Source organism: Hetaerina americana, unplaced genomic scaffold, assembly GCF_022747635.1.
Source record: "Hetaerina americana unplaced genomic scaffold, ioHetAmer1.1.p SCAF_112, whole genome shotgun sequence".
Lineage (NCBI taxonomy): Eukaryota > Metazoa > Arthropoda > Insecta > Odonata > Calopterygidae > Hetaerina > Hetaerina americana.
In genome coordinates this window covers 731,809-803,897 of record NW_027286204.1, presented here as the reverse complement: position 1 = coordinate 803,897, position 72,089 = coordinate 731,809, and the positions used below count along the sequence as shown (strand labels likewise).

General features: G+C 40.9%; 1 protein-coding gene across 1 annotated transcript; it reads right to left on the bottom strand.

The window, feature by feature from the left end:
- Nucleotides 1–29,333: 29,333 nt before the first annotated feature.
- PGAP1 (GPI inositol-deacylase) lies at nt 29,334–65,065 on the bottom strand. The gene is made up of 15 exons (XM_071582461.1): nt 64,801–65,065; nt 64,457–64,610; nt 64,158–64,381; nt 63,796–64,068; nt 63,046–63,219; nt 62,500–62,756; nt 62,215–62,359; nt 50,718–50,983; nt 45,877–45,996; nt 45,551–45,769; nt 44,395–44,592; nt 44,118–44,286; nt 40,071–40,306; nt 37,654–37,755; nt 29,334–30,305 (listed from the first exon to the last, which is right to left on the bottom strand). Exons 1-15 carry the CDS (start codon nt 64,936–64,938, stop codon nt 29,921–29,923), a joined length of 3,060 nt encoding a protein of 1,019 aa, XP_071438562.1. The 5' UTR covers nt 64,939–65,065; the 3' UTR covers nt 29,334–29,920.
- Nucleotides 65,066–72,089: the final 7,024 nt, after the last annotated feature.

Below are 72,089 nucleotides of genomic sequence, written 5' to 3'. Positions count from 1 at the left end.
CTTTGATCCTTCTAATCTTCCCCAATAAGATTTGCACGCCATCTCAATCACGCCTTAACAGATGTCCTTCCAGCCTGTTGCTTCTGCTTCGATCAACTTGTATTTTTCCCTCACTCTGTCCAGAAACTCTCTATAGCCTGTACATCCAGTGTACAAGCTATAGAGTGCCTAGATGTGAAGCTTAGTCCAGTGCTTAGAGGTGAAGTAGGTGTTTAGGAAACTGAAATTATCAATAAAACTTTTTTCTTGCGAATATGTTTTTTAATGACCAAGTGGCCCTTATACCTTTGAATATGCCTCGTAATTCATCCATGCTCGACATCACGTGGTGGAACAGACCTGTATAAAATGAAGAACAAAATTTGACCAATTTCCACTTATTTAACTCTCGGTGTATGTTACGAAGGCGGTTCAATAAGTACCCGTGTTTGACGACAAAGGGTGTTCCTGAGAGAAGTTTATCTTATCATAGTGTGCTGCCATCTATCAAACCATGGTGAAACCAATTCCAGACTGATTTAAAGGTTACTTTGGATTTGACAGCCATTCGAGTAAGCCGTGTTTCGTGATTTTCGCTAAGATGGTAAATGTATCGTTCGGTAATTCGCTTTTTTGTTTTTGAATGGAAGGAATGCGAGGAGATAAAAGCAAAATTGGATGCTATTTATGGGGGCGCTTCGACATCTATGACCACAGTTAGATATTGGTTCAACGAATTTAAACGTGATCGAACATCTGTTTTTGATGAGGAGCGACCAGGACGCCCGGCAGACGTGGTTACTATACGTGGCTATAATTCAAAAGGTCCACGCCATGATTCTCGCCAATCGACGAACGAAAGTACGCGAAGTAGCAGACGCCATGGGTGTGTCGAGCGGAACGGCAATTAATATTTTACATGATAAGTTGGCGATGAAAAAACTGTCGGCCCGATGGGTGCCGCGATTGCTCACGGTGGACAACAAGCTGATCCGGCCGTCAACTTCGAAGCAGAGTTTGCAGCGATTTAAGCAAGATCCTAAAGTGTTTTTGCGTCGAGTTATCACTGTTGATGAAACCTGGATCCATCATTACACGCCAGAGACTAAGCAACAATCAAAACAATGGATTTCTCCCGCTGAATCTGCTCCAAAGAAGGCGAAGATCGTCCGATCGGCCGGAAACGTCATGGCGACAGTTTTTGGGATGCAAATGGCATCATCCTCATGGATTTTTTAGAAAAAGGAAGAACGATCACTGGGAAATACTACAGTGATTCATTGGACCGCTTTGACAAAAAATTAAAGGGGACACGGCCGCATTTGGCGAAAATAAAGGCGCTGTTTCACCACGATAACGCACCCGCACATTCATCCGGAGTTGTCGCCGCCAAACTGCATCAACTACGTTATAAATTCACCCGATCTGGCTCCCTGTGACTTTTTCTTATTGCCTAACATGAAGAAATGGCTTGCGGAAAAAAATGTAGCTCAAAGGAGGAAGTTATTGCCGAGACAGAGGCGTATTTTGGAGAGTTCGACAAATCCTATTTTTTGGAGGGGTCAAAAAATGGCCGGAACGTTGGCAGAAGTGTATCTTTCTAAAAGAGAACTATGATGAAAAATAAAAAAAACGTTTTTGAAAAATGGGATCTTCATTTCTAACACGGGTACTTATTGAACCGCCCCCGTACGTACAGTCGGATATACGTACTACGGCACCCGCGTCACTCACTCGCCACCGACGGAGCGGCCCCCGCGTCTCTTGGGAGATGAGGCAGCGGGGAAGAGGGCACGGTGGAAGAAAATTAACACGAATTTTGGGTTCGACGGCCTCTCTTCGGCACGAATTAAGCCAGGCCACCAACGGTTCGCTCGTTGATTTGACCCTCTCTTAGAAGGACACTCAACGGATTTTACGACGAATAAACACGAAAAATTCGTCCAGCGACGGCAGTGCACCTAGTTACGGCGACCACAAGTCGTTGTCCAGCGGGACACGTCCATATTTATTACCAGTGGTCCGAGAATGAACAAGTCGCCGGCGGACCTCTCGACCAGCCCACATTCCACATCCCTGCGACGAGCGGGTGCTTGCTTAGCAGCGCGGTTTCGCGAGACTGAAGAGGAGATCCTTCGTGGTGAATGGTGGATTTGGTGTCCCGGCTATGTGCGTCGCTCGCCCCACGCGTGCCTGGTCTGTTTTCGCGAGTTGCTTATCGTCAGCTCCTCGCGACGTGGCCTCCGCCTTTGGGATCCTACAAGGTTGACAAGCCCGCGCACCACGCGACATTAGCCTCTTCACTGCTGGGGCGATATTGAGACGCGCAGTTATCGACCGCACACGTCAACTGATGCCATGACGATGCATCCTCGAGACAAAATACCGAGATGTGGAGCGACAGCGAGCGAGCCCATAGTCACCCCACGAGTCACGCAGACCACCACATCCATCGTCTCCGTTTTCGCCAGGGCGCAAAGGAATTGCCCTTCGATTCGCTCCTCTTCGGCAGTTATTCACAGTGAGGCTCGTTAGAGACGCAGTCACCTCGTCCGTGGCACCAACTGGATTGTCTGCGGCGTTGGATGTTCCCAATAATGGGCTTGGTACCACCAACAGCCTTTTGTGAGTTTGCTTGGCGGACGTTAGTGTGGGTGTGTTAGATCCCGTTGGTGTTGATTCACGAGTGGTTTTCCAGATGGTCATTGTCGACTTAATTCTCTGCATTAATCCGTCTCTGGGGGGAGATGTATTCCGAAGAGAGGTCGCTAGTCGCGCTGAGGGAGTTAGTTGATCGATGGAAAAGCAGGAACAGGGTCTAAACGTAACATATATGGGTGGTCTGCTTCTACTTTACATAGTGCATGTCCTTTTATGAAAGACAATAGCGGATCCTTGTTAGAGAGCGCCGACTTTAAATCGCCAATGTTTATCACCTGGAAACGGGAAAATATCAAAATAAGTGCACTTGAAAATGGTCGTCGACTCTGGTGCACCGCCAAGTCGCTCCACCCCATTACGATCCCACAATTCCCTCGCCCTACTGGTCTCCGAACAGTCTAGGATGTCCGGCATAAGTAGCTATTTCCAGCCCAAGCCGGAATTCGGTCCACTGGTGGCTCCTCTCTTGATTTTGCAAGCTGGAAGTGATTGCATCACATTTCATGGAATTCTTCCATTAGTTCAAATAATATACAGGGCTTTCAATTGCCTCGCGTGCTCACTGAGTTATGCCAATCGTCTATGTCACCGGAGTGAAGGAAGAGATTTTTGCTTGCTTCTCGAGTGAGTCTCGCAACAGACAGTTTCCAAATGGCACCTAATTCGTCTTCCAACGATTGGTTTAGACAACAGGGTGCGGCAACTTCCGACACCGACAGGAAATGGCAGGTGGGAGTAAAAGGGGGTCGTGGCATCTCGGAAGGACATAGAGGGGGGTACCGGGGATAGGCGCGCGGGAAAATGAAATGGAAAAGGAAAAAATACATAAACAAAGGCACGCGAGGAACGCCTCGCGATGCCAAACGCGAGGGAGAGGGGGCGAGGGGATGGGGGACAAGCTGAAGAGGTGGATTATGAGCAACGAGGAGAAGAGGAATAAGACAGGAGGCCATGGGAGCAGGAAAAGGAAGAGGGGTAGGGGCCACCCCTACGGTTCTCACGAGGCGTGCCCACATGCCATTCTCCACGCGAATAATAAATCCTGCCGAGACTTGGCATCCTTCGATCGATTGAAAATCGATCCTCGCCCTACCAGGTCACCTTCATTTGACCCACAGCCGCGATGCCCCTCCCGATTCACCCGACATGACATGCACTCTCTACTCGTCTCGAACACAGACACATGGACTGAACGCATGGCGCACCTCCGAGGAAGGATAACTCCCTTCCCAAGTACGTACGTGGGTTACCTATGGCCCGAGGCCAGATTTAAAGCTCGCCACATTTTAACGGGATTCCCCAAGTTTCAGAGTGCAGAGCTCCATACCTTCATTCTTCAAAATGCATCCATGCAAACCTATTTCTTTTGTTGTAGATATATCGAGGCATTGAAGAGTTCCTTGGTCAGTCACTCGGAGTATAAGTGTCTCTCTCTCTGCCCCATGAAATCCGTCATGATTCGGGACGTCGACCACACCAAAATTAATAGATATATCATTAACCGCATAATTAACTGACATTGCGTGGCCGAAATATAAAAGGAAATCCTTGAAATGACAAGCCTTTGTTAACATTAATGTTCACTGGATTACGAATTATTGTGGTCACTTAGGTCTACGGGTGATCAATCACTCGTTGGATGATACGGAGGTTGGTGTTTGCAGTCAGTCCCTTGCTGAATCAATATACGAGGGGCATGGCATTGGAATCGATTCTGAAAAAAGCGACATTTATGATATTTTCGAGGAATAGGAAGGCTAACTTAAGCATCGTAGTAGGAGGGCGTGCATTTCAGTATTTGGAAGATTCCACTCGAGCAGTACTTAATAGGTACATGAGCATAATTATTATTATTATTAAAAATACACATGTGCTGATAGACATTGTCAGGTGGCACACAAGTCCCAAATAATTGCAAAAGATAATACATAAAACCAGACTTCAAAACACTAATCTCTTTGACAAAACAAGTGAATCCCCATCCCATTTACAGCCATTAATCAGCAAGAAAAAAAAGATAAATTAAAAATAAAATTAAGCTATTACATATAATACATTACACCACACATCAATCAAATTATTACATATATGCCTTACATCTATTCTTAAAAGTATACACTCTGTTAGGAAAGGGCTCGAATATTTTTGCAGGTAAGGTGTTCCACTCAACAATTGTTCTATTTAGAAAAGAAATTTTTTTTTATTTGTTCTCTGTGCCCGGCATTTTACCTTAAATTTGTGACCATTTCTGCCTATAAAATTTGGGTTCCCCGCCTCTTTCCTAAGATCTGCCGAGGAGAAGAATTACGCCAGCAAAAAGACACACTTGCCGAGGAGGGCGTTGATGGGAAGGACTCGTACAGAAGCTGTCGAAGTTGTTCAAAATTTGATCTGGAGAGCAAGTCATTGTTTAAATGCGAAACAACGGGTGAGAAAAGAAGGAAGGAGAAGAATGAGCAAATGCGATGGACGGAAAGACAGACCAGTGACGAAGTACCAGCGAATCGTGGGGGAGGAGGGGAGAGGAGACTCCTGGAGTAAATTTGCAAAAGATGGGAAACACGGAATAGAAGAGATGCCCAGTTGTAACTGGTTGTTAGAGGCAGTAAAAGAAATGAGGCGAGGTTGATGGGGCAAAAGAGTGGGTGCTTCAAATGCAAGCATGGAGGTGGGAAGAGCGCGGAGGCCTGAGGCGGCATTGTTGGGTGGGCAGTTGTGAAGGCCCAGATCTTCATTATAACCAATAGATTACCGGTTCTACTGAACTACCCTTTGAGAGTGCCATCGGTTCTTCAATACTGTGTTCACCTTCGCCGATCTAAGAAGATAATCCAATAGTACTGAACAAAGTGACTGTCGCGGATATCTTTTGCAGTCCTATATTTGAATCGTGCCTCCCTCACCCAAAATCCTCGCTTAATTGAGCAATAAGACCCTAATACCTGTCCTGCAAGCTATAGAATTGTTGGCATCTCCTCACCCTGGCACTCAACAGAGCGATATTAAACTAACAATCAACCACGCCCTCAATGACGACGTGAGTATCATAATTGTCTTAATTACGAGCCTATAGTCACGACGAGAGACGCAGTAGGGATAGGCACATTCTGAATAACAAATGAAATTTTATGAAATCCACTCGAGGTGCGCTTCGTCGTGCGTCCCCAGCTCTGCTCTGCGGCGGAGTGCCCTTGGGTGGTGAGTCGGGGGGGCGGGCGTCGCAATCGGAGCGCGGAGGACACGCGCCGGCGGCCCCCTGGCTCGCTCCACGGCACCCGCTAACGACCAACACCCGCCTCGACTCGCCTCCCGCGGCCTGCCTTCCAGTTTTGATTGGAAAGGCGGTTGTGGCGTCTTCAGGCGTCTTACGTCCTAGAAACAGAAGGGATTTGGGAGCAAAACCCGGCAAAGAACGGTGAACGGCGTTTCACGTAATTCACATCAAGTTCCGCCACCAAAGTGATATACGAAGGGAATAATGAGACGCCAAGTGACCAATCCCCACAAATTGTGCCGTGAAACGCTGTCGAGCCACTTTTGCATTTCGCATGTCATTCCCACTTTCATTTATTCATTTCATTCATATATACATACATATACATATACATACATATACATACATATATATATATATATATATATATATATATATATATATATATATATATTTTTTTTTAAGGTAATCTACCGGTTAAGGTAGGTTTTTGGATGGACACAACTACCAAACAAATATTTTCTTACTCCTAACAAAACACAAAATCCATCATCCTACTCTATATCAGGTCCCTCTTCATCTCTGAGTACTTTCTTCCTCCCTTCATCCCGTCCAACATCCCTATCCTGTTCCTTCCCTTTCCTCTTTTGCCCAACATTCTACCCTCTATCACAGTCTTCAACATCCCACTGCCGGTCAATACCCCCTTCATCCACTTTTCCTGCCTCCACAGGATTTCTCCCAACAAACCCCTCTCTTCTCCCACCATACCAAGTACTTCCTCAGTTGTTTTCTTCTCTGTCCATTTCACCTTCTCCATTCTTCTCCACACCCACATTTCAAAAGCCTCCAATCTACGTCTATCCTCCTGCTTCAATGACCACGTTTCCGCACCGTACATAGCTACGCTCCATATCAAAGTTTTTACGAGTCTTTTCTTAACATCCTTACTCAAAGTCCCCGTCATCAACTCCCTCCTCCTTGTGAAAGCCTCTTTGCCTAGCGCAATTCTTCTCCTTACGTCCCTACTACTTTGACCGTGTTGGTCCAAAACACTACCGAGATACGTAAACTGCTCTACCTGCTCTAGTTTTTGCCCTCCTATTTTAATGTTAAGCTTGGCCTTTTTCTTTCTAGAAAATCGCATAACCTTTGTTTTATTAATATTGATTCTCATCCCATACCTGTCGCACTGAATTTCCAATTCACTCAGCAATGCCTGCAGCCCCTTGGCTGACTGACAAACTAAGGCCTGGTCATCAGCAAACCTAACTGATTTTACGAATTCCCCGCCCACTTTCATTCCCACCTCGAGTTCTTCCCATGCCTCTTTAATCATTTCCTCTGCATACAGGTTGAACAGCAACGGTGATAATGGGCAACCCTGCCTTACACCTCTTCCTGACACTGCCCATCCTGACTCCCCGTTTCCCACCCGCACCTGAGCAGTCTGCGACATGTACAGGTTGCGGATTAGCCTCCTTTCCCTCCAATCTATTCCTATTTTCTGCAATATACTCATTAGTCTTTCCCAATTCACCCTATCAAACGCTTTTTCGAAATCTACGAAACAGGCAAATACCTCCTCGTTGTATTCTATATTCCTCTCGATTAATAATCTCATTACTGCAATGGCATCACGCGTACCTCTCCCCTTCCTAAACCCAAACTGATCATCCCCTAAGTAATATATATATATATATATATATATATATATATATATATATATATATATATATATATATATATATATGTATATATATATATATATATGTATATGAACAGGGTGCGGCGCTTAAATCCGGGCAAACACACGTTTCCTCGAATAATGTTTCCTCGCCGGATTAGCGAAACCTTCCCCAGACTTCTCCGAAACATTATACCAAAAATAAATAATCATGAATAAATAAATAATCATGAATAAATAAATAATTTTTAAAAAAACACTAAAGTCGCCATTTTTTTAACAGACGGCGAATCCCCTCAAAGGTGTGGGGTACGGGGGTGCAGGCAATGAGCGGGATACATAAGGAAGAGGCAGGGTGGTTGAAGGGTTGAGAAATGGAGAAAAGAATTCATTAAAAACTCAAAAAAGACGTGAAAATCCAAATGCACATTGGTGAAAAACCTACTTCCAAACAAGCGTTAATTTTGCTCGCTGCCAAAGTCCTTTTGTATTCGTAAGAGGAGGCAAGTTTGCAGAACTGAAAATGCATGTAGGTTTGTAAGGCATGCAGAACTAATAAGTAAGAAGGGAGAAGCTGTATTAATCCATGGACACTCAACGCAGTCTCCGGCCTTAAAGTCAGGTACAGGTAGGGAGCGTGGGACACCGGAGTTGGACGGCACGAGGCACAACTCCCCCGGAGAGGGATGGAAGGGAAAGCTTGAAAAAAAGCAAAAAAGGGGAGCGATTATTGCAACGGGCACTACATTCATCGTATGCCAGTCCTATGCGGTCATGCGGGAAGGGATTTGCCATCAAAACACGAAATTGGTGTAAAATTCACGCATATACATATGTATAACTAATATTTTTATAGACGCTGTGGTTGGAAGATGGCATTGCTGTTATCTTCAAAACTACAGTTGCTATCCCGCATTGTCCGTGGGGAGGAGGAGGCCCTGGGTCCGCTAGTTCTGGTTGTCCATTTCTCGAATTTTATACGAGATATCGATGCTGATGTTCTTGGGAGGGTAGAGAGGGGGTTGACGATGAGGAATGCCCTGGACATCCATCAACAGCACAGTGTGATGACACAATGCGCAAAAAGTGAGACACATGCCCAATTCTCATTGACCCCCAAGTTTCAGGATGTTAACAGAAGAATGCAATATTCAGAAAACCACAGTGCATTGCATTCTTACAGAAGATTCAGTCATGAGAAAGGTGTGCCAAGATGGTCCCTAAGGTGCTGTCGGAAGACTGCTTGAGTGTGAAAATCTTGCCTTGGACCTCTTGGACCACTGTGAAAGTGACCCGAATATTTTATAATAGGTGGTTATTGGTGGCAATACAACGGCCAATGAGTAAAACCCAAGTATAACCCTCTTTGGGTACCATTTTGGACCACTGGATTATGTTAAAGAGACCACGACGAGGTGCCTGGGCGAGATTTCCGCCGACGCCTTCCAGGAAGCGCATCGGAAGCTTGGCGGAGGCGCTGACATTGGTCTGTTGGTGCACCAGGATGCTGCTTTGGAGAGTTTTAGCTATTTCTCCTTTCATCAACAGCACTTTTTCCCCATATATACACTACTTATTTTTGGAGTGGACCATGAACATGGGAAGTCTCATAAGTAACCGGCCTAACGTAGAGATGACGGCAGTTATTTGAAAAATATCACTGTATTAGAAAGTATGCAATCTATAAAGCATACATATATTTCAAGTTTAAAGGCGCTACGTTATTTAGTATTTGTTTGGCAGCCATCAATAGCGAACGTTGTCAGTGAATTACGGAAAAATGAGAAAATTGGTCATCGTTATGTGATACTATACTTTTATTTGAAAGGCCCAACCCAACATCACAAGGCTCATCCCAACCAATATAATACCTGAACTGGATTCTACTCTGGGTGAGTCAGCTCCTTCGTTTACAACAGTAAAATATTGGGTAGCAGAGTTTAAGCGAAACCGTACGCGAGCTGTCAGAACGAGCATCGCACTGTTCGACCAAATGATGTGATGACTCCAGAAGCGGTGAAGAAAATCCACGAAGTGACATCGAATGATCGTCGACTGAAAGGGCGCGAGCTGGCAGACATTTCAAAAAGTGCGGTACATCGCATATTAACTGAAAATGTGGACATGAGAAAGCTGTGTGCAAGATGGGTGCCGCGTTTGCTCACATTCGAGCAAAACCAGGGCCGTGAACATTTTTCGATTGAGTGTTCAGAAGAGTTTCACAGCAAAAAAACAGAATTTTTGCGCCAATTCATAAACATGGTTGAAACATGGGTCCATTACCCGAGACAAAAAAAGCAATGGATTCAAAAGGGAGAACCGCCTCCAAAGAAGGCGAAGGCCGTTTCATTTGCAGGCAAGGTCATGGCGTCGGTTTTTTGGGATGCGCCTGGGATAATTTTCATTGAAATTCATTCATACTTTGGAAAAGAAACAATTGTCAACGGCGAGTATTATGCGAACTTATTGCAACGTTTGAGGGAAGAAACCAAGCAAAAGCAGCCTCATTTGGCTGAGAAGAAGAAAGGGTTGTTTCATCAAGACAATGTACCAGCTCACGAATCCGTTGTTGCAATGGCCAAATTTCATGAATTAAAGTTTGAATTGCTACCTCATACACCCTATTCCCCAGATTTGGCCCCCTCGCATTATTTTCTTTTCGCATTAATATAAAAAGGGTACTGAACTTATTTAACATCGCTGGGAAAAGTGTATAGAGCTGAAAGATGATTATGTCGAAAATAAATATTTTTTTTCCCAAAATTTTTGTTTTTTTTTTCTTTGGTAGGTCGGGTACTTCTGGGACTACCCTCGTATGTTAGATGGCGGATAATTGACGAGACCTCGACGCTGAAAAATACGACTTCGAATTTATTTAGCAAGTTCAATCTAGCATTGAATCGCGTTTCTTCCCATGATTCCCACCCCAACTTCATAAGCATTTCGGTGGCGCTTTTCTTTTCGTTTCGTCCAAACAGTTTTTAACGAAACGGGAAGCCCTGTACTGAACGTTCTCATTTTCCGAAATGAGCAGTAAACGCTAAGTTTTCGCTACATGGGGTCCGAAATAAGAAGTCGATAAGGAAAATTTCCGTTTTTAAAGAAGGATGAATGAATTTTAAAGGAGAAAGTGTAGACTCAATTCAATACCTAGGAGTTACACTCACTCACGACCTCTCCTGGATGAAACAAGTACGGGGAATACATGGACAAGCTAACAAAAGGTACTGGGTGAATGCACTGAAAAGGTCGAAGAGAAATGTTATCTTTCGCTGGTTAAGTCATTCAAAATATGCTGCAAGTACATGGGATCCTCACGAAGTTGGATTAATGGCCGAATTGGATCGCGTGCAGCTTAGGAGAAGGTTGATTTTTAAAACGTTGCCGTGATAAACTTAGTAGCGAATCCAAAATATTAGAGCAGCTAGGCTGGGTATCACCAAATGGAGCGAAGGTCGAATTACCGATTGAATCTTTTCCATAAATTGGAAGGATGTCTCTTTAGAAAAGACGTTGAAAATTTATTTTTCACCTCCCATCGTACTGCAGTAGGAGAGGCCATGTCAATAAAATTAGAGAGATTAAGAGAAGAACAGATGGATTTAAGATGTCATTTTTTCCACGAACGATAAGGGATCAGAATAACATCGTCCCACCTTGGTAGGGCAATATTCGGGTCAAAATTAGTCTGGTGTGTATTCACCCCCTGCCATGCGTCTAATAAATTCCATTTTTTAATTTGCACTTGATTTTACGTATCTGGGTGCCCCGAGTTAGGTCGTCAATTATTGTAACACCAAGGTATTTTTTTTTAATTTTAGTACAATGTTATTCTAATTCCTTATCGCTTTTTGAGAAAATGACATCTTAAATCTATCTGCTCTACACTTAATCTCTCTAATTTTATTGACATGATCTCTCCTGCCGTAGTACGATTGGGGTAATCATACATTTTCAACATCACCGCTGAAGAGAGAAGCATGTTACCATATCAACCACTTCTAAACCAAAATTACGATTTCTCATAATAATGATGGAGGAATCAAAAAGGGCTAGGTGTCGCGCTTATCATGCGGTAGCGGATTCATAACCATAGAACACGCAGACAAGCGCCATTTCCTATTTCCAACAAATGGGTAACGTTCATTACAGAGGTATAATCAAAGTAGGGTTCTTTGGGGTGAAAGGAGGTGGCGTTGCCCTCTTGCGTGAAATGGATGCCCCAATTCCTAAGCACCCCGCTCCAATGCAGCTGCGTCCCAGGTAAGTACACATTTAATTACCACAGCGAGGGTTTTCTATTCACAGTTTAAAGAAAAAACTGTTTTTTTACAATAATGATGGACCAAACGAAAACAAGTCACTCCAACACTTCGGTGGAGCCACAAAAAAACAGGAAAAAACTAGAACACGACCTTGGTCAGCATCGCTGCGGAACACGCGCCCAAAAGGCAGGTGCACGCGTTTGGCGGCGTTTCTTCGCATGCGGAGGAGGTGCCACCAATCAGGAGATGGGAACCGCGCTGCATCACGAATCGATCCCCCGCGCACCGTCCGCATATGCACGAAGACCCGGCTGAGGCACGGCGGGAAAGAGCACTCACCTCGCGGAATGCGAATAACCTCCCCACTCGGCCCAGGGAACATCCATTGCAATCCAACGGCCAGAACTTCGTTCAGGCGTCCTCCAAACGAAAATACGTCATACTTATTACTTTTCTCCCGAGTAAATTACTAACATTTTCCAAATGATTGCTTTGCCGGAGGTGAGGAGCCATTTGGAGACGCTTAGGACAAGACTGGAAATTTGAAAGAGAATCATACGAGAGCCAAGGAAAAGGAAATACATTAACAACGCTGGGACGGGGACTGCACTCAAGATATGCTGTCGTCGTTTGTCATGGAAAAGATAGGCATTGTAACCATTAAAAATCCACGTCTCTAAAATGCAAATCCGGATGTTTTGATCATTAATTAATACAATTCCTATTCTAGCTAACATCTTCAATAGGCTGTCGTCCATTCGAATCGCCGCCTACATGAACAAAGAACACACTCGCAGCAACATGTCGTGAGCAACGAACTATCTCGAATAAGACAATAATGTCATGTAACATTGTTTGTAACTTGTTCATTCCTCCGCCCTCCTCTCTGTCCAACGTGCAGCATGCTTTCTTTCCCTTGCTCGCTCGCCAAGCATTCTCCCCAAATGATAATAGGCGACAGGCACGCTTCCCAATGCTACGAAATTTGCACAACGGTGACTGCGGTGGCTATAAAGAATTTAACATTTGCCAATTGCCTACTTCACACAAGAACCACATTTGAATGCAACCTATTATACTTACGTATGACTATTAAGAGGAGTTTTACATTATATTCTACCTTTAAGAAATCGATACTTAACTGAAGAGAAGTAAAGTCAAGGCAGTCTTAAGTGGAGATTCTACGACAAAGTCCCATCTCTAACGCAGCAAAGTAAGCACTTAAACTCCCTAATAAAATTCTTCAATGAGCGGCAAATGATTACTTAGGGGATGATCAGTTTGGGTTAAGGAAGGGGAGAGGTACGCGTGATGCCATTGCAGTAATGAGATCACTAATCGAGAGGAATATAGAACACAATCAGGACGTATTTGCCTGTTTCGTAGATTTCGAAAAGGTTTTCGAGAGAGTGAATTGGAAGAAACTAATGAGTATATTGCAGAAAATAGGAATGGATTGGAGGGACAGGAGGCTAACCCGCAACCTGCAAATGTCTCAGACTGCTCAGGTGCGGGTGGGGGACCGAGTTAGGATTTGGAAGTGTTGGGAAGGGGATTGCCCACGGCCAGGCGTGCTTTCCAACATTTACAAAAAAATCGAGGCATAAAAAGAGCTATGAATAACAATATGGTGACTTCGTACAATTTGCAGATGACGACACTTATCTCCAAAGTGGGCCGAAGGTCCCGATCAGTGGCACTGTTTCGGGGAGAGCTGGACAAATCTTTACTAATCTATACACATTCACAGTAAAAACTAAAAAAATAAATTAATATAGAATAAAGTACGATTGGAAAGTTTTGGCGCTCGAGTCTACCTTCCCAACCATTCCTGTGTTCGTCTTTTACGTGCGTTCTCAATCCTTTTCCTTAAACTTTATATCAGCACTTCCTCGTTTGTTCTCCTTTCCCTCCACTTCACCTCCATCCTTATCCACACCCACATTTCAAAATCCTCCAACCTACACCTATCATCCTGCATTCTCTGCGGCATACTTTAGTTTGAGCGCCGTAGAAAACCACGGGTGAATGTTTTCAGCAATTTTGATCATGGCGTACATATTTATCATCCCTTGCATCACTCCCTCCCTCCCCTGGTGAAAGTGTCTTCGCTAAAACATCTCTTTAATCATGATTTCATTTCCTCCATTTCACCTTCTCCATCCTTCTCCACCCCCACATTTCAAAAGCCTGCAATATACGGCTATCATCCCGCTTCGACGACCCTGTTCTCACACCGTACTACGCTGCATATCAAAGTTTAACGAGCCTCTTCTTAACATCCTCACTCAACGTCCCTGCCATAAACTCCCTCCTCCTTCAGAAAGCCTCTTTGCCTAGTGCAATCCTTCTTATACCCCTACTACTTTGACCATTTCTGTTCAAAACGCTTCTCAGATACGAACTGTTTTACATGCTCTAGTTTTTGCCCTCCTATTTCTAAGTTCAACTTAGCCCTTCTCTTTCTGGAAAATTGCATAACCTTCGTTTGATTTAAATTTATTCTCACCACAAATCTGGCCTGCCACCGATGACACTCACAAACTCCCCCCCCCCCACTTTCCGGCCTGACTACGGCCATGGCTATGGATTGGGCAGCACATCCGAGGACTGCCATTCGAAGTACTCTTTCGCCCGCGGATGTCGGGCCCTTTTCTGGGGTAGCAACGTGACCCTAAGGGCACACCCGTCACATATTCCCAGCTGGTCAAGGGGGAAAATGTGCCATTGACTAGACAGGATTAGCCTTTCGAAATGGCAAAGTGAGTGCCGCTCCCTCGCCCCTTGTCAAGTAATAAAAGTGACATCTTAAATCTATCTGTTCTGCACACATAATCTCTCTGATTTTATTAAAATGATCTCTCCTACCGCAGTAAGATGGAGTTAATAATACATTTTTAACATCAATACTAGAGAGACGCCCCTCCCATTTATGCAAGAGATGTAATCTGTAATTTAACCTTCGCTACGTGAGTGATTCCCAGCCTATGAGTAGCTGCTCTTATATTTTGGTTACGCTACTCAGTTTATCATGACAACGTTTCACAAATCTAGCTCCTCTACGCTGCAATCGATACAATTCGACAATTAATCCAACTTCCTTAGGATTCCATATAATAGAATCATATTTTAAATGTAGCTTAACCAGCTAAGGATAACATTTCCCTTTGACCTTTTCATCACAATGACCTAGTACTCTTCTAATATATCCTAACTTTTTGTTAGCTGGATCACATAACGGCGCGATTTCCGAAGCTAAATCCTTAAATATACGAGCGGGTATTTCATCGGGCACAGAGGATTTGTCAGGCTGAATATTTTTCGACAAAAGACCCATTCCATTATATGATATTTCTTGTTTGGCCATCGGTTGACTACGACTTGATAAGCTATCGGAGACATTCGGTGAGACATTGGCGAAGACACTTTGAAAGAAGGAATTTAATAATTTTAGCCATTTCCAAACTGCTGGTTACTCTTTCGTCTTTATCGTTTTTGAGTGAAGTCACAGGTGACTTATTTCCCTCAACCTCTCTGACGTACGACTAAAATGCTTTCTGATTCTCTTTCAAATTGTCCACTAATGTTTTCCTTTTGAATTCGCTTAACGCTTTCTGAAATTCATTCTTGGCATTCGCCCTAGATGTCTTGTAATCATAAGTGATCGCAATTCCGTTGTTGATAGAGAAGTGCAAAATACTTGCGATCCTTTGCTAACTGCCCGACTAGACTGTGGTCATCAGTAAACCTGAGTTTACGAATTTCTTACCGAATTTCATTTCCACCTGCAGTTCTTCCCATGCCTCTTCAATGATACCCTCAAAATACGAGGGTCATCCGGAAAGTAGTACCCGTTCGTGAAATAAAGACACAAAAGTAAATATTAACAAACATAAAAAATTTTATTTGAAAGAGGATACTTTAAACTACTTCTCAACATAATTTCCAAGCAAATTAAGGCATTTGTCATAACGTGTGACAAGTTTCTGTATTCCTGCTGCATAGTCCTTCGCCGCCAGCTCATTGAGATACGCGAGGGACCCATCTTGCACAAATTTTTGCATAATGCAGATGGTGTTTAACAATTTAATGAACAATTGTTCGAGAAACATTGGGAAAATGCTCACAGATGTCATCAATTGTGACGCGCCGATCGTTCCTCACGAATTCGTCAACTGAGCTCACCAGTTGGTCTGTAATGACAGACGGTCTCCCCGAACGCTCATCGTCGTGTGTGTTCCCCCTCCCCATGTTGAAGTTGCGACACCACCGCCGAACAGACGACTCGTCCATTACATTGTCTCCATACACCTCCTTTAATTGGCGATGAATATCACATGGGCGAACGTTTCTTGCATTGAGGAATTTAATCACTGCCCTCACTTCACAACTGGCGGCGTTCTCAATTTTTTTAAACATTGTAAACAATCACAGAAACAACACAGGCAATGCTAGCGTCACGCAACTTGGCTCAGAGAAGGCAGACAAGCCACTGAAGCTATCTGACCTCGTCCAGCGGCTACTCGCGTCGTCAGCACTTCATGCGGCACGAACGGGTACTACTTTCCGGATGACCCTCGTATAACGTACGTTGAACAGCAACGTTGACAATGGGCAACCCTGCCTTACACCTCTTCCTAACACTGCCCATCCGGACTCTCCGTCCCCCACTCGTACCCAAGCTGTCCGAGACATGTGGAGGTTGTGAATTAGCCTCCTATCCCTCCAATCTATTTCTATTTTCTGCAATGCATTCATTAGTTCCATCCAATTAACTCTACCGAACGCCTTTTCGGAATCTACGAAAGAGACGAACACGTCCCGATTGTATTCCCTGTTCTATGTATGGTAACTAAGACAGATCAAATGAAATATTTGGGGGTTGCCTTAACACCACGCCTTGCACGGAAAGCACATATCAGGAAAATATGCGGGATCCGCTTTAAAGAAACTCGGTTTCATTAAACGGTTGGTGGGGAAATGAAATGAGAAAGTTGGAGAGAAGTGCTATTTCGCTCTAGTTAAGCCACATTGGAATACGCAGCAAGTATTTGGGATGATTAGGAGAAAGCGTTGATAAAATAATTAGATAAATTTCGGAGAAATCCTGCAGATTCGTCACAAATTATTTCGATAAGAAGAAGAGTGTGGCATATGTTTCCAAGGAATTGGCCGGGAGCACTTTGAGATGCGAAAAGAATAAGCGAGACCTAGACTTCTAGCAGGGTTTAATAAACGCGAGTTTAATAACGGCACAAAGGGAATCACTATGGACCCAAAATACGCGGTTAGGTTAGACCACAAAGATAAGGCAAGGGAGATACGACTCCAGCACAGATTGGGACAAATATACGTTTTTCCTCGTAAAATCAGGAATCATAATAAGAAATCGAAGTCATACTAGAAATAATAAAGACAATTAATTTATAAGAGAGGGCAAGATTAAACTCTGCGTAGATATAAGGTCCAAATTGGATCGCGTGCAGCGTAAGTTAGAGGAGTTAGATTAGTAAAACGTTGTCATGATAAACTTAAAAGCGTATCCAAAATATTAGAGCAGCTAGGCTTGGAATCACTCACGAAGTGAGCGAAGGTTAAATTACGGATTAAATCTCTTCCCTAAATTGGAAGGATGTCTCTTTAGCAGTGATGTTGAAAATGTATTATTACCCCCATCGTACTAGGGTAGGAGATATCATGCTGATAAAATTAGAGAGATTAAGTGTAGAACAGATGGATTTAAGATGTAATTTTTTTCACGAACGATAAGGGACAATAAGGGATAACAAGGGGGGAGTAAGAATGGCGGGTCAAAATTAGTCTGGTGCGTATTAACCCCCTACCACACACCCTAGCTGGGGCTTTCAGGGTACTAAAATAAGGTACATTAGTAGGTGCATGTGTATGTTACTTAATAGTCCATGTTTTTGTAGGCGTGTGAGTTAAAATGGGTTTCGCATGAATGCATACGACTGTGAGGGTGTGAATTGGCATGCTTCGGTTAGTTTTGCACGCGGTTTCATTCTGTTTTACGGGGGGCGGCCTAACACCCCCCGCCACATGCCCTTACGGCGGCTTGCAGGGTTCTGTGTAGATGCAGATGTTCCCTCCATCTCATACTTCATTACTACTATGTTATCACGTCTACCTCTCCGCTGCCTGAGCCAAAGCTGACCATCCCCTAAGTTATCATTTGCCTAGCTCTCCGTCCTTCTGTTGATGATCCTGAGAACCACTTAAGCTGCGCCAGAAATCAAACTTATAATTCTGTAGTCCTTGCATGATATAACCTTTCACTTTTTCAGATTAAGAACAAACACTGATCTGACGAAATCTTTTGGCCAATATCCTCCCTAATAAATGCTACGAATTAGTTCATAAAAACTCTTCCAAATTTCCCTACACCTTCCAATAGTTCAATGGCAGCTCTGTCCACTCCCAATGCCGTATTTGATTTCATTCCCCTTGATGCCCTTCTATATCACCGTCGAGTATTCCTGGAACAAAGCTATCTTCATCTTCGTAATTTTCTCTTTCTGTCTACCCTTATTGGCATAATGTTTTTACCATACTGTTCTGTTACTCTATATTTCTTCAATCTCTCTGAGATCTTTTCTGGTCTTAACTAATATTTTTCCCCAATTATCTTTTATTGTTAACACAAAATTTCCCCAATTGCTTCTCGACACTTCTTTCATCGACATGTACAGAGCTCACATTTCATCCTTACCTTGTTAACTTTCCATATCCTCGCCCTGCGTCATACACAATGGTTGTTCGCTCTATTTGTAGTTTCCCACTTCAGTTTATGATTAAACTCTTTGTAAGTCATTTAGATACACTAGACGAGAATTAAGACTCTGCCTCAAAAAGCGGAAGAACCTCTTTAAGATAACGATATTAGAATGCAAAAGCGATAAGGAATACAATGTTAATACTCGTCTTTATTCAGGTACCAAGAAAAAAACTGGGTAGAAATTTCGCATAGAAACTGCACTAAAAAGAGCGTAGCAAGTATTGTACAGGTATAAGCATAAATGACATTTAAGGTAGGAATGTTGAGGGATCTGCTCATCATACAAGAATGCATGTCCATATTACGATATGAGGAGGAAAACATTAAAATATGTATGAGAGAATATGAAAAGGACTTGAAGATTAACCTAACGTGTGCAAAATTCGCGGGCTCTTCAAAAATTTCTGCCATTAAGACATGAAGATGGCAGCACTCTACAAAAAATGGTGGGAAATGGGTTGCGTATGCATCGAAAGGTAATCAAAAAAATTTCAGCCATTTTGGACGATCAGTTTTCGAGTGCTAGTACGAACTAGACACAGTCACTTCGTCGCGCGGAATTCTATGATTTCAGTCGTCTTAACTCCACCTCCTGTTATTACGAGTGAGGGGGTCGGAATCTCACCACACGCCAGTGTGTTTATTTTAAGGGATTGGAGTTTCATTAATAACCGGAAGCTTCGAATGAATGAAAATTATCGCACTCGTGCGGTCCAAAAATGGCATTAACCAATGGTTAGCCTTCAATTAGCAGACGAAATGGATTGCGGAAACTTTAAAAGAAAAAGGTATGCTAGGAAAAAGGTAAATAGGACATATTACTGAAGTTTCTCTATGGACACGGTCGGCATTCATTTTCATGATTTCAACTATGATCCTGCAGCATCAATAGTCACTTAAATGGTTGATAATATGAAAGTCGCCTAATGAAATTATCCGGGGAAAATAGGAGATGTTAATGAAGCGGCTCTACAGACACGGTCCGATGATGTGCTCTGGATACACTGGATGTACAGGCTATAGAGAATTTCTGGACAGAGTGAGGGAAAAATACAAGTTGATCGAAGCAGAAGCAACAGGCTGGAAGGACATCTGTTAAGGCGTGATTGAGATGGCGTGCAAATCTTATTGGGGGAGATTAGAAGGATCAAAGAAATGAGGAAGACATAGGATGGAGTTTATGGATGGCGAAAACAAATATATTTGTACTAGAATGCGAAAGAACTGACATTAATCGGGGAACTCCTTACGAGAGAGATCATGCATTCCACTCACATTCAACTCTACAGGTGAAGGTATAAGTTTCTCTGAAATCACACTTTTATTTTATATGAGCTTGTTTTCCTAATTGTTTCCCAAATCAGTAATTAAGATTAAATGGAAGCAGAATAATCTAAATAACATTTACCAATTTTATTTAATTTACATATCTGATAGCAAGCTTTATGTAACCTGCAAGAAATCCCATCAAAACAGTGTTCCATGAACTTCATGGGTAGTAGTAGTATTTAGGGGAGGCGACCGACAGCTAAGGTCATTTGCGCCATAGGGGATGGACAGGAATGGATGAAGGGTGGAGAGAAACCCGGCGTCGGCATTAGCCTACTCATTACGAAAGGCGCCAAGGGGTCCGTAGTTTAACGTCCCTTCCGCCGGACGGCGTACTCACTCAAAGTGCCCTCCACAAAGCACCTCAAGTAGGGATCGAGATACCTCTGAAAAATATTCAACACCGCCGGGATTTGAACCCGCGCCCTCAGGGTGGGAAGCCAGTACGTTAGCCCCCGCACCATCTCAATCCCCGCGAACTTTATTGGTTGGCATTTATAATAAGAAACCTCTTAGGGTTATTAATTCAAAAGTGGTTACTTACATCACACATTCATAAGTATGTCATTTCGTGGACTTATTCTAAACACAAACGGTTTATTTCATGCATTACTTCTCCGATTTCGCTCAAAAGCCAAATCGAATGAAGGTGAAGCATTAATAATAAAAAATTAACTAAATATACGCCGCATACAATACAGGCATCGCCCGTTCTGATTATTTTTAATACAAAACAATAGTTCTCAATGAACTCATACGCTCAAATTTGCGCAAAGCTCGAGCCCAAGGCGTTTGCTACAACGCGCTACATGTCCGCGAGTCCCTGGCCAAACACCAGGTGCCAACGCTGCCCCTTTCCCCCTATAGTCCTGACGTCGCCCCAGCAGACTTCTTTTTGTTCCCTCGGATTGAGGCAGCCCTGAAAGGAACCCACTTTTCGTCCAAGGAAGAGATCCAATCAGCCGTGACGAAGACCTTGCGAGAGGTCCCCGATTGCAGAGTCGCGGGAAAAAATGCGAAGAGGCCCAAGGACAGTACTTTGAGGACTTCTAAGTGTTGGCGCAAATCTGTTCAATAAATTTCTTTTAAAAAATTTTTGCATTTTTTTGGAACGCACCCTGTATACGCCTATTTTGCGGAGAAAGACGTTAAACATTTTTAGAGCATCGTTGGAAAAAGCGTATCGACTTTGAAGGAGACTATATTAAAAAATGAAAATAAATGCGGAGAAAAATGCCTCGTTTATTTGTTAACTCGGAAATATTTCCGACCACCCAAATAGTAATGGGTGATTGCATTGCTGTTGCCTGAGAGAGATGAAGGGAGAGTGGAGGGGAGGTTCATTCAAGGTGAGAGAACTGCAAGAGTAATGGATTGACCGAATTATGTCGGGAAAGAAAAGGCTCGTTAAGTAGCGAGTGGTACAGGAGCCATGAAAGAGGGAAATGTACATGATCTCAGCACAGGATGGAGATTGGCAACAAATATGGGCTCTATACCCAAATGTACATATATGCAAGGGGAAAAATGGAATCTGGAAAGGGCAGAGAAGAGAGAACAGGAATATTTTGGTAAAATCCTATCTATGGCAATTATTTGAAGGTAGGAATCGAAACGAAAACATTGAGGAGGCATAGAGAGGAATAAAAATGCTACGGCAAGAATAGAAGCAAAGAAACTGGATGGTATACAGAAGAAGGAGAGCAAAAAAACACTGGCTAAATGCTAATGAAAACGAAAGAAAGAATAAGATATAAGAATAGCAATTGGGAACATAATACAGAAATAAACGTGAAATTGAATAATGAATTAAGTAGAGAAGCACAATAGGCCAGGGAAAGATGGCTTAAACAGGAATGTGAATATATTGAGGACATGGAAATGGGGGGATGGCATGATTTGCTTCATAAAAAGGTTAGTTACCAGGGGACAAAAAAAGGAAAAGCAATAGAAGACAAGTTACAGACAAAAACAAATAAATGATATACAAGGTCTTGCACAAAAATAAGGAGTACCCTCGGATCATCAACAGGCACCTCGTCACGGCCTCTTTAACATAATCCAGTGGTCCAAAATGTAATCAAAGAGGTTATAATTGGGTCGTACTCAAAGGCCCACGTCTCGTCACCAGTAACCACGTATTCTGAAAAATTCGGGTCACTTTCACCGTGGTCGAAGAGGTCACCAGAGGTTCAAGGCAAGATGGTCTCACAAGCAGTCTACCGACAGCACCTTGGGGACCATCTTGGCACACCTTTCCCAAGGCTAAATCTTCTGTAAGAATGCAATTCACTGTGGTTTTCTGAATATGTAGATGTAGAATATTGCACTCTTCTGCTAACATCCTGACACTTAGCGGCCAATCATAATTGCGCATGCGTCTCACTTTTTGCACATTTTCATCTCACCATGTGGTTAATGGATGGGTTTCCAGGGCATTCCTCGTCATCAAAACCTCATCTCTACCCTCACGGGACATCTTGTGCAGAAGCAGAAAACCATTCCTCAGGACATTGCTGTACTTTCCGAACCCGATTTCTTGAGATTAACACAACATATTATCGCGTATCGTTACTCCATGGAAAGTGGTGGCATCGTGAATTCGTGACCGGACCCTCGAACAGGGGTCCGAGTGGTCAGCACACTGTAACGGCCCACAGACAACTGACGTGGGTCGCGCTGCTTTCCCAAGACCTCCCATCACCTATCCCGCCACAAATCGCCCCACTCCAACCGTCCACCTAGGCGGAAAATAATCATTCTACGTTTTTTGGACAAATCATGTATAATGAATGCAAGGTCATGAGAAGAGGACATGGAGGATTGGTATCTAAAAAAAGGAAAAACCTAAGGAGTTGAATGTAGAAAAGGGAAAGACAATAGAACATGAGAGAGGTCCGGACCTAATTAAATCAGGGAAAATAAAAGCAATAAATGGCATGAAGAATAAGAATGCAAGTGGAATAGATGAAATCCCAATTCTCAGACGATTGGGTGAAGACTCGTGTAACACTACCAATACTTATAGATACGAGAGGCCTAAGTTTAAGAGAAAATGCTGCAAAAATGTAGCTTATAGTCATAAATCAAGACTGGCAGGAAATGTGGATAAAAAAGGAGGAGGAGAGCGATTTTGATTGAGGAGAGGAAGAAGCAGGAGAGATGCCTTTTAAGGGCTTTTATGGGCCATGGGCGAACAGTATGGAGATACACGGGGAGAGAGAGAGAGAGAGAAAAGGAAAAAATCAAAGTTTTGTTGACCTGGACAAAGGATTTGATAAGGTTAACTGGGATAATCTAATGGAAATTCTGAAAGAAAAATAAGCGGATTGGAAAAACAGGAAATTGATCAAGGAAATCTACAGGAAGCAAAAGATTGGCTTAATCGTAAATAAAACATTGACAGAGTGGACAGAGGAGTGAGACAGGGTTGCTGTCTCAATCCTGCATAATTCAACTTCTACACAGGGAGAGAGAGAAAATGATTGGCAGCACCCAAACAGGAGAAGATGGGATAAGTATGGGGAGTCACAAGATAAGCAGGATGAGATTCACAGATGGCATGGGGTTACTTGCAGACCACACGCGGGCATTGCAAATAGGTTTGCCAACACTAGATAAGGGAGTGGACCAGTATTGTATGAAAACTAATTTTGAGAGACTTAAATTATGAGAATGAATGCCAAAGAATTCAGTAATGTAACAATAAATGGAACAAGGATTGAGCACGTTGAAGACTACAGATATCTGGTAAGTATAATAACGGAAACCTTGATGAAAAAAAGGATGAAGAAAACAACAGGGGAATAGTAATGGCAAAGGAAGAATTCAGTCAAATGAGAAGGTCGCTTGGCGACATTATAGTCTTTCTTGAACAGGAGCCGAAGAATAAAATAGTGGAAGCACTACGTGTGGAGTGCACGGATGGATGTGAAACGTGGACCTCGGGCGGAGGAGAGAATTGGAAGCACCTGAGATGTGGTCTCGGAGGATGTTGGAAAGAATAAGATAGGTGGACAGGGTGAAGAAATTAGGAGAAAAAGAGCAGCGAAAACTCACCTCAATGTTATCCAGAAGAGAAAAAGAACCTGGAGCCTATATATAACAAGAGGAGAAGCAATACTGAAAAGAGCAATTGAGCGAAAAAGAGATTGGTACACGTTACGATAGAAACAGACGGAGATGAAAGCGGAGTAAGGGACCTGCCACGCACCAGAAAGGCAGACGGTGAGGACTTCCTTCCTCCTAATTCAGATTTTACATTCTTTCATTCCCTTCTCTTGCCGGCCTAGTCCTTTCATCTGAACTTTATCGTTTCCTTCTTCTTTCCGGATGCACTGTTCCTATAGTTTCATTAGTGACTCTCGATATCCCTTGCTTGATATCTTCCCATTTTCTTCTACGGTGCCTAGCTCCCAGTTCTCGCCCATAATGGTATTTTTCACAATAACCTGCCAATACTCCCTTTTTGTCAAATGGTAATACTTCTACATAACATTTCTTAACCAGTTCCTCTATTTCACCATTTTGAATTGTATGTTACACTCCATTATTACAGAATTATGATCTGAGTTGGCATCCATTTCCAAGAAGCAGTGCAAATTCATCACGCTGTTTCTGAATCTATTCCTAACCACGTTCTCCAAGTTTATCTATGCCTGTAGGAGTGTTTAAACCAGGTACTCGTTTTCATTAATCCCTGCATCCCCCGAAAATCTGTATTGCTTTCTCCCAGCAGCCATTACTTCAACATCGCTACCTCACTATCATCTACACGTTTGCCTGCCTTCATATTCCCCTTTACTAACAAATGTTTCCAGGGAAACCCCCATTTATGTCCTATAACTGATTGGCTACCCTGTCGACTTATTCCTCCCCATGACTGAATTCAGTCCTGAACAATGACCACGATCAGCTTGAACTTCTAGTAACAATTTTCTATAAGTCGCTTCCTCTATTTTTACTAGCCTTCTTCATACCTTTTTGTTCAATATAATTGCCACACCTTGCTGGATCTCGTCCCCTCCGCTGTATATTACTCTATAACCATCACTCTAATAATACCCCCCTATCCTTCCATCTTAACTCGCGTAGACCCAAAACATCTATATTTCATCTTTCAATCTCTGGCGTAATGTTCTCTAATTTTTCGGTAAACAACATCATCTCAACATTCCAAGTCCCTATTCAAACTAGTTCAGTCCTCTTCTGAGTCTACCATGCTGTTGCTTTGCAAAGATTTCATGAGATTGACAAACCTGGAAGCCTTGCTTCTCCCACTAACACGCATAGAGCCGATTGGGTTGTGTCCATATTTGCCATACTCATTATCTCAGTTGTGTCAATTATAACATTCACGGGATCAATGATTTAGGTGGTTTACCACAGACTTCTTCAATAGTATTTTTAATGTAACACATCACACCAATTGCCTTGGTCAGAAGCCTCACTGATGAAGGGATGCTGCACGGGCTATCTTTAGTTAGGGTCCCACACTTATCCTAGGTCTAGGCCTATCCGGCATGGATGGCATTCATTTTTTTCCTTCTCTGTGAATGCATGAATGGGGGAGCGCCCGTGGATAAAATCTTCATCGTTCTCCTATGACCCTCTTTTATTTCACAGTCACAAAATTGGTTCGAGTCCGAGCATGAACCTCAACAATTTATTAGTCTATATTTTCACTTGTCCCCCACATGAGCAATTGACTCAAATGGTTAAAACAGTAGTGAGCCACAGAGTTGTGCTTGAAGAAAGATCGACAACTGCTGCTTCAAGGATCGCCCGTACCAGATAGTTAAAAGAGTAGGAGCCAGAGGAGAGGTAGTCCTTGTGGCGCCTGTTCCTCAATCAGCTGATAGCAACGAAATCTGGCCACTGCCCAGTGGGCAAGCAATCTGAGTAAAGGGTTTCATGCTAAAAACAGCATTGAGGAAAGCAATGGAAGACCACCTCAATTATTATCCCAAGAAGTGATTGCGGACAAAATCATTAGAACGAGTCGTGAAACGAACGCGCCTGGTTTACTGGTCCATGTCCCAAGATGGAATTGACAGAAGCAGAGAAGAAGAGATAGCAGAGGGATGAACTAATTAAATTAGGAACTTGGAAACCAAGGAAGATATTGAAGACTGGGAATGGAGAAAATATCAAGGGCTAGGTGGAGGGAGACAATGGAGGGATGATACGCAGAGGCCTTGCTTGCCTCCACCGCTTCCGGGCGTGAAACACCGCCCACGCTCCGAATCCCGTGGTTGCCAAGACTCTAGAACGTGGCGGGAACAACCGCGCGTGACTGGCACGAGAAGGGGGAAACACACTCCAAATCAGACTGTTTGCGGCGGTTGCGTGAACAGACGACGAGTTCAGGCGACCGTCGGTCATCCGAGTGGAGCCGAGCACCCGCCGTCGTCAATGGTGGGTGCTCGCCTCGAAAGAGGAAGTGAGGAGGGACATTTCTCAAAAGGGAAGCAAGGAACCTTGCTACATTAGAAAAACTGTAGTCTGACCGAATAACGGGAAACTCGGATTTGAGGAAAAACTCATATCAAGAGAGTTCGCAGCCTTTCTTCTAGGTTTCAGTGAAAAACATATAGTATACCAGTTTTCATAGCTGCAAACGCCGATTAAAAGTCAAAATGGAACTCAAAACACTACACACCCTTGTTGAGACTTGGTAATTAACATTGTCGATAGATGGCTTAAACAGTTACCACCATGTTTATACATTTCAGTCGTTGGTATTTATAACCACGGATTATTTTCCAGGTTCTACCGTACTGTCTGATGGTTTTTTTTTCCAACAAGTCCCTCAGAATTCTCTCGGTGGTGTCAAATTTAATTTCTACGCCCTGACCTGCAAAACGTTCTCATACATACCCGATAAAAACGGCGATTGGCTTGAAGGCCCTCAAGAGTCGGCCCCCATACAATTCAAAATCGCAGGAGGCCGTGACTTTTCGATGAAACAAACAAAACACTTTGTTTGGTTGACGTTACACACGTTCTTAAATTTCATAAAATACCTGCCGGTAGAAATTCAGGAAGGTCTCGAAACGTCATGCTCTCAATGAATCCGCATCTGCACGAGACTCTGGGATCACCGAGGCTGACACGGCACACTGTGGCGAAACGACCATTTCGAGACCAGGCGAATCAAGTCAATCGCGAACTTCAAAATTAAAAACTCGAATAGCTAGACAAATTACTTTTCGTCGCAAAGCTACAAAAATAAACTTCCTCGCATTTTTGCGTGACGGGCGTCATACACTACGCGGTAACAGAGTGTTACTTCATGAAAGAGATCAGTACACGATCAAGAGAGATTTTCATTGGACAACGAAAACCTGTGCAATACTTTGCAGTGGCGAGCAGTGGGAATTAAAAAGTAATGATATCCCATGCGAACACAAACCGGTTATGCACATCGATGCAAAAACAGTGCGGTCGCTCCTCAAACCATTGTTTTGGACTAGGGAAGAGGGCAAAACAACAACACAAAAACACGAAAGGACTTGCGCGGGACAGCTGCCGCAAGTGACTCATAGCTGGAGGAGAGGGACCCACTTTCCACGGTCTCACTCCGTCATTCTGATCACACAATATCTCAATTGGATGGACTGACGATGCCTGGCTGCAATCGGACTAGCCTTCAAAGACGAAAGATGACAAGGAACAGGGGGAATTTTAAGGGTTCATGATTAGGCAAACCAACGGATACCGACAACTCCAATGAATAGCCACCAGAGTAAACTTAACTCGGCACACCCACAGAAAATAAATCCGAGGCGCAATGTGGGAAAGAAACGAGATTCGACTAACTTCTCTTGCCACGGCAGCTTTCATTATTTTCCATCCGCTGACTGGTAGGTCGTTAACATTCGTTACGCAAGAGAGGAAACTAACAAATAAGGCCACGGGACAGGTAAGCTGTCACACTAACAACTTCTACGAACGGCGAAAAAGGTGACGTTCGACCCCATTAAATAAGAACTGGATTACACACGCTAAAAATAATTTACAAACTCTTCGGATTTAACTGGAATACGAAACGCACACTTCAAAAGAATCAATGGCATCATATACTAATGAAATTGCTAGTATTAATTTCCTGGAATCACCACTAACTTGTGGTGTAACAAATGCAGCCTCTTAGTTTTCAATACGTCCTCGTCGCGAACAGCAATAGTTACAATAAAAGCTGTCAAAAGGACTAAAAGCAACTGAGTACGGACAATGCCTGAAGCACATTAATCTAAAATCACACTTGGCTGCACGAAAATGGGCGATAAAAGCCCACCAATTCATAGACGATACGGATAAAAGGCAAATGCAACATTGGAGGCAATCACTTGCTCCATTGGTACCAATAGAATAATCGCAGCTTTGTGGCATTGTTTATTTATTCAGTAAAACGGAGCAAATGAAATGTTGCCTAGTTTAATCCCTACAATTATCCGAGAACTTCTGTGGCTACACTTCAAGGTTGCCCCTGAAGTACGCACGATCACTGAAGAAATAAATTAATACCGCTTTGCTGCTCCTAAGTATTACTCCACCGTTAGCAACGACGATGTTGAGTGCAACGGCTATGACCACTCGAGTGTAAAATCCCATATCTCACTACTGCTCCTTCCGAAAAGTAAGCAAGGATATATTTGGACGCAAACAAAAAGCACTCGTCGCAGAAATATTCAGTCCTAAAAATCATTCATGGTAAGACATTGCTAAAATCGAATGTCGAAGACAATGTTCGCCGCTACCCGCTGCACACTTCTCGCCAAAGTATATCGACTTATAACAAAAATGGCTCGCACGAAAGGATGAAACGATCAACCCTGAAATCCGAGCGAAAACAAACAACGACATATAAATTCACTCACCTCTGCTTCCATCACCAACTGGACGGGCGTGCGACGTATCTAGTAATCCAAACAGAATGAGGGCGACTATTCCACACAGTCGCCATATATTTTCCATAGTGCCACTTACTAATGCTGACAACTCACGACTCTGCCCTTGAGGACAGCCTCATGACACTGGTAAATTTGCAGGGAGAAGTGGGCATGTACAACACCGGGGCATAAATTGAACAGCAAATAAACAATTTAAACTGATATGGAAACACACAAAGCACCGCAATTGGGTGCAGCACTATTAAGAAGACAGCAAAACTCCTGTGATAGTCTCAGCTCTATCAGGAATGTGCACAATCGCCTTTCGAAACATTTCTACGGCTGTAACGAAAGGACCAACACGATCACTTCCCAAGCAGTGACTAATGCGCTGAGCTACCTGTTCATCTTAACTTCGCGACCACGCAGCCATCTACCGACAGACAACGGAAGTTGCCATTTGCTTTGGCACTATCAAGATTAGCAGACGAAAACATGTGTGTGGACATTGAGCTTTTATTTATAACCGACAAACGCAAAAAACATATCAAAATTTCATTTTAAAAATAATGCATAATATAAAATGATTGATAGGAGCTTTTATCCATAAAGTTTGTTCCTACACTATCACGAACTCTTATTTAACTGAGCTCCAAAACATGAATGCATACAAATATTAAATAAGAGTTATCGATTATAAAAATATCACATTTGTTCGTCAAGGGAAATAAATCTTCGAAGAACATGATTACATTCAACAACACAAAGCATGCCACGGTGCAGCGGTGGAATTACAACGGAAATAAGCCGTGGACCAGAACTTCACATACACCCATTAATCTGAGATTAACAGACAAGGTCGAAAAATATTCCACATTCCCTCTTTCCTGCTGTTTGTTCCACCACTGTTAACTACTAATAAACGCTAGTTCACAAAGACTACACCCTTTGGGCATCAAAATGCAGGGTAAGAAATTTAAAATCCATCCAGCTGAGGCCCTAACACAAAATACCCGGTTACATATATCACTATTAATCTTTGGTATGCAACACATGTACTAACAGTTTAATGGAGTTGAACTACATCTTGCAAATTTACTTTGTTTCGGATTCATTATTTTCGACCTCTGCATCATCAATTACATCAGTACCAATGACCTCAGCATCTAATTCAGTCTCTCCATTAATTAAGGCTTCCACCACAATCTTTTCATCAATGATGCCACTGGAGTCCTCACTACTTTTCTCATCCGAGGAATCTTCATCACCATCAGTGTTCTCGTATTCACCATCAAAGATTCCATCACTTGATAGAGGGGAAATTGATGGCAAAGACTCAGCCATCATGGTTTGGAATACTGTCGTCAGAACAATGGTCATGTGCACAAACATACTGGCACGATATGTTGTCAAGGAAGCATAGACAATGGAGAGACAGGCAAGGAAAAATATTCCATAATCCAAGGCCATGAAGTTCCTCCTGAAAGGGAGAGAAGACATTAAAGGTGAAACTTTGGATACATATATAATGATACCATTAGCACTGATTTGAATTTAATAAAAGGTAATGAGTAGTTTTTGAATAAGAGTTCCATGTAACAGCATACAAAGCTCTGTAACTAACATATGACTTAACAATTCACAATATGACAACAGCATGGTAAAAATTATAACCAATTGCTTCAGTGCATAAAACTAGTAATTCTTAGGATTATAAAACTATCACGTATGCAAAAACCACAGAGTCCTGCATGAGGAATCATTAATAATTACTAACAAATAGTTTAAATACTAAAATAGACATGGGTATAAATGGAAATTACAGGGTCTTGTGAACAGTAACAGATACACTTCCACTATAGAAATTTAAAAAGGGGCAATTAATAATTCGCATAGTTTCTCAGAAGTACATTTAGATTCAGATGATAATTAAGTGCTTATGCAGCATTATGTGGAATTCAAGAGACTAGGGAAGATGAATGAGCAAATGGAATGTGAGACAAGTACAGTAGACATTTCAAAAAAGAACCTGGGAACTTAGAGCAAAACAACTAGGAATTGAAAGAAAAGAAAGAGGAAACCATGGTTTACAGATGAGATTATTAAAAAGACAAATCAGAGAAGGAAATGGAAAATGTGAACAAAAAGTTAGGCAGAAGAAAGTACAAAGAGTTGGATAAAAACTGAGGTTTGAAACAGACAGGAAAAAAGAAATGGTGGATGAAACAATGCAAAGATATGGAATGTTTACAAAGGAATGGTGAAATTGGTGCACAGAACAGGAACGTTCAAACACTGCCAGGGGGTAAAGAGTGAAAACCCATGGTTCTATCAAAGATACAAGTGGTTAATTACTATGACACCAGGAACAAATCAGTAGAGACGGAAAGATTACACGAGAGGCTGACATAAGAAGAAGTATCAATAAGTTTTAATCATTACTAAAAAATAACCGAGATAAAAAGTAAACTTTTGTTTTTCATGCTTAACACTTCTATTAACAGTCATCATCCAAAGTTATACATTTATCTCACCATTTTTGACCTTTCAAAGACCGTTATTGTAAGACCCAGCACATTAGGTCAAACACAATCATTCACTTCTTGAATGACATCATGATCAACATTGAATTTGTCGTCAAACCTCTGAACCCACAATAATTTTTTTGAGTTCTGGAAATTAGAAAAAGTGGCTTGGGGTGAGTTAGGGAGAATAGGATGGGTGTGGTGAAATTTCAAAAGAGCCACATCACTCTGATTCCTCAACCGCACTTCTCGATGAGCGAGCAGGGGCATTGTTGGCGAGAAGACGGATGCCTTTGGTGATCATATGGCACCAGTTCTTTTTAGAGCATTATTTGGTTTGTTCATCAGTGTGCAGTAATGGCACCAGTGATGCTTGGACCCATCTCTGGATAGTCTGTTAAGATGCCTCCATGACAATCCAAAAAAACAGACAGTATGACCTCTCCCGTAGTCTTCTTCACCTTAACCTTGTTGGGGGATGCGGGCCACTGTGCTTCCACTCCTTGCTTATCTCTTTGGTCCCAGGGTCATATTGATAGACTCATAATTCATCCTTTGGCACCAATCACCAAAAAAATATTCTTGATTTGGCTCCAAAATATTCTACATCTCCCTTGACAGCTCGTGCGAACTGAGTGACATGCCATCACAGTTATTCATCTGCTGATATTTACTTCAATGCTGAAATTTCACTCAGGGAAAAGATTGATATAAATGAGGATAGCTTATGTTCAGGCATACTCTGTTGCAAGAGGGAAAGGAGATTAATGGAAAGAAGGTTTTGGGAGAGGGAACTCCCCATATCTCACCAAACAATTGAAAGCAGTACAGGTCCATTGGGGAAGGGGAGGCATTTCCATGGTCTCATTCCAATAGCATGTAGAAAGGGAGAAATTTGGCTGGAAGACTTCATAAAGCATTAAGGCCAATACATTTGATTTTGCATGGCTTGATAGAGTAAATTGGGAAAACTAATGTGGAAAATAGGAATGAATTGGAGGGATAGGAGACTAATCCCCAACCTGTCCATGTCTCAGACTGCTCGGGTGTGAGTGGAGGATGGAGAGTCCAGATGGATAGTGTTAGGAAGAGGAGTATGGTATGGGGTGTCCATTATCACCTGTGCAGTTCAACGTACATGTGGAGGAATAGATTAAAGAGGTATGGGAAGGAAAGACGGCGGGGAATTCATAAAATCAGTGAGGTTTGCGGATGACCAAGCCTTAGTTTGTCAGTCAGCCTAGGGCTTGCAAGTATTGCAGAGTTAATTGGAAATTCAATGCAATAGATATGGGATAGGAATGAACATATCATGGCAATCCTTTATTGAGAGTTGATAGATCAGGACTGATATTTGAGCTTAAGCATGCATCCTTAATGCACTATATTACTTCCAACATGCGAGGAGGTTTTTTAAAGTAATTATTAATAAAAAATAACTAAAATATCTGGATTTCATTTACTCCAAATATTAATTGACCATTATGCACATGATATTGTAATTGCTATTAATGTTGATTTGTTTTGTTTCAGGAAGTCATAGATTACAGTGACTTGCAAGAGGTAGAAGATAAGAGGCTGGCAATGTGATCAAGTTCCTTAACTGGAAATGTTACACTGCCCAGAAAATCCACAGCAAAATGATGGCCGTTTATGGAAATGATAGCTAGCCACAAGACACAGCCGTGTGGTGAAAAAGGAATCCTCAGACTGGTCGCAAGTCCCTCCCAGACGATCCAAGAAGTGGAAGACCATCACTCAAGGACCATGTTGCTCCACAGTGAAGAAAGAGGAGAACTTGATGCTATCCCAAAGCAAAGAGGAACCAGCCAAATGATCTTGAATGAGACTGATCTTAGCTACGGCAGTGTTTGGAAAATGATTCACAAAGAACTGCAAGTGCCAAAGATGTCAGCATGCTGGGATCTATGACTACTGAATCCTTTACAGAATCAAACACCACACGACCTACAATCATGACCACGGCACACTGGCTATCAAAGTGATTTGGCTTTGAAATTTTGCCATATCCACCCTATTCTCCTGATCTCCTCCAAAGCAACTTTTTCTTATATCCAGTACCCAAAAAAATCTTTTTGGAGATGGGGATTTGCCAACACAAATGACATCATCACATCAAAGGGGGAACAATGGTTTTTCATGCAATCTGCTAAGTTCCACAATGAGGGCATTCAAAAGGTCAACAAATCCTGGGATAACCATATAACTATGGATGGAGACCATGCATAGAAGTCTCAAGTATGCCAAATAAAAATCAATTTTTTATCTCAATTACTTTAAAGTAAAAATTAGAAGTTTATGATAGCCACAATCCACTTGTTGAACGATCTTATCAGTCCGAGCACTGGTTGGCCTGCCACTCCGCTCTTCATCATGCACATTCGTGCAACCAGTTTTGAAGTCCCAACGCCATTTTGTAACGATTCCTAGATTCTTTACTGTACGTCTACAAACTAGGAACAACTCCCATTGAATCTGGGCGGCTGGTGATCCCTTTCCACACAAAATCAAATCACAGCATGCACTTCGGTGCTATCGGTCAACATTGTGATGGCCATAGTTTTTTTTGGATGCTCTCAAAAATATCTACAGCAATTACTAGCAAAGAGGACTAACACTAAATGGAGAATTTTATGGGTCATCATTCCACCAGTTTAGCGAAGAAATCAAGAAACACTGTCCTAATTTGGCAATGGAAAATAATTCTCTTCCATCAAAGCAATTCACATTGGCAATACACCCGCCCAGTTTTGATAGCGAGCATTATGGAATGTAAGTTCAAATTAATACAACGCCCCCCATTTCCACCAGATTTGGCAACCAGAGACTTCTTTTTACTTACAAACTTGAGAAAATGACTCGGTAGAAAATTATTCACTTCAAATGAGAAGGTGAATGCAACCACAGATGCCTATTTTGAGAACCTTCCAAAATCCTTCTTTTCGGATGGTTTTAAAAAGGTGGAGACCCTCGGGGAAAACTGCATCGAGGTAAAAAGAGATTATGCTGAAAATATAAAAACCTTTCCATAATAATTCGTTTTTCTATTTTTTCCTCGGGACTTATTGAACAATCCCATTCAGTGATCACAAATCACAACTGGCCGTTCGAAATATTGTATTTTTGTGTCAAAGTAAAATATTTTAGTTATTGAATGTTCTACTTATTCACCTGGGTATTTTTTATGTAAAAAAAAGTGCGAGGCTAAGGTAAAAAGTTCTCGGCCTCGCAATGAAAGCTTGCCATTCTCAGATAAAAATCATTTTATTTTTTTATATTATCTCCCTTATCTCCGGTCCAGCTTTTCTCCAACCTCAGTATTCCTTCCCGGAAGTGAGAGTCTGGAAGGCTGTGAAAATATCCACCTACGGCCCTCTCAACTCCTTCATTGGACGCAAAGTGCTTCCCAGAAACAAATTTCTTCAAGTTGGGGAACGATAAGCCAGGCCTCGTCTCGCAAATTTTGGCCTCCAGCTGGTCAAGAAGTTTGAAGTCATATTTGCCAGTAATTGTTCCGCCTTTTTCAAGGTAATCAATTAATGGGATCCCTTCCGCATCCCAAAACACACTGGCCATGACCTTTCCGGCAGATGCGATCAACTTCGCTTTCTTTGGCGTTGAACCACCCGCTTCCACCCGATGCTTCGACTGCTGCTTCATTTCTGGCACGTAGTGGTGGACTCATGTCTCATTCACAGTGACAAACCACTGCACAAAATCGGTCTATTCCCTCCTAGAATTGGTCCCAACATTACTGCGAAAATTGTTTGTGCATTTGCTTTCGATCGGCATTCAGCAAATGCGGCACTCACCTGGCGCACAGCAACCACATCCCTAATTCATGGTATCTCCCTTGGTATAACTCCTCTATCATCCAACACAATATCGAGCACGTTTCCGATGGTTTCGGGGTTTTGGCCATCCTCCACATGGGTCATCACCCAGGGATGTCCGGCCACGTTTGAATCCAGCTACCAACGTTCTCACGGTTGATATTGAAGCAGCAGGGTCCCTGTACATTTATGTGACCTTTGGTTGAATTTATTTATGGGTTATTCCATCAAAAAAAAAGAATTTTATGAACACACAATTTTCAAGTTTCTTTCATTTTAACGAAAAACACGAAAGATGTTTACTGCAACAATACGTGTACATAAACTGCTTGAGAGAACAAGTTGAAACTTGTCTTACGAACTAATGACAGGTGCCCCCAGTCAGGAATCAAAAATTTTTGCTGATTGGAATGCCATTTCTGTATGAGACCGAGAACTTTTCACCTTACCCTGGTACATGAATTTTAGACAATAAATAATGTTTTGAAGTCGCTCTTTTAACTTTTAATTTTGAAACATAGAATTTTATCAGATCTCAATAGCTCACAGACATCCAAATTTGTGATCCATAAATCTTAAAAAAGGAGGGTATGGTTGTTCAGGGGTAGGACTGAAAGGAACAGGCCCCCATACCTTGATGTCTGGACTTCACATACCTTCAGGCTTCGTACCAGCTCAGCCCTCACCTATCAAATCAAATTTTGGGCTGAAAACTAGGGTAGTTTTTACGTCATAAAAACTAGGAATTGAAATTTTTGCTTGCAAGAAGATTTTAACACTCTTTATTTATAAATTAAACAAATAACATTTCTTTTTGAATACCTTTGACCTGCAAAACAATTAAATTTGAATGTAATCATTCTGTAATGTGACATTCAACACTGAAGTGTCATTATTGATTAACTGGTATTCTACCAGTTAAGTTCAGCATTGTATGAACACAGAACATTTCCACATAGCATTGTCTTACCAGACACACCCTGACACTCAAAGTTACATCAATAAGTTCTTTAATTCCAATTACTTTTTATCTTCCATCATTTTGTTCAACACACCCAACTTTATCCTTCCTCTACTTACCTAGCCTCACATTCCTTCCTCTATCATAGCCTTCAACATTCTTAAAATGCTCTGCAGACAACTTTTCCGCCAACAAGTCTCTCTCTTCAACCACCATACCTTGCACTTCTTCAATGATTAATCAGTCAATTTCACCTTTCCCTTTCTTTTCTACGCCAACCTCTCAGAAGCCTCCTATGCCTTAACTCTTGCTTTAATGACCATGTTCCCAAACCATACAAAACTCTACTCGTATCAAAGATTTAATGAGTTTTGTCATAACACCCTTACTCAATGTTGCGTAGCGGCTCAACCACACAACTCCACTACTGGTAGCCACTCCTCCCAGGAGTGTACTGATGGATCCAAGTTTCATTTAAAGTTATGAATTGATGCAAAATATCCGACTCACTTCGTTTAAACCTCTCCAGAAGGGCCTCGGCAATGTTCATTCAAATGCATTTTCGGTCCAATGTGAGCAAACACGGTGCTCAATGCATGGATTCCTCATGCATATCCAATTCTTCAGTCAGTATATGAATAACGCATTCTTTCGATATACCTATAGCCTCTGCTATCCATCCAACTTTAACTGGAGGGTTGTCCAGCACTGTTCGATGATATTTTTCAATGTTATTGATGGCTGTCGCAGCTTTGGACAATCCCGAATGCTCATCATCAGCCATGGCTGGGTTTAAATTCCCCTGCCCAAAATTTCACAGTCATAAATGATGCTGCAGAGTCCCCTTACGTAGCATTTAACTCGCCTTCAATATGCGTACGCATGTTGCCTTTCAAAAACAAATACTTAAGGATAGCTAGATACTCAATTATCTCCATTTTCACAAATATCCTTAAACAACTCACTGAAATGATTGTCAAATGACAACTGAGGGTCCAAGATGCCTGAAGTTTTGGTGAGTACCCTTCAATGCATGTACAAACGCATTCCCTAACTTTTGTTCGAAGAATGCCGCCATTTTCATGTAGCGGTCGAAATGTTTTCAGATCACCCATATAGTTCCCCACCTTGGTCTATCATTTGTCCCTCTGTACTTCCTCCTTCCGGATTCTGCATCAACACTCTCGAATTGCCTTCTCACACCTATTATCCTTCCATCTCATCTCTATTCCATAGTTTCCTTGTCAATTTCCTAATAACTGTCACTACAGTTTCGTTAATGGCTTTCAATATCCATTTATTTAATACGTTCCCATCTTCCCTCAACTGCACCCCTTCCCCTGTCCCTCCACTGCTTCCTGGAACTCATTTCATTTCATTTAGGCTAACGCTTCCACATTTCATTTCCTCATCCCCCTTCCCGGTATTATCCTCCTGGGCCTGCTTACACAAATGGCTAGAAAGGAAGCCATGGTTGGACTGACTTACATTTTCATGGTTGGAATGTTTTTCTGCCACAGAACGCCAGCACACATGCAGAGTATGATAGCAGGCAGCAGAGAGGGGTCTGGATGCAATGGAGCACTGTTCCTGTGATGAAAGAAAGAAAGTCATGGACACAATTTTTAATCTCTGTCAGCACTTTTGCATGTTATTCCCGTTATTCTAATCATCGTCTCTCAACATACAGGTGGCATCCCATGCTCACCCATGTCCAAGTTCTAAAATTTTAAAACACAACGTTCTCCTAATAATGCAGAATGACTGGCTAAACCCAATCACAACATTCCCTGACATTTTCCAGCTTTGAACGAAATATTCTCTCATTTCAGAATACCAAGACTAGCTACAGATCACCCGTTGGGCACTATACTGTTCGCTGTGGTTGTCTCCTCAAAAGGTCAATGGTAAAGAAAACTGAAAGCATTAAAAATGGCACACAGGATCCAAACATGGAAGACTTAATATTGAGTAATACTTTAGTGTTCCCCTCATAACACCTAAATTGAATGACATCCTCAGCCAGTCTTCCACCGAGTTACCTCCATTGCTGCCAACACAACATTTCAAAAACTGACTTGGTCAGAAGCTCTGAGAATGATGGCTGACTTGGTTTTTGAAATGTCACGTTGGCAGCAATAGAGACACTTAATTCGGGGCAAGACTGGCCGAGGATTTCACTCAACAGACATGGCAGGAAAACACAATATCTTTCAACTTAAATTGAACTTTGTTGATGAGGCCAAGAGCCTCAACATAAAGCAGCATGAGACTACTAAATTCACTTTCGCGGCAATGTAATACTCACTGGCTAATATGGATTACTTTCACATCCATGAGTAACTAATAATCATAGGTATGATTTTTACAACATGCAAAGTTCAATTGCCTTATTATAAAATTAAAAATAAATGACTTTTATTGTTTTTTACTATAACTTGGTATCATTTTTCAAAATTTTTGCGTACGATTTAACTTCTTTATTCATCAGTATATGAATCAAGATTTAATGAAATGGGCAAATCACAGCTCTGGTTTGTAACAAGTCAAAGTTTTTGCCCTGATTTTATTATCAGTTACTTTCTCCCATCTAGTAATTGTTTCGTGGCCCTTCACAAAAGATGCACCATCGCATTGCACAGAGCACTCCAGCAAAAACTGCTGGATAGGGCCCTCCTAGCACTTGGGATTTCACTGATGCAGAAAACTAATCCACAATCTGTTCAAATGGTGTTCCCAAGCAATTGCACAGTTCGGGCAACGATTGTGTAGATTCTTATTCCTTACCTCTTCTCTTTACAATTTCTCACCCAAATGTTTGGAATCTGATACCTTATCCCTAGTGAAACATCCATCATCACTAAGTCTGCCGGTGGTATCATCAAAGTTGCCCCCAAACTATAGTTGTGTTTCTCTTCTTGTATCTGCAAATGCAACAGCCAACATCAAATGACCTAACAGCCTAAAGGGACATCACTTTCGTTATGAATTCCTGGCTTATGCATTGCCCTAGAGTTTTTTTTTTTTTGAATTGGCCCTTTCCCCATATATTTGAAGAGACTAAGCGGTTGCCAACTTTTTCCTGATTTTACCAATGCACGGCCACTCTGCAGGAGTCGCCAAGAATCAGAATACATGCCAAGATCAATATGCCAAATAACATTCTTGGCTACGTATACCAATGAAGTAAACACATCCACTGCCACATTAATGAACAACAATTGGATCATTTGTGATGATCTTCATATCACTTTACATTTATGGAGAAGGCAACATACATCTTACTCTTGAAATTGTTTTTATAACAAATTTCTTTTTCCATTTCCCCTAAAATCACCTCTGTAAAACAATGAAATACCTGTATGTGCACTTCACTTAGCATAAGTTCTGGAACCTAATTCAGAATATAAAACATAGTTTCTTTCACTTTTTTCTTGTTCTGGCATTAGCTCAGTTCCAAGGTCTGTTTTGAAAGTTCCAGTGCTGAGCTACCATCATCATCAGAAATCATACATGCCATGGAGGGAATATTTTCATGCTTTACTCTGTGGAAATTATCCACCTTGGTGATAATAAGAAAATCTTTAAGAAGATTAAACCAATTGTTTTAGAGAAGTTCCATAAGATTGTGAAGTTTTCTATGCAATCGCTACGATATTTCAATTTTCATGACTTAAAGATGATTGTCAAAATATATCTTAACTGGTACAAAGAATTTTTTGCAATATATTTTTCTTAAATATTATCATGTAAATTAGGAAATGGTGACCAAACTCTGACTTCACCACCACTGGAGGCACCAGTTTGACTTTGTCCCCCTCTCCTCCAAGTGGTAATGAATGAATAAATCGCCAATCAAACTCATCCCTCGGCACACATCTCTGTGGCTGCAAGCATGTCCTCACCGAACGTTTTGTGCCCAGACAAGGGCACACGGGAAGTGCAGGGCAGTCATGACAAGCCACAGGAGCAGCATGGTCGAGTGGAAGTGAATCCTCGAGAAGACGTCCTCTGCCTCTGCTTCGTCATTCTCCGACACATCTGGCTCGGGGTTCTCCGTTGCCCAATGCTTTATCTTTCGGATGAATTTCAAGGGGTATTTCAACATTCCTTCCAGTATATCTTCATATAGCTTGCATATCTTGAAAATAATAGCAATCAAAAGAAAAAAATGAGTATACACACACATAATTATACTTTCATTCTTACCTAACTCTGCAGTGAGCATGATAGAATTTCTAATTTCCCATAGTTTGTGTTTACGAACAGCTATGGCAATTTTCCAAACATCCCATCATCTCAACTCGCCTCATGAAAATAAATTGTATGATAGACTAAACAATTTTTTCCATTTTTTGCTATATATTACGACCCATTAATCAGCGCAATGACCATTTTGATTTTATTAACTTATGAAATTGTCCAACAGCTTTAGCTGAAAATTGTGAATACCAAGTCAATGTTCTGGGACTTCCAAAGGATGAGGTGTGAGCACTTTTGATTTTGGGCGAAGCCCCATCCCACCCTGACATTGACAATCTGCACAGCATAGATCGTAAGATTAAGTGAATAGCTTTGCTGCCAAATACTACAACTTCGATCTTAAATATTTCAGCCAATGGATCATGGAGTAATGATAGAGGTGAAAGTTTTATAATGAAGTTTCAGAAATGCTGGTTTCAAGTGGTGGTGAAATTGAAGACAGGAGGGGACAAAGAACAATAATGAACATAAAAACTGTAACTTTGAGTCTATGGGCTTAAACTGAGCAGATTCCTGGAGGGAGGCGAAACAATCTACTATTGCAAGGAAATGCAAGGAAAAAATTATGAAGAGGAGGTTGGTTTTTCCTCCACCGAATTTGAATCTGAATATTACCAGCAGCTTTCAGGTCTGCAAAGGGTATCCTTGGTATTAAAACCATTACCTTGGCTATTTAAACAGCTGGGGACTGGTTTCATGTTGATGAGGGCGATCCAGGATTTCAAACATTCACAGAAGAAGATACAACTGACTATGTTTAAGGAGAGAGAAATGTATACTAAGAGGAATCTGAACAGGAGCCAGCTGAGAAACCAGTTACAAGCTCGGAGGCCTGGGAGAGCCTGGGTTATTATTATTAAGAAATAAACCAGTTAAGATAGGTTTTGGATGGACACAACTACCAAATAAATATTTTTTTTACTCCTAATGAAACACTGTTCAGCAACCTACTCTACATCAAGTCCATCTTCATCTCTGTGTACTTCCTCCCTTCATCCCGTCCAACGTTCCTATCCTGTTCCTGTCCTTTCCTCGTTTGCCTAACATTCTCCCCTCTATTACAGTCTTCAACATCCCACTGCCAACCAATATACCCTTCCTCCACTTTTCCTGCTTCCATAAGATTTCTCCCAACAAACCCCTCTCTTTGCCCACCATACCAAGTACTTCCTCATTTGTTTTCTTCTCTGTTCATTTCACCTTCTCCATTCTTCTCCACACCCACATTTCAAAAGCCTCCAATCTACGTCTATCCTCCTGCTTCAATGACCACGTTTCCGCGCCGTACATAGCTACGCTCCATATCAAAGTTTTTACGAGTCTTTTCTTAACATCCTTACTCAACGTCCCTGTCATCAACTCCCTCCTCCTTGTGAATGCCTCTTTTCCTAGCGCAATCCTCCTCCTTATGTCACTACTACTTTGACCGTGTTGATCCAAAACACTTCCGAGATACGTAAACTGTTCTACCTGATCTAGTTTTTGGCCTCCTATTTTAATGTTAAGCTTAGCCGTTTTCTTTCTAGAAAATCGCATAACCTTTGTTTTATTAATATTGATTCTTGTTAATATTACAACACTCACCACATTCAAAATATTTGGTCCCCAGTGACTTTTTTATTCCCAAACTTGAAAAAATAGCTCTCCGACTCTACTTTCCATTGAACCAGGGGCGATTGCCAACACAGATGCATTTTTTGAGGATCTTACAAAAGCCTACCTTTTGCACTGGAAAAAGTGTATCGAGCCAAAAGGATATTATAGAGTACAAAGACAACAGAATCAAAGACTATGTGATTCCATTTGGAAACACAAAGTCTTAGATTCTTTCTTCGTGCTTTAAAAATGGACTTCCACAAAGAATCAACCTCAACCATCTCTCAAATAAAAGGAGATTATGTTGAAAACAAAAAATTCACCCAAAATAATGTTTTCTATTTTTCCTAAGGACTTACTGAATGATCCATCAAATTAGCTTTTCAAAACATTTTCCTCTTCTTCCCTTTTATCTCCATAACCTTGCACTTAATATGCCACTATTGTACTCATAAGGCCCAATAAGACGCAGGCTGATTTTGGAGTAAAATAATTGCATTTTATAACAAGGCTGACTAATACAATAATTTTACATCTTTACCTGTTGTTCTTTGATTTGTTTAATATTGTAATGAACAATTTTTGCTTTGTTTGCAATACTTGTTGGTAGATAACTATAATGAAGTAAGAAACCTGAGCCCCTAAATGTCAGGAGAATGTTTGCTAACGAATCGGTCAGAAAACACATACTGGACGCTACTTCCAATATTCAGATGATCATCATCGGTCGACATGGCACCTACACCAATGGGAGACAACGTGACACAATTACAAGAACACAAAGAAGTACAAATGTTCAAAGCACCAAGTCCAAGAAAGACAATTGAACTTTCTAAGCCTAAGCTTTGTGCAACTCTTACTTGCATTTCACATTGGCCAGAAACTGAAAGTGATGCACACCATTTTAAGTAATACTTACAATCATATTTCATGTGCTTGGATGAATAAATACTGTAATTAAGTAAATAAATACATACATTTCTAATGAAAATGTTAATCCAAGGTGAACGCTTACTAAACAATCATCCCTCTTTCATTGAATAGAATTCTTTTCAAATATCACCTCGAAGAACTGCTGGGACAGATTATCTACCCAGGAATATTTCTCAAAAATTCTCAAAGGAGCAAAGAAAAGACATCTAATTCATAATTGGCATGCACAAATTTTTCTGAAAATATAATTTATACATTATACCGTGGAACCTTGTGTAACAAGGACCTCGCACAGCATGTAATTTATATCATGAGCAAAATTATTTTTTTAAATGACTCGCTTCACAAGCATTGTTTTTCATGATGAGTGATGAGGAGAATCAATGAGAGCCAGCTACAAGCCAATGAAAGACTGCCTCATGCTGATTTTTTGTGCAAATGCAAGTGGCAATGCAAAAGTTAAAAGCCTGCTTGTTTACCATCTGAAACTCCATGAGCCATCAAGAAGTGTCAAGTCCACAAGAGCAGGCTAAATGTGATTGGGAGGTCATGGAAAAGCATCGGAAAATGTTGCATTGGTCATTGAGAAGCATCACCCTAAAAAAGGCTATGATCGCTGAAAATTTGCTCAATGATGGCATTGCATTGAATTTTCACAAAATTTTGAAGGCTGACAAAAACAAGTCTCTCAAGACAGTTTCCTATTATATTAGGAATTTATCATGAACAATAAACTAATCACTTTCATTATTTTTATAAATTGAATTTGCATTCCAGGCTGGTTCATTCCAAAAAAGAGGAAAAAATGAAGATGATTCATGACCCTAAGCAGTGTACAGGTAATTTTCTTTGAATAAACCTTGCACGTAATTTATTTCTTTCATCAACAAATGCATTAACAATTTTGACACTAATCAAACAGAGAAATATTGTTTTACTTAACAAGTTCTCCGCATTAAGAGAAAGCTTCCAGGAGGAATTATGTGCAAGGTTCCACTGAAATACCCAAGAGAACTTGCAGTCTTGAAAGGATTAAGGGGTACGTGAGTCCCCTTACGATGAACTCTCCTACACTTGAAATTGTCACATCATCTAGTCAATATGAAATGAAAAATTTAATAGCTAATGGCTAAAATCAAGAGGTAAGAAAGTTCACTCACAAAGAGAAAATAGAAGCTGAGGCCAATGATCAAAGCCACAGCCCCAGACGTCCCCACCGCAATGGCAATGAGAAGGGCCGATGCTATTTTCGGGAAATTCAGGAAGCTCATGAGCGCCCACTCGCTCCACAGGGCACTGCCCCCTCGATGGAAGAAACGCGCCACGGCCCTGGACCACAGAGAAAACAGACACGCATGCACACAGTGAGTGAGCCTCAGTTGGGGGGCAGGGCGGAGTTGCCCAAGCACTTATGCCGGCAGATAAAACAATATTAACCTTTTCACAATTTGGTGAAATGCATTTCCCCAAAACATCACCAGCAGGCAGCAAACAATGCCAAGCAGGTAGACAACCGCAAAAGCAGTTGTGTATGCAATTATCGGCAACAAAAAGAAATCCAAGTCTTGCTCCTGCAGCAACACGGAATCAGGTGGAGGAAATAGGAACATCTCCTTGTGATTGTTGAAAAGGTACCTTCGTGTAAGAGAGAGAGACAAGGCGGGTAAATGAAAATGTCGACTCTGGATAACGTCTCAAACAGCCATTTCAATTTAAAATCTATTCCCCAATTATAAAATATTCAGGCTGTGCATGCATGTTAGAGTGCTCTTTCGAAAGCAGTTCCCCATGGGGAGGAATTAAGTCAGTTGGATTTTTCAAAGATCGGGCTTCAGTTAATAAGTCATTCAAGGGATTGCCGTTATTGCTTGGTGAATTAAAGAACCATATTTCAACTTCTTTCCAAGTGAAATCCAATGCTATTATCATTAAAATATTGAAATAAAATTTAAAATACTTCGCCTTTCCACATAAACCACTTTTATTACTAATAAATAATAAATTACTAGTAATAAAAGTGGTTTATGTGGAAAGGCGAAGTATTTTAAATTTTATTTCAATATGAAAAATTTCCACCAAGTGACGCCAGAAACTGTTTCATCTATTATTATTATTTAATTTTGTTTTAAAAAAATAGCAATATTTTGTAATGAGAAATCACAAACACTATTCTGTTATGAATATTAGGAAAATGCAGGGAAGGAGTAAATGAAGTCAAAAATCATATGCACCATCTGCTTGATTAACTACATTCTCATATAGATGAATCTACGAATTATTCAAATTTACACACTTTGCATTTCCTTTGCACGTAAGCCTTGACATACTGGCTTGTCCTCTCCTATGTTATTTTGAGTGCTGATCCAAAAAATTATTATTACTATAAATAGAAGAATTTAAATACCCCTGATTAAGAAAATGACTGAGCATGCACTTGTCCTGGTCACAGGCACCCTGATAATTGCCCAGTCATGCCCTAGATTTTGCATCTACAAAACAGCAAACATCCCAGTTTTGCAGCCTTGATGGTCAACCAACTCAAGAATTCAAGTCTGCCGCATTTCATAGCTCCCATATAATACAAAGTGATTACCCAAGCAGCTTTGAGCCTATTTTAACGGCAGGAAGTATGTAATATGGCTTTCCCCCAACAGCCAGAGCAGAGTTCATGGAACGGCAATATCCTTCATTCTGCATGGTCCTCAGCTGCTCCCGTATAGTCAACAGAAGGACTGCAGCCATGTAAGGCAGCAGCATTGGAAAGTAAAACCTTACCAATTGACTCAATATTCCTCTCAGAGAACTCTGAACACTGAAATGAAACATTGCCAAGATTAACCCCCTTTGTCAGAATATCCAATTTCACTTAAACCAGAATGAAATTTGATGACAAATTGGTGAGGATGACTGCTAACTTACGTCACTGAATATCTGCACGCTGGATCAAGGATGAGCTTCACCGTCATGGAATCGTTTTTCCTGGAGAATGCCGGCTTTGGGGACTGGAGCCTAACGTTCAGAGGCTGAACCAAAGACGACCTACCCAAGAAATAATTATAATTGCAGATGTGAATTTGCTAAATACAATGAATACAAAGACATGGAACACAATTGCGCAGATGGAGGCATGGGTCCTCAGCATTAGTACATGTGTACTAGCATCTACAAAACAATTCACCTTTTCAAACAGGACTAGTGTTAAACAAGGAACAATTAATCATTGCACGTTTCAATTGCACTTGAAATTCTGAAATGAAACACGGCATACTGGAGAGAGCTGAATATGTAAATTTCAAAAATTGCTGTTCTATTGCTTCATTATCTGTTCATTATACTAATTATTTCAAGGTTTGGTAACCAATGGGTGCATTTGTTCATTAGCCAGATGGAGAGCAACTCCACTCATGGGTACAATTTTTATTGCTCAATCCGATGACGGCTGATCCGAAAAATTATGCATCACTGCATTTTTTGGATAAGCAATACTAGAACCAGCAACACTAAAGCCCTTTTATCTCAATAATTAAAGAATCTCCTTTCAAGTGCGCCGCAGATAAGAACTGAAATTCGAATAAGAGATTAAAATATAAAATTAAGTTAATGCTTTACCAAGTCCTCCTTCAAATATGGCAAACAGAGCATTCAAATGGGCAATTCGCATGAGCGATTTTATTCTCTTTTTGAAAGAGGCCTTGATAAATAACCCAATGATGATAACTGAACACACTTTGTAATTTTCGGCACTATATTTTCTTAGGAAGGCCCAAAACAACATTGCAACGTTTACCAGGACTCACTGAGCCAAGTGAAGCCAAGGTCTAATAAAACTGGTAGGACCTTCACGTTAAACAACACTCCCATGTTTAATTCTCCCATTTTAGAATGGGAAGAGCTTAAGCAGTTAAATTCCACATGAGTATTATACCAGCAAAAAGCCCATCCACATGAATGAGAATCTTTAGGATAACAATTAAATGTTATTGCATCTGATTTTCAACAATGTTACTATAAAAGGATAAAAACTATCTGAAAATTGACCACTAGAGGTACACCAGAAGGACTTAATTACAATTTCTTCCCTACTTTTGAAATCGAGCATGATTGACTTTGAAGCTAGACGTTCCAAAATTAAGGTTCTCCACATCTTAAAGCACCAAAACCTGCATTATACTAGTTAACAATTTTAATATTTAATCTCGGCACAATTTCTGATAAAAAACATTTTAATGCATTAACCTTGATTCATATAGTAACTTCTTGCAAAAAAATGCAACAAACTCTTTTTGCATTGAACACTTCACCCAGGTCAAGAGTACAAATAAAATGCCTTTTAAGATGCTGTAATAAAAATGTAGGAACAATTTCATTCACTTTTGAAAATAACATTATGCAAATGGAAACTGCCACTATCCAAGCAATGCAGGGTCCGTACAATAACAATCATTGCAATTACTTAATAATCTTTAAAATGCATTCCTCCTACATCGATGCACTTCGTTCAGTGCATCTGCCCCTGCCCAGAAGCCCCCTTGAAGTCGGTTTCCGGATTACTGTCGAGAGCCTTTGTCGTCGCCGCTTGAACCGCCTCGATGCAGTCGAACCGATATCCTTTGAGCTCCTTTAGAGCCATCCTTTGAGGTAATAATGCTGTCAGGAAAATCTTCATCTTCCTGGATGCAATCCAAAGTTTCTTGTGAAATTTCCACTCGCGACAGTTTTTGTTCATCGCTCAAGACTTTCGGCACCAGCTTTGCGCACACTTTCCTCATCACAAGGTCCTCAGTTACAATGGTGAGGATTGTTCCGACTGAAAGGCTGGTGTCCTCGCTGATAAGGGCGATGGTTAAACGCCTGTCCGAAACTTTTTTCACTTTGGCCACCTGAGCATCGATTGGAGCGGTCGTCGGGCGTCCGACGCGGTGCTTGTCTTCGACGAGCCCCGGCCTTCCTTCAACATTTTGCATGGCACTATCAGAGTTATGGTCTCCAGGGTCTTCCTGCTGGTGACTAGTACTGCTTCTGTTTTGTGTTCGGCCAGGTCTAATCCCATTTGCTCCATCCATTCTCTACACATCTCAAAGGAAACACTGAAGAGAGGTGGGTGACCTCATCCAGATGCTTCGCCACGATGACCATTGCGACGTCGTCAGCAAACGCCACTTTTGTCACTGCTCTGGGGCTTTTAATTCTCAGCAGCCCATCATACATGATTTTCTAAAGTAGCAGTCCAAGCACCGAGCCTTGTGGAACTCCTCCAGTTACATGATACTGCTTAAGGCCTTCATTGGTATCATACCTCATGATTCGGTCTTTGAATTAGCTCCTCACCATCTTCCGTATGCATCCAGGGACACCCATTTCGGAGAGCGCCTCCATTATACGATCCCATCTGGCCGAGTTGAATGCATTTTTGATATCTAATGCCACCATCAGGCAGTACTGTTTCTCGCCGTTCTTCCACCTTTCGCCAGCTATTGCCTCTCTTGCCTTATTGACGACAAGACTGATGGCGTCGAGAGTGTTACGATTCTTCCGCAATCCAAACTGATTGTCGGATATATGTCTCTCCGATACTTTTTCAATTCTCCCATAGATTATTCCCTCGAAAATCTTTCCTGCCGTATCCAGAATGCAGAGTGGACGATAGGATGACGGTTCGTCTGGTGGCTTCTTTCCTTTAGGGAGGAGAACTAGTGTCTGCCATTTCCACTGAGTGGGAAGAAGTTCCTTCCATCATACACCTGTTGTACAACGAGAAGAACATCTCTGGAACTTCTTCGATGGCTGCTTTCAGAGGAATGTTGGGGATGCCATCCAGCCCGGGGGCTTTCGAGATCCCAACCTTGGAGCTCGCTCCCTTTAATTCCTGGACTGTCACTTCTGGTATATCATTTTCATCACATTGCTCAATCAGGTCGTTGTACATGTGTGTGTGTATGTGTACACATGTGTGTGTGTGTGTACATGTATGTTTGTGTGTACGTGTGTGTGTGTGTACATGTCTGTGTGTACATGTGCGCGTGTACATGCACACACACGCACACACATGTGCACACGCACACATGAGTGTGTCTGAAAAGTTTCAGACCTCAAAAATTTCAGAAAAGATGTTTTGTGTCTATGTTAGGTTGGAAACTTTTCTGATCAAGTCCTTGGACAAATATGAATTGATTGATTGATCACTGAAGCATTCCTAAACGAAGATGGTTCACAATTGTCAGGTAATGATTTTCAGTCATGATGGAAGGACAAGTAAGTAATTCAGTGCACTGCAGAAAGGTGAGAAGAATTATTCGTTATTCTAGCTTTTTGTTTCAGGATCCTTGGTATGAGGTCTGTTCAAAGAGTTCCCAAACTTTTATATTACCAAAAAAACACTTCAACAACAAATTATGGGTCAGGGGACCCATCCAAGTAGTCTCCTCCCCAACGTATACACTTATCCCAACCACTTGATGAAAAAGTCCTGGAATGCTTCCTCCAGAATACTCGTTAGCTCCTCTGTCGATTTTTTCCCCATCCATGGAATGGTGGCAACTCTTTGTCCTTTGAGCAGGGTTTTTAGTTTTGGGAACAGGACGAGACATGTGGAGCTAAGTCTGGTGATTAGCGTGGGAGGGGAAGTACAGTGGTTTTCTTTTTGGCTGAAAACTCTTGATTTCAGAGAGATGCATGAGCCGTCATGATGAAAAAACCAATTGCTGCTCTTCCAAAGTTCGGGCTGTTTTCGCCTGACTCTCTCTCTAAGATGTTTCATAACCCCTAGGTAGTACTCAATGTTGACTCTCTGGCCTTAAGGTAGGTATTCATGAGGCACAATGCCCTTTGCATCAAAACGAACAGTCTCCCTCACCTAGACATTCGAGTGAACTTGTCGAGCTTTTTTGGGGCAGGGGGATGATTTGCCTATCCAATGTGAAGATAGCCCTTCTGTTCCGATTTCATATCCATAAGCCATGACTCATGACCTGTTATGATCCTGGACAAGGTTTCATCCTCTTCCGCTCGATCAAACACTCCCTGATGGCCTTGAACTCGATGATGTTTCTGGTCTGCTGACATCAGGCAAAGCACAAATTTGGTGGTGACTCGATGCATTATCAATTTTTCGTTCAGGATTTCATAGAAATAATCAATCGAGAAGACAAATTCATCTGCAAGTTTCCTGTGATTCAAATGTCCATTTACACGAACAACATTATTGACTTTCTCAATATGAAGGTCATCAGTCGATGGTTGATGGTCTTCGGGAATACTTGTCCTCTTCCACTGATTGCCACCCCTTTTTGAACCGGGTAAACCACTCAGAACACGTGGTATTTTTCATGGCATCCATTCCATAAGCCTTGTTAATCAACGCAAAAGTATCCTTGAAAGATTTACTGATTTTAATGCAGAATTCCACAGAACAATGCTGTTCCTTCAAAGAGCTCGTTTCCATGGATATGATTCTTTTGCTGCACTCCATGAACACCTGTTCACATAAACGGCTGTAACTATCAACAAAACAAGATGCCAACAAAGTGGCTGAAGGTCATAATTTGGGTAGTTTCCTTCGACATAATGCCTCCGAAGCGGATTAAAAAATAACCAAATGGAAGCATGCCATTCAAAAATTTTGAGAACCTTTTGAACGGACCGTATATGTATCCCATTCAAAGGAACTGCTGGAAATGCTGCAAAAAACCACATAACATAATTTCTTAATCCTTAAAAATCTTAACATAATATTTTTTAAATGAATCAAGTGATTGACTAACGTCACAAAGGCGTGAGTATCTTCTTCACCCCAAGATGTTGCAGCTGTGGCCGTGGCATGGTGAGTGGTTTGGAGGGGACAGATTGGGCGCAGGTGCACAGTGTAGGCCTGCCAAATGTGCTCTGCGCCATGGAGCCTTATTTCATAGCAGATTGCAAACTCAGCAGAGAGTTCTAAAAGCATTCCCGAGGCAAAGACAAAGAACTTGGGTGCAGGGATGACCAACTTTCGAGAGGCTGCCGAATGCACATCAACGTGAACTTCAACCTGAAAGAGTAAAAAGAGCTGGATAATTTGTGCCAACATAAAAACATTTATGTGCACCTGAAGTAAGATGCAAGCACACCAACCGTTCATCCCAAGGTTCACCATCAAGGCTCTCCTAGGTAATTCCGTTCACCAGAATGGAATTGTCCAGGTGGTTAGAGCAACAGATATAGATTTAGATCCTTGATATAATAAATTAAAAGAATGTTTACTGTAAAAAATTAAGCAAAATAGGTAGCCCCATTGAAACATTACCAGTTTTTAAGTTTAAAAGCACATCCTCAAGGAAACATTTCTTCAGCATCAGCATTTTCCATATATGGTCTCAATTTTGGTTTACCATTTGAATAGATGGCAGTGGCATCAGGAGTATATACCCTTTAGTGATTGAGATACGAGGGTGGTTCAATAAGTACCCGTGTTTGACGACAAAAGGCACTCCTGAGGGAAGTTTATGTTATTATCATGTGCTGCCATCTATCAAACGACGGTGAAACAAATTTCAGACAGAAAATGATGAAGCATGGGAAGATTTCTGGAAAGAGATCGAAAAACCAAACTTTAAGGGAAAATACATTTAAAAATAAAAATGCAGAAAAACAAACAAGAAAAATATACTCTTTTTTAAACAGAACAATTGTTGATTGGAGCCAGCTTCCAGGAGGTTTGTTTGAGCCCTTTCCATCCAATTTTAGGAGTTTTAAGAATAAGTGTAAAGCAGCCACTGGGTGATAAACTTCATTCATCACTGAATACGAGGGCGGTTCAATAAGTACCCGTGTTTGACGACAAAGGGTGTTCCTGAAGGAATTTTATCTTATCATCGTGTGCTGCCATCTATCAAACCATGGTGAAACCAATTCCAGACTGATTTAAAGGTTACTTTGGATTTGACAGCCATTCGAGTAAGATGTGTTTCGTGATTTTCGCTAAGATGGTAAAAGAGCAGTATCGTTCGGTAATTCACTTTTTTGTTTTTGGGTGGGGAGAAATGCGAGTAGATAAAAGATAAGTTGGATGCTGTTTATGGGGACACATCGCCATCTATGACCACAGTTAGATATTGGTTCAACGAATTTAAACGTGGGCGAACATCTGTTTTTGATGAGGAGCGACCAGGACGCCCGGCAGACGTGGTTACCGAGGAAATCATTCAAAAAGTCCACGCCATGATTATCGCTGATCGACGAACGAAAGTGCGCGAAGTAGCAGACGCCATGGGTGTGTCGACCGGAACGGCAATTAATATTTTACATGATAAGTTGGCGATGAAAAAACTGTCGGCCCGATGGGTGCCGCGATTGCTCACGGTGGACAACAAGCTGATCCGGCCGTCAACTTCAAAGCAGAGTTTGCAGCAATTTAAGCGAGATCCGAAGGTGTTCTCACGTCGAGTTATCTCTGTTGATGAAACCTGGATCCATCATTACACGGCAGAGACTCAGCAACAATCAAAACAATGGATTTCTCCCGCTGAATCTGCTCCAAAGAAGGCGAAGATGGTCAGATCGGCCGGAAAGGTCATGGCGGCAGTTTTTTGGGATGCAAATGGCGTCTTCCTCAAGGATTTTTTAGAAAAAGGAAGAACGATCACTGGGAAATACTACAGTGGACCTCTTTGACAAAAAATTGAAGGAGACACGGCTGCATTTGGCGAAAAAGAAGGTGCTGTTTCACCACCATAATGCACCAGCACATTCATCCAGAGTTGTTGCCGCCAAACTGCATGAACTACGTTATAAATTCACCTGATCTGGCTCCCTGTGACTTTTTCTTATTACCTAACATGAAGAAATGGCTGATCTGTTTGAAAAAATGGTTTTTTCATTTCTAACACGGGTACTTATTGAACTACCCTCGTAGTTACTTCGGGATGTTTGTTGGACTTAAACTTCATGTGACTTGTTTACGGTCAATACGTACTTTGGTTTTTGTATCTATTGGTTTTGTATTTTTGGTTATCCTCATCCAATACCTCTCACATTGCTTCTGTAAATCACTCGAGAATAATTACAATCCCTTGGCTGTCTGATTAACTATTGCTCAGGCATCTGCAAAACTAATTGACTCAATAACTTCACCAACCTCATCCAGTTCCAACAAAGGCTCTTCCCATGCCATCCTTAACATTAACTTAACAAACACACTCATCAATTGTGGTCATTCTCAATGGTGGTTGCAGCTTGTCAGTTTACACATTCCCAACCTCTAATATCACCCATTAACAGACAATTGGGAGGGTACAATGAGGATGGAATGACAAGCAGCATTCAAAGGCCTTTGGTGCAAACGTTAACTATGAAGATGAGCAGAAGAGTAAAATTATTGACAAGGCAGGTGAAGATATTCCCAAATCAGAAGATATACTATATTTTCCAGTCCAGAAGACACCCTGGTTTTTCAGGTCAGAATATACAAAAAATACTTTAAAAAAACCAGAAAGAAGAGGATTGAAATATTTTGAAGATAACACTTAATACAAATAAAATTCATTTGTTACACTAAAAAACGAGCAGCAACATATATGATGCTTATTCATCATGAAATATCAGAAATTCTTCATCGCTGGGCCAAAATGCCTATCAGCTACCTTGTTCCCGTGTTCTGGAGCGTAGTTTATGAATTCAAGTTTAAATGCAATACTGCCCGACAATCTTATTTCTTGAGATCCCACGAGATTGTTGTCATTTTAGCTTTTGATGCAGCGGTTAGTTGATTGAAATTTGTATTGAAAGCAACCATTTTCTATGCCTTTACAACACTCTCATACTACTAATGGTAGAGTGCCTGTGGACTGTTTGAGTTCATCGGGAGAGATGCAATGTATTAGCAGAGGGGCAACATCCCCATGATAGCCCAATGCATATTTAACATAATAGTTCCAGGTTAAACTTTGCTGAATTTCTTCATGATGAGGGTAAAAAAGAAGCTTTACACTTCCACAATAAGATATTTATTGAGGAAGCGTAAAGTTTCTTTTTTACCCTCATCACTGCATATTAAGTTTAGAACAGAAGTACCACACGTGGGATGAAACCAAATGCTCTACAGGGTATACATTTACCATTTATTTGGGAATTTTGTTAGGAAGTACCTTCAACCAAGTATGAAGACTCTGTTGCTTACTGCCGACTCAACACAACCGCAAAACAATTTGTTCCCAACCACTTCTGAACTCCCTTTGGTGCTGAATATCATGTCCTCTCAAAGATAGACAGAGTTAAGGCAAGAATACATACAGAGAAAAATGAAATAAACTAATGGGGCCAATTTATGATAGAGAGGAGAATGTTAAGGAAATGAGTAATTGACAGGAATAAGGGATGAGGATGTTGGACAGAATGAAGGGAGGAAGGAATTATTCAGGATTAAAGAGGAACAAAAATTAAAAACAGAGTAATTAAAATAGCAATTCTAACATACAGGTTCACTGCAGTTCAAATTAAAGTGAATCATACAGAAGTAGATTAGCTGTATATTATATGAACTTTCATAATATATTATTTTGATTGAAGACTTCAGTTATAATGTTTACAGTTGATGTGGCGGCAAGAGATCCATTGTTGAGATTATGGAGATATCCACTGCATGAATTCTGTTCAAAAAGTATCACAACTTTAGTGTTTTTAAAAAAATTATTTATTTATTCATGAATATCTATTGTGTCTCCCGCAAAGTAATCCCCATTAGATATTATACACTTGTGCCAACGTTTTTTCCGATCCTCGAAGCACTTCAAAAAATCGTTTATTGTGATCTGGTTCAGCTCCTCCTCCGATGCAGTCTATATCTCGTCAATCGTAGCGTAGCGTCGTCCTTTCATGGGCCTCTTGAGTTTCGGCAACAAAAGTCACTGGGGGCCAGATCTGGGGAACACGGTAGTTACGGCATCATTAGTGTGTTGTTTTTGGCCAAAAATTTGCACACAAGTAACAATGTGTGAGCAGGGGCATTGTCATGGTGCAAAAAGCCAATTTTTGTTCTTCCACAAATCCGGGCATTTGTGGCGGATTGCTTCGTGCAAATTGCACATACTTTGCAGGAAATATTCCTTTTTTTACCGTTCTACCGAGTGGCAAGAACTCATGATGCACCACTCCCCCGCAATCGAAGAAAACTGTAAGTAAAATTTTCACATTTGACCGAACTTGACGCGCTTTTTTTGGTTTGGCTTGCTCTGCAGCTTCCATTGGGATGATTGAGCTTCAGTTTCCATGTCATTACCATAAACCCATGATTCATCACCAGTTTGGAGCACCATCACCCTCTGGAGCAAATTGGGATTATCGAAGATAGAGTCCAACACCTCATTAGCAATGTTAATGCACTGCTGTTTTTGGTCGAATTTGAGCAATTTTGGTACAAATTTCGTGTCATGCCCAAATCATTGGCAAAAATCGAATGGCACGAGCCAATCGATAGGTTTAGGTCCTCAGTAACTTCTCTTACGGTGATTCGACGATTGGACAATCCGATTTTCTTCACTTCATCAATGTTTTCGTCTGTCGTTGACATGCTCGGGTGTCCGGCACGCTCTTCGTCGTTCACATCTTCTTGGCCCTCTGAGAACATTTTGTACCACCAATAAACGTTGCTTCGGTCCAAGGTAGCTTCTCCATATGCCACAGTCAACATTCGGAATGCGTCCGCGCACTTAATTTTGTTTTTCATACAAAATTTGATACAGATTCTTTAATCCATTTCTTGGAACAGGCAAAAATCGAAGACAAGCCGAAATATGTCCAAACACAACTGTCAACAATTAACTGAACATTCAAAATGCCTGAACTTTTTGGCATAAGTGAAAGACTTAAGTACCAACATACTACCTTGATCAAAAAGTTCCCGGAATAACCACCGTGTGGCGCTCCCATCGTTCCGATTTGAGTTCTGTTTTTTTTGTTAAATTGGTACATCTGTTGTTGATACTCCCTTTAAATCTTAGTGTCATAACTTGACATTTGCAAAAGTTACGTAGCCAAGAGTACATCTATCTCTGTGTGTGTTGGCGATTTTTTACAATTGCAGAAATGGATTTAAATTTGCAACAACGAACTTGTATTAAATTTTGCGTAAAAAACGGATTTAGTGGCGCACGGACGTTGGAAATGTTGGAAAAGTGTTTCGGCAACGATTCTCTAAAAAAAACGGTCGTTTACCAGTGGCACGAGCGGTTCAGAAGTGGTCGTGAGTCAATCGAAGATGATGAACGCAGTGGCAGACCATCGACATCGAAAGTCGGTGAAAAAATTGGTAAAGTAAAAGAAATGTTGGTCAATAACCGCAAATTAACCATCAGAGAAATAGCGGAGGACTTGAACATTGCCTATGGATCCGCCCAAGACATTGTGGTTAATGATTTGGGTTTCCGTCGTGTAGCAGCAAAGTTGGTGCCGAAAGACCTCAATTTCATGCAAAAAAGAGACCGTGTTGACGTCGAAAAAGACATGATTTGCGAGGCTGAATCCGATCCCACATTCATCAAAAGGATCATTACTGGAGACGAGACGTGGGTTTATGAGTACGACACGCAATCCAGACATCAGGCAAGTGAATGGCGTTCACCAAATGAGCCGAGACCAAAAAAACCACGTCGTTTTCAGTCAAAAAAGAAGGCAATGCTGACGGTTTTCATGGATTACAACGGTGTAGTGCATCATGAATTTTTGCCAGAAGGCCAGACAGTAAACAAAGAGTATTATTTGGGCGTTATGAGACGTTTGCGTGAAGCAATTCGCCGAAAGAGACCAGAAATGTGGGCAGAAAACTCGTGGATTTTGCACCATGATAACGCACCGTCGCACAGTGCTATCATTATTCGTAATTTTTTGACGAAAAATGCAACAAACACCATCCAACAGCCACCGAATTCACCTGATTTGGCTCCCTGTGACTTCTTTCTGTTCAATCGAGTTAAAAAACCATTACGGGGAACGCGTTTTAGCAGCCGAGAGGAAGTAATGGAAAAATCGCAGGAAGCACTGATGGACATACCGAAAACCGAATATAAAAAATGTTTCGAGGATTGGATCAAGCGCTGGCATAAGTGTGTTGCAGTCGATGGGGATTACTTTGAAGGGGACAATATAGATTTAGATGAATAAACTTGTATTTTTAATTTTCTGAATAAATTCCGGGAACTTTTTGATCAAGGTAGTAATGCCACAAAAAAATCAAAAAGCTAATATATGTAACCCGCAAAAATTCAAAATTTGTGATACTCTTTGAACAGACCTCGTAGAAGTCCTCTTTTCAGAGCACATTCATATAAATCTATTCACCAGTCCAGCTCCACAAAAGTTTTGGGATTATCTTTAAGTGAAAATCAAGACTTGTATTCTCATGTTGATGAAATAATTAATTAAATACCCACTGGGACATACATGATCAGGAAATGCCCCAACTACCACACTAGAGACATTGAAACTGGTATACAATGCCAAAATTCATTCCTACTCAACCTATGGAGTTTTTAGGGGGAGCTCTAGTAGAGTAATGAAGGCATTTTCCATGCTAAAAATGTCTGTAAAAGCAATGGTGAATGCTCCCATGAGAACCCCAGGAGGGCCATTATTTAAAGAAGTGAACTTAAATGACCCTGCCATGCATAAAATTTCCCTATGGTGTGATACCTGGAGGCTTAACTTAAACCCTGGAAAATGCAACATCATGACTCTTGCTCTGAAAAAAAACCCCTTGCTGTTTAACTACTCAATTAACTCAACTCCCTTAAATCAAGTAACAACTATTAAAGACCTGGGCGTTTTAATTGACCAGAAACTAAATTACTCCGACCATATACAGACTTTAAAAAATAAAGCAATGTCCCTACTAGGCCTTCTTTACCGCTTCACAGAAATTAAAGATCCAATTGCACTCCATTCATACTTCTCAATAATTGTCCTTCCCAGCATATCATATTGCTCCCCCATTTGGTCCACATCATCCCCAATTAACCTTAAATCCCTCGATTTAATCTCTCACTTCTTTGCCAAAATAGTCAAACACCGAGTCCCACATTACCGCAATATGTCCTCAAATGCTGTTCTGTCTTCCCCATCCATTTCTAGTCCCCAAAGCTGCAGACTTAAAGCTGATTTAAAACTCCTCCACAACACCCTAAACTCGGCTATTGATTGCCCTGAACTGCTATCTTTCTTCAACTTCAGGATACCAACCCGATCCACCCGCACCCACTCCCTACTCCATCTCTGCTCCTATTCCTAGAATATCTCTCACCGAGCGCTCACTGTTATTTCGCCTCTCCTCCCTTCTAAATTCTTCCCTCCCACTGTCAAGCCCTTTAACTTATCATGCAATAACTTCACCACCTTTCAGCTTTATCCCACCTTTCAGTAAATTAAAATTTTCCCCAGTCCATGCTTGGTTTTCGTTGTTATTGTTATGCTGTTATTGTATTTTGTACTCTTTCATGTTGTTTATATTTTTTATTGTAAAATGGCGCTACTGCTGTATGTGAACAATGTTGTAAAATAAAATAAAATATACATCCTTCATTCCTCTTGGCGTGTAAGAAAGAATCGTTGTTTGTTTTTTACCAAATTCCACCGTGCCTGATCACCTGAACTGTGGAAGGGAGAATGTGCACCTGAAAAATCAACCACTCATTATTTAGAAGAAAGGCCCGCATCATGCAGCCTCACTCATTTATCATAAACTGAACATAAAAAATAAGTCTACTGTGACTGACTTTAAAATTGAAGTTAAGAAGTTATTACTCCTCAAATGTTACTGCAGTATTGATGAATTCTTTGTTGACAAATTGCAATTAGAATGATGTTTTTTGTGTGATGTTGTATTCTCTGTAGTAATGTTTTTGTGCATTAGTACTATTTTACTTCTTTCCCTCACCCAGCTGTCCATGTCCTATATGTCATGTCCTCGACCAACAGAACAATAAAGATATCATTATTATTTTTAGAATCAACTATGACTTTCATTGCTGAGGCAGTCAAGATTCCTATTGTCATGGTAGCAGGCACTTCTTTCATTGGGACACTATTGAAGAACCCAACTGTTAGAAATGTTGCTATGCCCCTCTGGATAGGTCTCACCAGTCCACAGAGGAACCTCGAGTGAATTCAATCCAAAATGGTTCATTCAATTTGCCTTTCATTTTGTTCTTAGACTTTCATCTACATCTGCATAATACCCTGCAAGACATCACAAGGGTGTGTGGCCGGGGGTGGTAGGTCACCAGCCATTCTACATATAATCCCGCTACTACCTCAAGCACCTAGCACGAGCAATTAAGCAAGCACCCGCGATCCACCAAAAGCCTCGTGAAAAGGGGCCAACCAAACACCAATCATTCAACATGCCTACATATAATATAAGTATTACATGGTTAGCAGCTATTCTTATGCCTACACAAAGACGACAAGAAAATACATTAAAAGTGGGCTGGCACACATGCAATGCAGATATTTATTACAGGTTAGTATTCTATGCATTCCAGACGGACAATCCACAAATACCACAAATACAATAGACTTTAAGTACATTCACCCCACCTGGCACAAGGGCACGCGGCAGGGAGCATTAGGAAGTCAGACTTGGAGGGTGATTTGCGGGAATTTAACCTTGTGTAGCTCTGTTTTCGACAGCGCATACCTACTATTTTCTTAGGCGTTCCCCCTTTTATTGTTGTCGTGAATAGTGCACGGGAAAAATGAATACTTGAATCCATCAGTTCGACAGTCTCTTTAATTTTGTGACAACTGTCGGCCCTGCTAATGTAAATCGGGGGTCGTATTACATCTCCAATGTCAATTGCGAAACTACACACTTTATATCTTTGTAATATGTTTAATCTAGCCCTGCGTCTTCACATATCTGAGAAAATAAATAATTACCAGAACATAGCAAGAACCAATACTAAGCTATTGAGTATACATGCTCAGATCATCTTCAGAAATTCTACCTATCACTGTTCGACCTTGTATCCTGGTATTATTTTGCTGTACATTTATCTATACCGATACACAGATCCCCAGATGATGCTACACTAGTAGTCATTAGTCTTTTCAACATCACATACACTGCAGCCAAATACTGGAAAATATACTCTAATAATACCAATAATTTAATACCTTTCTAGTCCCTGTTTCAAAGATATTAGACCACCACGAAAATTCATTGACAAGAAATGCATCATATTAATTGTTATGGCTGCCATTGATAGGAACATTGAAGCATGAAAACATATTCATATGGGTGTAGATGAATGCAAAAAGAATAAATACACTTGTCACATTATGCTGTGGATGACTACAAGGTTAGCGGAGGAGGTTGAAAGTCACTAATTTTAAGGAGAAAAGTTTTCCTGATTGGGAATCAAACCATGGACCTTTGAATTGCTCAGAACACTAAGCGGCCAAGGAAGATTTAATAATTAATTATATCCATGGAGGGTTTACGCAACCACGTGCCCCAATTCTTTTGCCAAAAGATGCACTGGATGGATATTTCATCCACTGCAACAGGAATGGATAACAGGGAAAGCAATCACACAATGTCAGACGTAGATGCATGAACAGAAGTGCTCTCAAATGTGCATTGTGGAACATACAAAAATTGTTTCATTGTATGGATGCATGTCCATTATAATCCTTGGTGTATCTTCTCTTGTTTCACATGCATGAACAGCCATAGTGTGTACATAGGCCTTCATACTTAGGTTTTATACCTTTTTTAAAATCATTTTAATTTCTGCCACCATTCCTTTTTCAAAGAGAAGCAATACTCACCTTGAGGGTACTGGCCAAAAAAATTTACACGTAAACCATAATTGTGGCATTCATGGACTTGGAAAAAACCTTCGATAACAACAAATGGAACAAGATGTTCAAGATATTAGAAGCTCTTAGAATGACCAAAAATGACAGAAGAATAATTCATCAACTCAGCAAGAATCACTTAACAGCCATGCAAATGAAAAACCAAAGGAAAAAAGAAGCCTTAATAACTAACACAGTTAGACAAGGATGCAACCTCTCACCAGTGCAAATCAACATAAATCTAAAGGAGGGAATGAAATAATCACAAGAATTGTGTATAAAAGGAGTCAAAGTGGTGAATGGCAAATATATTAACGAGCTCTGGTTTGCAGACGACATTGCGGCAGTTGCGCAAACATGGAATAACCTGCAAGCAATTCTGAATGCTACGGACCAAGTACTAGGGGAATAAAATATGAGAATCAACAAGAAGAAAGTTAAAACCCTTGTTTGTGGAATAGAGAAGCCAAGGGCAGATACAAACAATTCAAGGAGTGAAGACAGAGCAAATGGACTCCTCCATTGACCTGAGCAGATGAAGAGCCACAGGAGGCCAATCTTAGGATTGAAATACTGATTATGATGATAACTAGTTTTCATTCCCTAATATGATAGGTTTACCGCTAAATCCTGGACCAAAGATGGCAACATCAAATGCAAACGTGAGTACACCTCATGAATGGGCAAAGCGTGAGTAAAATTGAAATGAACCACTCTCCAGTCTTCGATTAGACTTCCATTAAAGAATTGATAATTATTCAACTAAATAATTACCATTTCAGGACCATACATGCTTACTAAATAAACAATCATTAATAGATTGTGTAATATCTCATTTTAGAAACAGATTCATCAATTAAATATTTTTAATCAAAACTGAATCGTCAACCATAATTAATGAGAGGTACTTGGGGTGAATCTGAAATTATTTTCGACAATACACCAGCACCAGCTCTTAGTTGATTAAAAATCTCCTCACAGTGGAATGAAGGTGGTGAGCAGATGTATTACAATAACAGAAGTGATAAATAAATATTTGGAAAAGGAATTGGCAAGCATTATATGAGACTGGATTTCAAGACATCACAGAAAAAATTCAAAATATGCCACTTGGAGCTCAATATTATTGATTGAGAAGAAATATAAATCCTGAATTGAGTGGAATTAGGCCATCAAAAGATACATCCGATTCTTGACTCCACATGCATGAGCCAGCCAAATGTTTCATCAAAAGAAACCTAGGATCCACTCTTTTATTCTACTTATACGTTTCTCACAATTCATTAATGCTTCCACTTCAAGAAAAATTCTTGTTCTGGTTCTTGTCTATATGGAACATATATGCAGAAATCAGGAAATGATGAGCAAGCAACAAAAAGCGTGGCATCATGCATGTTGGAAGGGAAAGCTACATGACAAAATGCCACTTACTGGATCCGTAGTAGGAGGAACTCGAACCACTACATGCGTATAAAACATTTTTTTGAGAGCTGCCAAATTCAATAAAATAGTTTTCCTTTTCAATCTTAGAGAAGGAAGAAACTTAGATTCACCAGAAAGATTAACACCTTTATCACTGGAATGTGAAATATAAAATTATCAAACAGAGCAAAATGGGGAAGTATTTTACAATATAGCAAAACTGTACAAACAATCTCCAATTTCAAACTTTTATAGGAAATATAGTCATATATTGAGGCCAAAAATGCATCTTACCATATTTTAACACCTTTCTGGATTTTATCGGCAACACAGGCATACACCCAATCTTTTGCATCTAAATTGACCGCAAGTATCGCTGCCATTTGATGCTTTGGGTCATCCACCAGTCTAATCATCAGGTACGTATTCTTCATCACTCTCTCTCGCTGGAAGGAGAAATGCCTCTTCAGAGGCTCCTCCCAATCACCCTCCTCATCAAAGTGAGCTTCCTTGCGGTGAAAGGAAGCTGCCAGGCGCTTACTTGCAGTCCGCTGATCATAAAATTAAAACAAAGGATGATTGCAAAGCCAAAACTTGACTGGCTCCCAAAATATTTCCAAGGGATTGTTTGCTATATATTCCATCCGTTAAATGGTTCTATGAAATTCACAAAAGGGTGATGTGGGCATTCAAGAATGCATTGAAAGCACATGGGTCCCTCCAACGTACGTCTCACAAACAATGGAAGTAAATACTTTGATGACTAATTTTTTTATAAGAAATCATAGTTCTGATGTATGCACGGAAATATTGAAAAAGGAAAAGCTACAGGTTACATACTTTGACCAGATGATACCCAAGAGCTGTCTTCTTGTGCTCTATACTTTTAGAGATCTGGTGAGTCCTTGGGTCGACCATGTCGAATAGAGCTCTCACCACGATGAGAACTAGTTGTTTACACCACAAAATACACAAGTGGTCGGTGGACAACCAAACTGTTGGAATTGCTGTTGTCTGTGAAGAACATGTCATAAAATTTTGAGAAGTTTTCCATCAACATGTGCAAGCCTCCATTTTTTTAAATTTGAATATATTTTACTGATATTTGAGGGGAAAACAAAATATGATATAGCAACATAATGATATGGGCTTAATTATTTGAAATTATATCCAATAAGTTCAGTCTCTCTAAATAAATTATGCACCTAACTACTAAGTATCAAATTATTGATGAAATTAAATCTTAAATTGTGCAATCTTATGCAATTATCCACCAGTTTCGGTACATATCCATATTGCCAAACTATTTTGAAAAATGAAAGTGAGCAATGGATGGCCATCATTTATTTGCTCCACCCCAATCAGCAGATATCCATCAAAATAAGACAAAAATCAAATGCATTAGTTGGTCCACTAAAGTTGATGGGCACAGCAATCATGTCAGTAATAGCTTTAAATATGAAAATTTTGATATCCTAAGTTACCATAAGGTGCATATAATTTTATATATATATATATATATATATATATATATATATATATATATATATATATATATATATATATATAATAACTAAATGTATATATTACCAGTACGCTGAAATCTGCTACATCGGATTTGATGAGATCCGGGCGAACTATTATGTCTCTCTGACCACCCCCAATGGAAGCTATAACAATGTTTGTCCAGCTCACATTCCGTTTATGTGTCCAATGTCTAGACACATTTGCATGATACTTTGCTATATGCTCATCTGCCATTAGGACTGGGCTTTTGTGGGGGGCTGCTAATGTGATAATACTGTTTACCATGTCATGATCAAAATCTGGCTCCATGATAACACCTTTGGCAATTAAACCTCCCTGGAAAATAATGTTGAAAGAGTAAAACAAAATTATCAAATAAATTACAAAAAATGTAGTTAATATGGTGTTTGTGGCTCGATCCTTACCATTGAGTGTCCAATAAGTATGACTGATGTGGGTCTTTTTCTGTCATCTGGATATAAACTTAAAATTTTCTTGACACATTCACCTATGAACCTCGTCTGTTCATACAAAACAGCTCCATACAATGCTGAATATTCCTCATTTAAGTCGGCGGTAAAATAATTAAACACGTAGGGGCTGTTGGAGCTAAGTGACATACGAAGACTTACCGACGCCAAGGACCTCACTGAAAAATGTTACGTCGCATTATAGAACTCCTCGTGCATTATGCAGTTTCATGTTAGTAAATTGCACCACAAACCTTGTTTGTAAGAACCACTATTGCCGGGAATGAAGAGTACTGGTATACCGCGAAACTGCATGCTCCTTAGCTTTTCTGTGTATTGTCCTTCGCCGTATGCGTATAACTTGTACCTAGGATAACTTTGAGCAACTGACAGCGGTAAAATAATCCTCTGAAATATTCAAAACAAATGTATCGTACAGAATATTCAGGAATCACAAAAGAGTAATAGTTATATTTATGTGAAAAAGTGATTACACAATGTGATAAGTTACCACCTTCGGAGTTTAAGAAGCAAGAGATGCCTGTTAAGGTTTTCAGAGAAACAAGTTTCTAACCACAAAAATATATCACCAACTTACCACATACTGAGGATACTCAAACATATATGTCATCTCACATCTATTTTCTTCGTGATTCATAATGTAGTCGATGCCTCCCATTAATAATCCCAAAAGGAAAACGCCCGAGGTTATCACAAACATATTTACGACCCCCATTTCTTAAGTATTAACATTCAACTTCTTTCAGCGAAATATCACATTCATTCCATAAACAGTAATCAATTTCAAGCCCCAAGTTCCTAAAATAAACAGGTCTTTAATACTATCCAGCAGCTGCGCTGAGGCGGATTTTGCGCAGACTGGTGAGTCGACTTAAAATTTTTAGCCTTTCAACCTGAAATTGCGCTTATGCTACCTGTCGTGCCGCGACATTTAATAAAAAGCTGGCATTCGGTGATTGATCTTTAACTTCCTATACGTCCGACAGGCTACCATAGCCAAGCTGAGAACCACACGAATTAAAAATTGTCATGCAGAACTGGGGATCCTCAAGAATCTCAAATTTATGAATAAACATGTGCAAAGCGGCTGTTTTGTGTCACAATCAGCAAAACCATATTATAGATTCTGTTTCTTAAGCAATGTTTGTCCCAGTCATAAATACAGAAGAAAATAAGCACACTTCAAATATATTTATGCTGTTCTTCACTTGGCAAATGCATTTAAAATATTTGTCAGTCATATCTTTACCACCAACATTTTTGTTGATGTCTAGTGAATATCCGGTGGCGAATGAAAGGAAATTGAACTTTTACTGCAATGCAACATTTGAGCCAAAAGCATCAATAAGTTAAATCGGGAAAACTCCTATTGGGTAAGTATCTACGTTAATATGAGTTTTCTCAGTTTTAAATAAGACAAGCCGTAATAGCTACTTAACTGAACTTGGCCCACGACGAGCTAGCCCACGACTATCCACCGGCCGTTGGAGCTCTGGATTTTTCAGTCATACCAACGTAAATATTTTTGCAAGACATAACTAAGTAAATCCCCTAAACCATTGCAATAATCCGACTACAACGGACACACTAAAATCAGTGATACTCCCTGTAACCACTTGCAATTGTAAGACCGGGATGAATTATGTAGTAAACGATATAGGGCCCTAGAAAGATCTCTACACTGAAGTTAGCCCAAGCGGGAAGTCGTCTTTCATAGCAAAAACTATGAGGTCCTAACGAAAACGTTTTCGACAATATCTGCTGAACTAGAAAAGTAATTTTCTTGAAAATCACCAAAAACACTCGGCAATCCCTGCTCTATCACGACATAGGCATAAAACCCACATCCATAGGCTAATGTAGCATCCAGGGCCCAGTGCAGTCCAAAGGGTCGCCCTTTCATACCAAAAACAAGAAATTACTTAACAATATCTACTAAACTAGAACATTTATTTCTCTAAATTTCACAATACACATTAGGCTACACATGTACTTCAAGCAGTCTTTCGCTTACCCCATGCTCCTGGCCTAGTTTAGTAACCAGGGCCCAATTACCTCACCTCGGTCGTCATCTCACACGAAAAAACACAAAGTACTTCACAATATCTCCTAAACTAGAACATTTTTTTCTCTAATTTTCACAATACACCATAGGCTACACATTTACTTTCAGCAGTCTTCCGCTTACCCCATGCTCCTGGCCTAGTTTAGTAACCAGGGCCATATAACCTCACCTCGGTCGTAATCTCACACGAAAAAACAAAAAGTACTTCATAATATCTCCTAAACTAGAACATTTTTTTCTCTAATTTTCACCATACACCCTAGGCAACACATGTTCTTTCAGCAGTCTTTCGCTTACCCCATGCTCCTGGCCTAGTTTAGTAACCAGGGCCCAATTACCTCACCTCGGTCGTCATCTCACACGAAAAAACACAAAGTACTTCACAATATCTCCTAAACTAGATATTTTTTTCTCTAATTTTCACAATACACCATAGGCTACACATTTACTTTCAGCAGTCTTTCGCTTACCCCATGCTCCTGGCCTAGTTTAGTAACCAGGGCCATATAACCTCACCTCGGTCGTAATCTCACACGAAAAAACAAAAAGTACTTCACAATATCTCCTAAACTAGAACATTTTTTTCTCTAATTTTCACCATACACCCTAGGCAACACATGTACTTTCAGCAGTCTTTCGCTTACCCCATTCACCTGGCCTAGTTTAGTAACCAGGGCCCAATAACCTCACATCGGTCGTCATCTCACACGAGAAAACACAAAGTACTTCACAATATCTCCTAAACTAGAACATTTTTTTCTCTAATTTTCACAATACACATTAGGCTACACATGTACTTTCAGCAGTCTTTCGCTTACCCCATGCTCCTGGCCTAGTTTAGTAGCCAGGGCCGATTAAAAGTGACTACGACACGACACTGAACTTGGCCCACGGCAAAGGGTTATCTCAGCTGATTTTCTAAGAATATCAAAATATCTCCTTAACTAGAACATTTTTTTCTCTAATTTTCACCATACACCCTAAGCTAAACATGTACTTCAAGCAGTCTTTCGCTTACCCCATGCTCCTGGCCTAGTTTAGTAACCAGGGACCAATTACCTCACCTCAGTCGTCATCTCACACGAAAAAACACAAAGTACTTCACAATATCTCCTAAACTAGAACATTTTTTTCTCCAAATTTCACAATACACATTAGGCTACACATGTACTTCAAGCAGGCTTTCGCTTACCCCATGCTCCTGGCCTAGTTTAATAACCAGGGCCCAATAACCTCACATCGGTCGTCATCTCACACGAGAAAACACAAAGTACTTCACAATATCTCCTAAACTAGAACATTTTTTTCTCTAATTTTCACAATACACATTAGGCTACACATGTACTTTCAGCAGTCTTTCGCTTACCCCATGCTCCTGGCCTAGTTTAGTAGCCAGGGCCGATTAAAAGTGACTACGACACGACACTGAACTTGGCCCACGGCAAAGGGTTATCTCGGCTGATTTTCTAAGAATTTCAAAAAATCTCCTTAAGTGGAACATTTTTTTCTCTAATTTTCACCATACACCCTGAGCTACACAAGTACTTCAAGCAGTCTTTCGCTTACCCCATGCTCCTGGCCTAGTTTAGTAACCAGGGCCCAATTACCTCACCTCAGTCGTCATATCACACGAAAAAACACAAAGTACTTCACAATATCTACTAAACTAGAACATTTTTTTCTCTAATTTTCACAAAACATATTAGGCTACTCATGTACTTCAAGCAGTCTTTCGCTTACCCCATGCTCCTGGCCTAGTTTAGTAACCAGGGCCCAATTACCTCACCTCAGTCGTCATCTCACACGAAAAAACACAAAGTACTTCACAATATCTCCTAAACTAGAACATTTTTTTCTCTAATTTTCACCATACACCCTAGGCAACACATGTACTTTCAGCAGTCTTTCGCTTACCCCATGCTCCTGGCCTAGTTTAGTAACCAGGGCCCAATTACCTCACCTCGGTCGTCATCTCACACGAAAAAACACAAAGTACTTCACAATATCTCCTAAACTAGAACATTTTCTTCTCTAATTTTCACAATACACCATAGGCTACACATTTACTTTCAGCAGTCTTTCGCTTAACCCATGCTCCTGGCCTAGTTTAGTAACCAGGGCCATATAACCTCACCTCGGTCGTAATCTCACACGAAAAAACAAAAAGTACTTCACAATATCTCCTAAACTAGAACATATTTTTCTCTAATTTTCACAATACACCCTAGGCTATACATGTACTTTCAGCAGTCTTTCGCTTACCCCATGCTCCTGGCCTAGTTTAGTAACCAGGGCCATATAACCTCACCTCGGTCGTAATCTCACACGAAAAAACAAAAAGTACTTCACAATATCTCCTAAACTAGAACATTTTTTTCTCTAATTTTCACCATACACCCTAGGCAACACATGTACTTTCAGCAGTCTTTCGCTTACCCCATTCACCTGGCCTAGTTTAGTAACCAGGGTCCAATAACCTCACATCGGTCGTCATCTCACACGAGAAAACACAAAGTACTTCACAATATCTCCTAAAGTAGAACATTTTTTTCTCTAATTTTCACAATACACATTAGGCTACACATGTACTTTCAGCAGTCTTTCGCTTACCCCATGCTCCTGGCCTAGTTTAGTAGCCAGGGCCGATTAAAAGTGACTACGACACGACACTGAACTTGGCCCACGGCAAAGGGTTATCTCAGCTGATTTTCTAAGAATATCAAAATATCTCCTTAACTAGAACATTTTTTTCTCTAATTTTCACCATACACCCTAAGCTAAACATGTACTTCAAGCAGTCTTTCGCTTACCCCATGCTCCTGGCCTAGTTTAGTAACCAGGGACCAATTACCTCACCTCAGTCGTCATCTCACACGAAAAAACACAAAGTACTTCACAATATCTCCTAAACTAGAACATTTTTTTCTCCAAATTTCACAATACACATTAGGCTACACATGTACTTCAAGCAGTCTTTCGCTTACCCCATGCTCCTGGCCTAGTTTAGTAACCAGGGCCCAATAACCTCACATCGGTCGTCATCTCACACGAGAAAACACAAAGTACTTCACAATATCTCCTAAACTAGAACATTTTTTTCTCTAATTTTCACAATACACATTAGGCTACACATGTACTTTCAGCAGTCTTTCGCTTACCCCATGCTCCTGGCCTAGTTTAGTAGCCAGGGCCGATTAAAAGTGACTACGACACGACACTGAACTTGGCCCACGGCAAAGGGTTATCTCGGCTGATTTTCTAAGAATTTCAAAAAATCTCCTTAAGTGGAACATTTTTTTCTCTAATTTTCACCATACACCCTGAGCTACACAAGTACTTCAAGCAGTCTTTCGCTTACCCCATGCTCCTGGCCTAGTTTAGTAACCAGGGACCAATTACCTCACCTCAGTCGTCATCTCACACGAAAAAACACAAAGTACTTCACAATATCTACTAAACTAGAACATTTTTTTCTCTAATTTTCACAAAACATATTAGGCTACTCATTTACTTCAAGCAGTCTTTCGCTTACCCCATGCTCCTGGCCTAGTTTAGTAACCAGGGCCCAATTACATCACCTCCGTCGTCATCTCACACGAAAAAACACGAAGTACTTCGGAATATCTCCTAAACTAGAACATATTTTTCTCTAATTTTCACAATACACCCTAGGCTATACATGTACTTTCAGCAGTCTTTCGCTTACCCCATGCTCCTGGCCTAGTTTAGTAGCCAGGGCCGATTAAAAGTGACTACGACACGACACTGAACTTGGCCCACGGCAAAGGGTTATCTCGGCTGATTTTCTAAGAATTTCAAAATATCTCCTTAAGTGGAACATTTTTTTCTCTAATTTTCACCATACACCCTGAGCTACACATGTACTTCAAGCGGTCTTTCGCTTACCCCATGCTCCTGGCCTAGTTTAGTAACCAGGGCCCAATTACCTCACCTCAGTCGTCATCTCACACGAAAAAACACAAAGTACTTCACAATATCTCCTAAACTAGAACATTTTTTTCTCCAAATTTCACAATACACATTAGGCTACACATGTACTTCAAGCAGTCTTTCGCTTACCCCATGCTCCTGGCCTAGTTTAGTAACCAGGGCCCAATTACCTCACCTCCGTCGTCATCTCACACGAAAAAACACGAAGTACTTCGGAATATCTCCTAAACTAGAACATATTTTTCTCTAATTTTCACAATACACCCTAGGCTATACATGTACTTTCAGCAGTCTTTCGCTTACCCCATGCTCCTGGCCTAGTTTAGTAGCCAGGGCCGATTAAAAGTGACTACGACACGACACTGAACTTGGCCCACGGCAAAGGGTTATCTCAGCTGATTTTCTAAGAATTTCAAAATATCTCCTTAACTAGAACATTTTTTTCTCTAATTTTCACCATACACCCTAAGCTAAACATGTACTTCAAGCTGTCTTTCGCTTACCCCATGCTCCTGGCCTAGTTTAGTAACCAGGGCCCAATTACCTCACCTCAGTCGTCATCTCACACGAAAAAACACAAAGTACATCACAATATCTCCTTAACTAGAACATTTTTTTCTCTAATTTTCACCATACACCCTGAGCTACACAAGTACTTCAAGCAGTTATTCGCTTACCCCATGCTCCTGGCCTAGTTTAGTAACCAGGGCCCGATAAAAACACCTCGGTCGTCATCTCACACGAAAAAACACAAAGTACATCACAATATCTCCTTAACTAAAACATTTTTTTCTCTAATTTTCACAATACACCCTAGGCTATACATGTACTTTCAGCAGTGTTTCGCTTACCCCATGCTCCTGGCCTAGTTTAGTAGCCAGGGCCGATTAAAAGTGACTACGACACGACACTGAACTTGGCCCACGGCAAAGGGTTATCTCGGCTGATTTTCTAAGAATTTCAATATATCTCCTTAAGTGGAACATTTTTTTCTCTAATTTTCACCATACACCCTGAGCTACACATGTACTTCAAGCGGTCTTTCGCTTACCCCATGCTCCTGGCCTAGTTTAGTAACCAGGGCCCAATTACCTCACCTCAGTCGTCATCTCACACGAAAAAACACAAAGTACTTCACAATATCTCCTAAACTAGAACATTTTTTTCTCCAAATTTCACAATACACATTAGGCTACACATGTACTTCAAGCAGTCTTTCGCTTACCCCATGCTCCTGGCCTAGTTTAGTAACCAGGGCCCAATTACCTCACCTCCGTCGTCATCTCACACGAAAAAACACGAAGTACTTCGGAATATCTCCTAAACTAGAACATTTTTTTCTCTAATATTCACCATACACCCTGAGCTACAAATGTACTTCAAGCAGTCTTTCGCTTACCCCATGGTTCTGGCCTAGTTTAGTAGCCAGGGCCGATTAAAAGTGACTACGACACGACACTGAACTTGGCCCATGGAGATATTTTTTTTTATAGTTTGTTCTTTTATGCACTCAATATTATCTGAAATACGACCGTTTTTTTCTTCTTTTCAGTGTCACATAGTAGACCAATGTTTTAATGGAAACACACCAAGTCAGCAATCTGTTTCCTAATTCATTACTTACAGGTTCTTTTTCATTTTAGCACCTTATTCCGGTCACAGATTCCTCACTTTCACACTTCCTCCTGATTCTTCACTTCTCTCCATTTTCTTTCTCTGATGTCTTGAGCTGCGAAGATGGGATTGAATGAAAAGGTCTTAGAAGGTATGTATGGATAACCTTTTTTTGTATTATTAGTAGTGTTCATTTATACATCACGGTTTTAGTTTATCTGCAAGTTATTCCACAT

Coding starts and splice junctions, on each gene's coding strand:
- PGAP1 (XM_071582461.1), bottom strand. CDS start 64,938: ATGGGGGTCGTAAATATGTTTGTGATAACCTCGGGCGTTTTCCTTTTG. Junction 64,069..64,157: donor TACTTATTGGACACTCAATG/GTAAGGATCGAG, acceptor ATTATTTTCCAG/GGAGGTTTAATTGCCAAAGG. Junction 44,287..44,394: donor TTTCACCAAATTGTGAAAAG/GTTAATATTGTT, acceptor TCTGTGGTCCAG/GGCCGTGGCGCGTTTCTTCC.